At 37.6% G+C, this 72089-nt stretch overlaps 4 protein-coding genes across 5 annotated transcripts; all 4 read right to left on the reverse strand.

The window, feature by feature from the left end:
* Nucleotides 1-9508: 9508 nt before the first annotated feature.
* On the reverse strand, nucleotides 9509-30637 carry LOC134839378 (WD repeat-containing protein 47-like). The gene is made up of 13 exons (XM_063854906.1): nucleotides 30194-30637; nucleotides 29483-29803; nucleotides 27205-27439; nucleotides 26579-26819; nucleotides 18378-18600; nucleotides 17788-18183; nucleotides 14810-14965; nucleotides 13378-13608; nucleotides 11767-11938; nucleotides 11339-11524; nucleotides 10605-10739; nucleotides 10120-10353; nucleotides 9509-9803 (listed from the first exon to the last, which is right to left on the reverse strand). Exons 1-13 carry the CDS (start codon nucleotides 30443-30445, stop codon nucleotides 9658-9660), a joined length of 2928 nt encoding a protein of 975 aa, XP_063710976.1. The 5' UTR covers nucleotides 30446-30637; the 3' UTR covers nucleotides 9509-9657.
* Nucleotides 30638-31294: 657 nt separating this feature from the next.
* On the reverse strand, nucleotides 31295-38961 carry LOC134839104 (uncharacterized). 2 transcript variants are annotated; one of them, XM_063854538.1, is made up of 3 exons: nucleotides 38326-38961; nucleotides 36002-36360; nucleotides 31295-32079 (listed from the first exon to the last, which is right to left on the reverse strand). In XM_063854538.1, exons 1-3 carry the CDS (start codon nucleotides 38891-38893, stop codon nucleotides 31714-31716), a joined length of 1293 nt encoding a protein of 430 aa, XP_063710608.1. In that variant the 5' UTR covers nucleotides 38894-38961; the 3' UTR covers nucleotides 31295-31713. The 2 variants fall into 2 exon arrangements, with proteins under 2 accessions (XP_063710608.1, XP_063710607.1); XM_063854537.1 differs by having other exon boundaries at nucleotides 38299-38961.
* A 5815-nt stretch (nucleotides 38962-44776) lies between these two features.
* On the reverse strand, nucleotides 44777-46003 carry LOC134839332 (protein Dr1-like). The gene is made up of 2 exons (XM_063854844.1): nucleotides 45541-46003; nucleotides 44777-45143 (listed from the first exon to the last, which is right to left on the reverse strand). The coding sequence occupies exons 1-2, from the start codon at nucleotides 45994-45996 to the stop codon at nucleotides 45006-45008; spliced, it is 594 nt and encodes a 197-aa protein (XP_063710914.1). The 5' UTR covers nucleotides 45997-46003; the 3' UTR covers nucleotides 44777-45005.
* Nucleotides 46004-58497: 12494 nt separating this feature from the next.
* On the reverse strand, nucleotides 58498-61540 carry LOC134839280 (type 2 phosphatidylinositol 4,5-bisphosphate 4-phosphatase-like). Its single transcript, XM_063854778.1, has 3 exons — nucleotides 61322-61540; nucleotides 60566-60933; nucleotides 58498-59499 (listed from the first exon to the last, which is right to left on the reverse strand). Exons 1-3 carry the CDS (start codon nucleotides 61524-61526, stop codon nucleotides 58948-58950), a joined length of 1125 nt encoding a protein of 374 aa, XP_063710848.1. The 5' UTR covers nucleotides 61527-61540; the 3' UTR covers nucleotides 58498-58947.
* Between the last annotated feature and the right edge of the window lie 10549 nt (nucleotides 61541-72089).

Here is a 72089-nt window from a genome sequence, read left to right on the forward strand (position 1 = left end):
AATCGAAAAAAGTTTTCAGCTGGGCGCTAAATGAGTTGTGATATTGGACAGCTGTTCATTTCTGACATCCGAAATTTTGAGATCAATCGAAAAAATTCTACGACGGAGAAATCAATCAGAAGTTCTTTATTTCCTTCTAATGGTTCGTTCGTTTACAACACAAAACGCTTCAACCGTCAATAAAACTACATTACGAGGAAGTATTTCCTTACGTTTCAGGGCAGCAAGAATGTCAAATTGCCATTAATGGAGACGTTTTTAGAACTGTAACTGTCTGAGTAACAGCAGAGATCTTGTTTTTGACGAAAAACGCCCGGAAGAGAATTCGCCAATTAATCAGTCACTCTCAGCGTCCGAGAGAGGTGTGCATATGATAGTCCAGGCTAGCAGGTTGCTGTACAAGTAGCACGTGACATAATGTTCCGACCACATTCAAAAAAAAGTTCTGAAGCAGCTTTGTTTTTCTTTTTTTCCGATTATTGTCACTTTTAAGTGTGTGAGAAAATTGTATAATTGCGTGTTGAACGTAGAATGATGCATAATCAAACACAGACTCTTCGAAAAAGAAAAAGTTATATCAGAGCAATTTTTTTCAGATTATAAATTTTATCCACAGAATAATTTTTTGATCTTTGAATATTTTTATTCAAATAGGTGCAAAATGAAACATCAAAAACTAATTTTCCGAGAGTACATTTAAATTTTCAAAACTAAAAAGAAACTTTTTAATTTATAGCAACTACTCGATCGCTTCACTAGATCAAAATAAAAATTAAACCCAAAATTCAAGCTGGTTTTTTCGACCTCAAGGAAACAGTTTGAAAACTTTCAAACTATGTTCGAATCACAGTTGAAATTTGATTTTGTAAAGGACTCAGCACAATTCGATGAATATTTGCGGCATCTGATTTAGCGTGGAAAAACAATTTAAAAAAAAAACGAAAACACGTTCCACGAAGACAAATGTTTCAAGGACGTTGTCGGAACAATAACAAGTTCCAGCGCCGTGGTCGGAACAGTATTAACCTGCTGCAAGGTAACCTGTTGCCCGGAAAATCTCCGTTATTTACCCGGTAACTCGGATTATCAGCAACGACTTACCACCTTTGCATGGCGTAATTTACACGGTAACTCGGATTATCAGCAACGACTTACCACCTTTGTATGGCGAAACACAAACTTGATAGTACAAAATTGATTTTGGTAATCCAAAAATTACCATTTGATTTTGAACGGATTTGGGTTTTGAAATCTATCCTCAATAAGTCCAAAGAAGACAACTTGAGACGCTTGATTATTTCACACCATGAAAATTACCACATTATTCCTCCTCCATCTCTTAAAGACACCACAATTTGACGAAATGAAGTTTTGAATATAAACAAAGCGCGAAATTTTGGAATCGAAAAAAGTTTTCAGCTGGGCGCTAAATGAGTTGTGATATTGGACAGCTGTTCATTTCTGACATCCGAAATTTTGAGATCAATCGAAAAAATTCTACGACGGAGAAATCAATCAGAAGTTCTTTATTTCCTTCTAATGGTTCGTTCGTTTACAACACAAAACGCTTCAACCGTCAATAAAACTACATTACGAGGAAGTATTTCCTTACGTTTCAGGGCAGCAAGAATGTCAAATTGCCATTAATGGAGACGTTTTTAGAACTGTAACTGTCTGAGTAACAGCAGAGATCTTGTTTTTGACGAAAAACGCCCGGAAGAGAATTCGCCAATTAATCAGTCACTCTCAGCGTCCGAGAGAGTTGTGCATATGATAGTCCAGGCTAGCAGGTTGCTGTACAAGTAGCACGTGACATAATGTTCCGACCGACCACATTCAAAAAAAAAGTTCTGAAGCAGCTTTGTTTTTCTTTTTTTCCGATTATTGTCACTTTTAAGTGTGTGAGAAAATTGTATAATTGCGTGTTGAACGTAGAATGATGCATAATCAAACACAGACTCTTCGAAAAAGAAAAAGTTATATCAGAGCAATTTTTTTCAGATTATAAATTTTATCCACAGAATAATTTTTTGATCTTTGAATATTTTTATTCAAATAGGTGCAAAATGAAACATCCAAAACTAATTTTCCAAGAGTACATTTAAATTTTCAAAACTAAAAAGAAACTTTTTAATTTATAGCAACTACTCGATCGCTTCACTAGATCAAATAAAAATTAAACCCAAAATTCAAGCAGGTTTTTTCGACCTCAAGGAAACAGTTTGAAAACTTTCAAACTATGTTCGAATCACAGTTGAAATTTGATTTTGTAAAGGACTCAGCACAATTCGATGAATATTGGCGGCATCTGATTTAGCGTGGAAAAACAATTTAAAAAAAAACGAAAACACGTTCCACGAAGACAAATGTTTCAAGGACGTTGTCGGAACAATAACAAGTTCCAGCGCCGTGGTCGGAACAGTATTAACCTGCTGCAAGGTAACCTGTTGCCCGGAAAATCTCCGTTATTTACCCGGTAACTCGGATTATCAGCAACGACTTACCACCTTTGCATGGCGTAATTTACACGGTAACTCGGATTATCAGCAACGACTTACCACCTTTGCATGGCAAAACACAAACTTATCTAAATACAAAATTGATTTTGGTAATAGAAAAATTTCCCTTTGATTTTGAACGGATTTGGGTTTTGAATTCTATCCTCAATAAGACCAAGGAAGACAATTTGTGACGCTTGGTTATTTCACACCATGAAAATTACCACATTATTACACCTCCATCTCTTAAAGACACCACAATTTGACGAAATGAAGTTTTGAATATAAACCAATAGCGAAATTTTGGAATCAAAAAAAGTTTTCAGCTGGGCGCTAAATGAGTTCTGATTTTGGACGGCTGTTCATTTCTGACATCCGAAAGTTTGAGATCAATCGAAAAAGTTCTACGACGGATAAATCAATCAGAAGTTACTTATTTCCTCCTAATGGTTCGTTCGTTTACAACAAAACGCTTCAACCGTCAATAAAACAACATAGGGGGAACTCTTTCCTTACGTTTCAGGGCAGCAAGAATGTCAAATTGCCATTAATCGAGACGTTTTTAGAACTGTAACTGCCTGAGTAACAGCAGAGATCTTTTTTATGACGAAAACCACCCGGAAGAGAATGCGCCGATTAATCAGTCACTCTCAGCGTCCGAGAGAGGTGTGCAGAGAGCAATATCAAGAAAGAGATTCGAATTGTGTCTCAAAAATTACACAAAGGGTTTGAAATAGCCTCAATTAAATGTTATGAAAAAAAGTTTTTTAAATTTGAGATTTTTGTGAAAATCATCTCCAAACACACTATATTAAGTACAAAGTGATAGATTTCGTTCCTAGTAACAAATAAGTTATGGCAAATAAGCTTCCTTCAACCAATTTGGAACGATTTCTCACACGGCATAAGAATCCAGCTAACTGTGCCAAGTTGGCCAAAAGGCATTCTTCAAATCCTTGAACCACCATAATTTTACGAACAAAGAATGCAAATGAAATATGTTTTTTTTAAGCCCAAGACAACAATACCTTTTGATTGATATTCAAAAATATGTCAAAATATAGCTAGTTGAAAAGTCGAGATTTGTCTGAAGAAAACACCAGCACGAGCACAATATTTCGTTACTTTTGTTACGAAAAACGAAACAACAAGTGAATGTGAAATTTTTTCAACCCGATTAATACAATAATGATAGAAAGAAAAACTCACTGCAAGCTGGATTACAATTTTGCGACCTGTCTCAGACCAATTGAATTTTTTTTTCATCTGAAAAAGTCAGAAATCCTGCGTTTTTGTCAATCTCGTCAAAATTGCAATTTCAAAAACATCAAGTAAATAATAACCAGCCCATTCGGTTAGTGGCTTAAATGCAGATAATTAAAAATTTGTAGGTTGACCAGTTGTAATCTTCACGTTCTAATGAGAAAATATTTACAAACATCAGTTCAATTCACATACATTTTTCAGATCTAGAATTGTTAACCAAAGAGGAGAAACCGATCATTACTGCTCTGACAAAACCTAGCTTAACGAAAACACGTTGAAGGTTTCAGATAAATTGAAAGTTTTCCAGAAAAACCAAATAGCATAACAAGAAAAACGTGGAGACTTGTTGGTTTTTTTTGTTCAGACTTGCCATATGAAAGGATAATTGAATGACAGGACTACCGTGCTCAGTTTTTAAAAACCTCAATTCATTTGAACAGGAGATATAATTTTCGGTTACTGTTATTTACAAAACTCAAAATTTGGGAATCGATGAATTTGTTGATCTTTGACTTAACCACCTGCTCAAACTTCCAAAGTTCGTATGTAGCGATTTTAACATAGATGTGTGTTGAAACAACAACAACAAAACAAAATTCGTTTCTACCCGTGAAGTACAATTTTTTAATATAAATAACCAACTAGAAAAACGGATAGCAGTGAAAAAACCATCAATCTACTTTTCACAAGAAATGAAAACAAATTAATTGAAAAAAAAAGGTTTAACAAATCATTCTATCGTCAATTTTATTTTGAACTTCTTCAAATAACTATTGAATCATTGGAGGTAAGAGATCAAGCAGACCTCCGAATCCTTCATATGTGAAGCCAGTTGAAACGACTATGGTTCCATTCGAAGCTAACAAAAGACAAATCAAAAAATAATCAAATTTTTCTTGAACAAACATCAACTGACATCAAAAATTCAAAGAATCAGATCATTAAAAAATATATAATTTTCAATTGGAAACTTTTTGGCTCAAGTAACAAACAGGTGCTTCACGGGATTATGTTTCCCCAAAACAAGAAGAAAAGCTACAGTTATACCGTTTTCCTAAGCTATGGAAAAACTGAATGCACCATTCTTAGACCAAATTCTCTGCTAAATGTGCTGACTAAAGTTGTATAAATGAAAATTAAACAAAACAACAACCAAATTCTTGGCTTTAAATGCTCTATTTAAAAAAAGCCAATTTGGATACCTAAATAAAAAGTTCGGATAATCTAATTGTTGCAATATCGGAGGTTGTAGATATCATAAGAGAATTAATGGCCTCTTAAAGAGGACCTGCTAAAGTTTATATTGACCTTCCGAAAGCTTTAAAGATTTCAGAGGACAAGTGTTAAAAATTTTATTATCTGTTTTGACTGACATAAACCAAAATTTGTGATTAAGGAGAGTAACTAGTTCGAAGCAAAATTTGGTTAACTGCGAAGTACCAGAGGGAGCATTTTCAGTATCATTATGATTCATTTCGTGTTTTTATGACCAGCCTAAGGTATGTCAGCACAGTAAACTTTAAATGTTTGCCGACGACTTATCTTCGCATGGTCAAGTATCTCCTTTAAAAAAGCAGATGAACAAAAAACCTAAAAAGTGTGCAATTGTTTCGATGAAAAAGATGACCTTAATTAAAATAATGTAAGAAATTGTAAAAATTTACAGGCGACGAGCGATGTGAGCTATTTATTCAGAATTCGAAAACTTGAAAAACAGAAAGAAAACAAGTAATTTGGCGTTTAGTTGGATAAAAAGTAACCATCAAAACCGAAGCAAATAGCAGGACAGATGTATCAAAAAAAATTACTCTCAAAACTATGTTGCGTCTATACAGTGCGTATATTCAGTCAGTAATACGTATGAAGTTTTAATCAATAGCGCTTCTACAAAAACTGATCTGAAAACCATATTTGTAACAAAAAAAAGCGTGCGCGAGTAACGGTGTCGATATTAATTTGACTCAGTCAAGGAAAAATATGTTTTTGAATTGATCATAACTCTCAGTAAATTTTCAGGAAAACGCATACAGCTGAAAAACTGAACAGACTCTAATCAATTCCTCAAATCAAAAATACAATTATTAAAATGAGTCGGAGTAAAAAAATGAAAACACAGAAACTACAAGTTGATGAACCTGAAAAATGAAAGCAAGCAGATTAAGAACACTACTCAGCATGCTTCGACAATCCTTTAATAATTTTTTGTAGCTTCGATGGATTGTAAATCAGGATGACTGAACTGATTTGTGCCTTGACTCAACTGAGATCGTCAAAATTTGGGATTATATTAACCTCTTCGACTATCTCGACAGAACAAAAAAAGCGTACTTTTTTTGTTTTGACCGAGTTCAACCTAATTTAAGTATGTCTAAAAACACTTAACCCGGTTTGCTCTCAGAGGTCGAATACTTTTGAAGGCCTGGTAAAAACGAGTTTATCTCAGCATTTCTTTTGTTCTGACCACCCATATCACAAAGTGGCTGACTGAAAACCATTATGGGACAGTCTGTTTTTTTAGCTTGAGGAAAATTGGTAGAACCTGAAGTCAGCTATCATTTGTATTTATTGGCTATAGACAATTCATATGATAATCGAGGTTAGCAGGTTGCTGTTTAAGTTGCACGTGACAGAATGTTCCGACCATATTCACAAAAAAGTTCTGAAGCAACTTTGTTTTTCTTTTTTTCCCGATTGTCGTCGTTTTTAAGCGTGTGACAAAATTATATAATTGCTTGTAGAACGTTAATGAATGATGCATAATCAAACACAGACGTTTTGAAAACGTTAAAATTATATCAGATATCAGAACAATTTTTTCAGATTATAATTATCTTTTTCACAGAATAGTTTCTTGATCTTTTAAACATTTTTTTTTTTCAAATAGACACGAAATAATGGTTCCAAAAATACTTTTTTGAGAGTACATTTAAATTTATAATACTAAAAAGAAACCTTTTATTTTTTTTTCAACAACTACTCGCTCGCTTTACTAGCATGAAATTAAAATAAAACTCAAAAACTCTATCAATTTTTTCTTTCGACCTTAAAGCAACTGTTTGGAAGTTTTCAAACGTTGTTCGAATCACAGCTGGAGTTTGATATTGTACATGAATCAGCACATTCCAATGAATATTGGTGGCATCTGATTTAGCCGGAAATACAAAAAAAACGAAAACACGTTCCCGAAGACAAATGTTTCTCTCCATTTCCTTTGGTCGGTAAACAAGGATAGCCGGTTGATGTACTAATAGAGCCAGAAGTTAAGCTCAGTGAATTTAAACAAGATTTTAAAAACACGAAAAAAACAGACAGAATTTTTTGTCTCTTTATTGAGGTATAGGCGGAGATCGAAGCAACGACTTTTCCCGCGACTTGAAAATCGGAACAGCATTTTATAGTCTTATAAGATTCAAGTAAGAAATTGAATTGACTCTTAAATGATGAAAGAATGGTGGTAAGTTACAACAAGTGGCAATATTAACTAAAGTGCATTTATTGAATTTGAGAACTATAATGCATAATATAGTCTTTTCATTTTCAATCAATTGTACATGCTGCTAAGATAGTTTTGTAAATACAATGCTCTACCAGATAAAACGTTATTGAAAACACAAATTTTACACGTCTTTTGCCGAAAAATTTGGCGTTTCAAATAAAATGAATATACTGTGCGAAGTATAACAAAAATTCATCCCGCTATTTAACTCAAAATTACGACCTACTGTTAAAATATCACCGATTGCATAAAAAAAACAAAATAAAATAGGTTACCCTTCGCTTTTTAAACCTTTTGATCCAACTCACGATTTAAATAACTTTCAAAAAGGGGAAAATTTCTGTAGAATGATAAGTATGGGTTTCTTTTAAAAACATTTCCGGACCCAAACCAACTGAAATGACAATAAACTTGTCACCTACGAGCTTTCTCTGAGGCTAAAAAAAGTGGCATGTTAAAACCCACCCTGCGCTATAGCTCCTTCAATTCACTTTTCCAGTGACGTTGTCGGAATAACACGTTCCAGCGACGTGGTCGGAACAGTATTAACATGCTGCATTGTAATCCATTGCCCGGAAGATGTCACCGTAATTTACCCGGTAACACGGATTTTCTGCAACGCCTTACTAACTTTCCATGGCGTAATTTACACGGTAACTCGGATTATCAGCAACGACATACCAAATTTGCAAACACAAACTTATCTAAATACAAAACTGATTTTGGAAAGAAAAAAATTACCATCTGGTTTTGAACGGATTTGGGTTCTGAATTCTATCCTCAAAAAGACCAAAGAAGACAATTTGAGACGCTTGATTATTTCACACATGAAAATTACTGCCTTATTACTCATCCATCTACTAAAGACACCACAATTTTACGAAATGAAGTTTTGAGTATTATTAAAGCGCGAAATTTTGGAATCGAAAAAATTTTCAGCTGGGCGCTAAATGGGTTCTGATATTGGACGGCCGTTCATTTCTGACATCCGAAAGTTTGAGATCAATCGAAAAAGTTCTACGACGGAGAAATCAATGAGAAGTTTTATTTCCTTGCAATGTTTCGTTTACAACACAAAACGCTCCAACCATCAACAAATCTACATAACGAGGAGCTACTTCCTTACATTTCAGGGCAGCAAGAATGTCAAATTGCCATTAATCGAGACGTTTTTAGAAGCGATGTTTTGGAGAGAGCTTCGCTGAGTAACAGCAGAGGTCTTGTTTCTGACGAAAAAAAATATGGTAAAGAGAGCAAACTAAGTTTTTTGACAGCAGCAGAAAATTGCCTTACTGATAAACATGTTTACTGCAAAGAAGCTGATTGGATACTCCAGATATAAATTTGAAAACGTTCAACAAGATTTGGGCCGAGTGAAAAATTTCGATTTTTCAATTCATTGATTTCATGCCATCTATTCAGATTCAAGGATCATTTATAGTCTTGAATGGCTGTTTTGATTGCCCTTGGAGTCAAATTTTCATGGACAAGGAAATTTTAAATCTCTTTTGATAAATCAAGAAAGTTTACGTACCTTCCAGAAATTATGGTGGAAGCTAATTCATACCGTGAACGGTCAAATGATTTCTCATTTATGATTATTTAGAGCTTTCAACAATGCCGTTATTGACAACGATATGCCGGTATTGAAAACAAAATTGACAACAATTTGCCATGATTGACACGGAAAAATTCAAATGCTCGGAAACAATGAAAAAGAAAACATAGCCGATAGACAGTTGGAAGAGTCATGAACAAAAGGAAACAAAAATACTGACTTAAATTTTGAAAAACTTCAATTTTCGAATTTCAAATTTAAAATATATGGCCTTATAGCTCTTTGAATTTCTATAACTATTTATGATTGAAACTTTTTCGATAAAATCAGCCCAATTTGAGAAAAATGGATCAATAGGTAAATTTTTTATTCAACTGGGAAACCTAAAACAAAATCCACTTTCGAAACTAGAATTCGATAAAGTTTTTCGTGACCTTTACACTTTTGCTGTTCGATAGTGGGGTTGGCCTTCCTTTTAACAAAAGAAATAATCTAAAATTTGAAAAATCAAAAATCATAAATTAAATTTGAGCCTCAACAAGACTTTTCCCGAAAAAAAAAACAAAAAATCACCAAGACTGATATAGAGTATTCACTACGTTCATGACTGTTAATAACGAGCTAAGATTCTGTCCAACTTTTGCATTGGCCTTTTCAAGAAATTGTTCTCTGAAAGTCGGTTGAGACCTATCACAGTTTACCGAACTTTTTTCAATTGATCTCTTGCTCTTTTAAATCAACTTTGTCTCTTTCTGCCTCTTTCAACAATTTGCCTCTTTCAACTATAGCTCGCTCATTCAAACATAAGTCGTTTTTGTTTTGTCCGTTTCGTTCGCACTTCATCCTCTGTAGTTACTCTCTAGTGTCCAGTAGCATGCAGATCTGTCGGCACTGGTGGAGACGAAGGTCAAGTCAGAGGGGTTCCAGCGACACTGGATCACTTTGTCCTCATGTTTGCCCACTATTACACTCTGGTGGGTGGAGCCTACGGAAGAAAGATGAACATGATTTGAAAACAAGCACTTGTCCATCGTTCATGTTCAATACAAAAGCAAAATGGCACGATAAAATACTCAAGGCAAGAACTCAACACGAAAATGTAATAATTCTAAATCCCAAAGCTTTTATGCCTTGAATTCTTCGTTTTCCCCCCTTTTACTGATATCAAAATCATCATTAACCATATTTTTTGTTGGTTGAGAAAACAAAGATTTTGCGAGAAAATCTCATGCAAATGTCATGTTTCAACTTTAACATTCCAAAAACCGCGAAGAAACAATGACAAGTCTACAAATTTCTACCTCCGCAATAGGTCACAGCCAATTTTGAGTCGTAAGACCCAGTGAGAAGATAGTTTGGATTAGAGGGCGCGAATCGCACTGATCTGACGTCACTCGAGTGGCAATCCAAAGTAGCCAGATGAGGAAACTGAGCCCTCCTGATGTCCAGTAGCACCACTTTGGCATCCTCGGTTCCAAAGGCCAGCAGAGTTCCGGCGCCATTGACCGAGACTGCACAAGCCGGAGAGGCTGCTACTAAAAAGGATCAACTGAACTTAGCAACTTTAAGGCAAAGTACAAATGTAGATCTGCGGGGTAATCGCAATAGCCTACAATTCAGAAAACTCCCATAACATGAAAACAACCAAAGAAAAGTCAGAACAGTTCCTATTTCCAGAAAACATTTTTAAAAATATGCAGAACTCTAAAAAGATCACTGTAAATATTGTTGAACGAGCGACCTCCGAATGTTTGCTGCAAACAATGAATGGCTATAGTGGTCTAACATGCTAGCGAGGGAATGTCAGTGTTGATGACGTGTGTGCACTTGCCACTCCTGATGTCCCACAGACGTACTGTCTTGTCCTGGGAGCCACTGCACAGATTGTGAGTTCCATACGAGAACAGGCTCAGTATAGGACCTAAACTTAGAGAAAGAGTTAATTGCAACTCCATCCGAAATTTTTAGGCTTTAAAATTAGCTGCTAATAAAATCAGTCAACTTTGCATGTCAGACCATCTAATTCCATTCCGAAAGCAATGCTATTTTTGATGAGCTAAAATACATCCCATATACCAGAAAACCAATGAGTCATATCCCACAAATTTGCTAGAATTATCAACTCTTGCTTTCGATACACTTTACAGCTGATATTTATAACCGTCCAGTAGAACTCGCTAGAAAACTTTCAGCAACCTGGGACAGCAAAGGAAGCCCAGATTTTTCGCCAATAAACCTACGGTAGCAATAAGCTTTCATATAACAAGCTTTACATTTTCCCCGTGTACTTGCTTTCTATTTTTAAGTTAGGTCGAGTATGGGGGCTATTCTCATGCGCGAAGGACCGAATGGGGAAAAATTCTCAACCAATTAACGCCCATTAAACTGTCCAAAAGTTACATTTTTTCAACTTACTTCTTTCGAATTTTTGAATACTGAGCTGATTGGTTGACAAAACTTTCGCGCATTCAGTCCTTCTCGGGTGAGGGATTCCCCGTCGAGCACAAAGATTTTAATCACCTGAGTGACCAGCGAATGCGTGCATGGCTTTGGCCTGTTGGCAGTCTGTGACATAGATGTTGCAGTCTCCTGCTCCCCCAGACACCAGGAGAGGGGAGCCCAAAATGACTCCACTGCCCGAAGAGGTGAAGACCACATCACGCACTGTGCCGTCGTGCATGGCCAACTCAATCTCCGAGCAGCCTCCTAAATTCAAGTTGAATTACAGATTGGGATAGACAGATATTCAGAGAGAGATATCGAATAATAAAGAATACAAGTTCTATTAATCGCTCAAATTTATCTGCTGAGTCATTGTGAAAATAAATAATTCGAACATCTTGGCAGTTTCTACCTAAAAATTGAACAGAACAACTCAAGATTCCCGCATTGATAAGCTGAAGGTTTTCGTTCAACCTTAAAATATCCTAGCCAAAAATGTATTTTACCTCTGAGCTGCTGTGTGATGGGGTCCACAGGTATGATTTTGATCATCTTGTCATTGGACCCAGTCGCAATCAACTCCCCTCCTAGACTCCAGTCCACACAGTAGATGGATCCCTTGTGCACATCCTTCTTGGACCAGAGAGGCTTCACTGGCGGCTTAGCTGACTGCTGCTTCTGAACACAAATTTGCTCATCAATACTGGATTCGAACACGTTTTTGTTATGGCCACACTGAAAGTAAATTTTCGCGCGATTTTTGGCATCTCAAATAATGTTCGTAGGCGGTGCTTTAAGTCAAGGTTCCGATTCGAAAACAAATAAGATTTACAAAAATTTTCTCGGTGTCGGGAAAAACTGACCTTTTTCAAGCTGATATTCAACTTCGATTTCACAAGAAGAGTGAGTGTCAAAAACTCACTTCCCACTTTATTTTGGAAGCATTGTAACTGGTTTTATCTACACAGAGGCAAAGCTGCGCTTCAAAAACACTGGCGAGAAAACGACAGCTTGATAAAGTGAAAGAGGAAAAGTTGAAATAAGCCTCAAATTAGTAAAACTTTTGCTACGTGTCGGACTCCAACCTGCGACCTCGAGAGTTGAAGTCTCAAGTTCTTCCCTTTCAGCCACGGACGCTTACAGATCTTCAAACACCAGCCAAAAAAATAGCAGAGAACAGATGCCACAAAAAGCAGATAACAGATGCTATCGCAATCCTAAATAGCCGGTACGATGTGAAAGAGCCTGAGTTAAGTTGATCAACTCTTAAAAAATGAACGATAAAAATTAGCCCTGACACAGCCTTTCCACTTAACAACTTTCATATGCATTCTTAACAGGTTTTTTGTAAAGATGGAGGTAAATTTAGTTAACAAAATCAATTCAATCGACCATTAATAACAATAATAATTGAAAATTCTTGAAAAAATAAGTTCATGATTAGAAACTTCCTCGTTTTTTTGTCAATGATTAAAATCAATGCAAATTCTAAAAATTCGAAATTCTTGCTAAATTGACAAAAACTCACATTTTATCCAAGTGTTTACCACAACTATCATGGTATTTAAAAATGGGAAATGTTGGAGGACATTTTAGATACAATTTTAAAAAACTTCATCTATTATTTGACGAATTTCATTCAATTTAGTGGAAGTACATTCTATAAGCCTTGAAAATGTTATCTAATTCTACTGCATTATCTAAATTATTTTTGACATAATTCTCTCATTCCTGCAGATTCTGATCTATTGAATTATCCTCTCCCAAGAAAAATTAAAAATTTCGAACTATTTTTTTCTATCTTTATTTTTTAAAATTTCGCTCACATTTTAATTGATTGATTGATTTAGATTAATATAGTGGCATTCTGTGCTAAATTCACAGCAGCTGGTCATACTTGTTTGATTTTATTGTTGGTCAAATTAGTACTTTATAAAATTAATCGACATATCTGCAGGTTGCGTGTTACGACTAAATTACCCTTGATGACATAATGAATCGAGGCAATATGCACTAAGGCACTTTTTAAATTGGAAACAATTTATCTCACCCTTATGCCGAATAAGAATCTTAATACACGTTATCTTAAGCGATCTTAATAGCGTAATTCTATTTACCTCCGGGTAGGCTGCTGAGTTGAAGTTGATGAACGTTGAGTTATTTGGGGAGGGGAACACTCTTAGCACCTTAGTGTTGGCACCCACAGCATACCCCACTCCATTGGGGTGGAACGCCACACTCCTCACTGCTTGTACATCATTTAAAACTACACTCTTCGTGAATGAGAGATCGTTGGTTGTATCTCTTTCGGATGGCCAGTTGTCGCCACCACCCAGAACTACATTGCTCTGGAAAAAATTAAGATCCGTTAATCAAAACAATCATCCATGAAGAATGAATAAAAAATTTTTAGTGGGTTGTGAAACATAACTACGTCTTCAATATACAAAGGCGAAGGAGCAGAGCTCCGCAAAGCTTGAAAAACAACGAAAAAAAACAGTTATCAATAAGTAATACATGATTCCAAATCTTTCACAAATTCCAAAAAAATCATTAAAGGCTATCGCTAGTGAACGGTTACTATCTTCAAATTTTGTCGTTTTTTTACGAGCACCAAGGACCACAGATTACACCGAGTCGAAGCTGCGCTTCGCAAACACTTGCGAGAAAACGACAAAAAAGCAGCTCTATAAAGTGAAAAAAGGGTGAAAATGAGACTTGAAAATGAAATAATCTGCTGTGGCGGCTTCGATCAGTAGATTTAGAGTACCCTTTCCTCGCATCTGCGCCACGGGCCCATGACAATTTACTAACACTAACCACAAATAGGGAAGCTACATTTGCTAAGAAATTGTCTATACAGCTAAATTGGCACCAGATTTTAATAGACACAAATTTTGCATGTAATATTATGGGATATACTAAACTAAAGGCCTCCACATTAATTTTGCATGTGAAAAATTTGAAAGCATGAAGCCAAATTATAAATTAATTATGCATTTCAAAAAAATAAATATTTTTATTACTGCACTGTTGTTTGAAACAACTTTTTTCAGTTCATTAGATAAATCAAAAATGCATCAACGGTGTTAACTTATAACTTATCGAATCTCAAAGCACATGCTACCAAATTCTGCAAAGGTGCTCCAAAAGTGGAAACAATATTGGCGACTAATGTTGAAAAAAAAAGAATAGTCGTACTATTACACGACGCTCGCAAGCGTTATTAATCTCATGAAAACTGACGATACACAACTTTCAATCACAGAAAGAGCAAAAAGTTCATGCAAGGTAACTTTCTCTTGAAAGTATCCAAAGGCCAATAAAAATAAACGTGAAAAATGATATTGAAACCAAATATATAATATTTCTTAAACCGAAATATTTAATATTAAATACCTTAAATATTGAATATTTACCTGAAGTATTTATTTTTAAAAAAACCGAAAAAAATCAAATTCCTGTTTAGGATGCTCCTCTCGGATGTATAAGGACGAAAACTTTGCATACAAAATAAGCAAAAATATAAGCATGTCTCATTTCACTCACATTATTTCTGTGATCTTGGTAGTTTATTTCTCCACTGAGTCTCTTCTGCTGTTGTTGTTCAGTCTGTGAGAGTGATGACTGTGATCTCTGTGGCTCATTGTTAGATTGTCGCACTCTCGGCACACTTCCACTTAGACCAGGTTTAGGAGTGCTCATCTTCAAAAATAATTGGTTGAACGGAACTTTTATTTATAGAGTTTAACCAAAACGTACGATCCTCCCGCCTCAAGAAAAAAAAATGAAATATGGAGCTCATGATAACTAAAACACAGAGGCGAAGTTGTACTTCGCATACACAAGCAAAATCTGAACGATAACGCTACTGGGAAAAATTGAATGAGTGAAACTCTGAGTCTACAAAATTTCTTAAGTGACGCACGCCAATTATGAGTCTACATAATTGCTTAGTGACGCAAGCCAAGTATAACGAATTAGCATTACCAGTCAAATTTAAAAAAAGAGATTTACCAACTAAGATTCCTCAATTTATAGAAAGAACGCATTTAAACTGGGATGCGAAAAATTCATTAAAAACATTCGACCCTGCCAAGGTTCGAACCCTCATTTTTTGTTTCGGGTCTCCTTCCCTAGCTCTACGCTGCCGATCCATGATAACTTGAAACTTAAGTGCTACTAGAGGCCCAGCTAAAGCTAGAGGTACCGGTTTGATATTTTTTGAGTGAATGTATTAATGCGGTATAGGATGAAGTAGATAGTTTAAAAAACTTAAGCTTTGGGCTTCACCCAAAACCTTGGTTGTTGCTCTATTAAAAAATGTGTGAAAAAATTTTCAATTTTCGAATTTTCCAGAAACATAATTCTTGTTCAAACTTTAATGCTTAGCAATTTATACACGGAGGCTTCTTACAACCTGTTGCCTTGATTAAAACTTTGATATCAGATTGAGTTGTTTTCTTGAAGTCAAAAGTTTATAAACGAACAAGACATCAAAACATTGACTCTTCTGAAAGCCACAACTTTTTTGTATTAGAAAAACTGAACGAGAGCAATTACACAGACGAGCTTCGTTCAACCCTTTCTTTCTTCATTGAGCTTAAAATTTCAGGTTTGAGATGGTAGTTTTCAGGACAATTGTAGAAAAACTGCAATAGACAAATTTTTGACTTCTGAAAAACTGCAAAAAAAATTGACTTTTCCGAGAGTCATTAGTATTTGTGTAAATAACTGGGCTTTTGAAGTGGAGCTTCCCACAACCCGTTCTCACTGAAACCAATATCTCAGATTCGGGAGGGTAGTTTCTGAGAAAAGACAAGTTTTAAAAAAAATAATAATTCGACTTTTCCTAGGGTCATAACTTTTTGTGTAAAATAAAAAAAAATTGGGCGTTATCACTGGTGCAAGGAGCTTCCCACAACCTTTTCTACCCAATGAACCCAAAACCGCGATATGCGTGGGTACTTTTCGAGAAAGTGTAAAATCCAAAAAATTGGGTTCAAAAATCCCCCACACACTTTTTCGAAGGCTGTAGAAGGTGGGGTAAGGTAAAAAGAGGATAGAGGAGTATGCAGGCACATAAGTGAGAGGCCGAACTTCCCATTAAAACCATTCTTTTGAAAACCGGCAGAGTATTTTGAGAAAAACAATAACTTTCCAAAGCGTCTCAAAAAATAAATAATAATACAAAAAAAAACCGATGCTATACATTTTCATCAGACCTGTTTTTATTAAATAGGATATAGAGGCCATTTTAAGCTTGAAATACGTTTTTGATATTTAATGAAAATTTTGTATTGATGCGGAAGGACAAGAGTAATTTCAAAAACAGACCTATAGCAAAGAAAAGTAAATCCCAATTTAATGACTTCAAAATCTGTTAATTTCACCAATTAAATCAAATTTCTTTAATAATGAAGTGATAACAAGAGTTTGTCAGGTTGAAAGATGCTTAAAACACTGCTCTTTAGATTTGGGTGGGTGATTTTCGGGTGGGTGAAGTTTCAAAAAAAAGGGTAAAAAAAATCGGAAATTTGACTTTTCCAAGCGTCATTACTTTTGGTTAAAAAACTTAGGCGAAATCGTTTATGCAGCGGAGCTTCCCACAACCCATTCTACTCCTTGAAACCAAAACCTCAGACATTAGGAGGGCATTTTTCAAAAAATCAGTTTGAAAAAACGGTCAAAAAATCGAAAATTTGATTTTTCGGAGCTTCGTAACTTTTTGGTTAAAAAATTTATGGGCGTTATCGTTTATGCAGGAGAGCTTCCTACAAACCGTTCTACCTATTGAAACCAAAACTGAGATTTGGAAAGTTAGTTTTCGATAAAAGTCAAAAAGTTTGAAAAAAAAACGGTCACAAAATCCAAAGTTTCAGAAAAAGAAAAATCGATAAGTTGACTATATTGAGGGTCATAAGTTTTTGTCTTAAAAAGATTTCGGCATAGCCGCTTATGCAGGGGATCTTCACGCAACCTGTTCTAACCATTGAACCCAAAATCGCAGATTTACGTGGCTAGTTTTTGAGAAAATGTATAAAATCCAAAAATGAAGGTAAAAAATTCACCCCACACATTTTCTCGAAGGCTGTAGAAAGTGGGGCAAGGTAAAAAAAACAGGATAGGGACTTATGCAAGAAAACAGTGGAGTGGCCGTACTTCTGAAAGTCGATGGAGTAGTTCTTGGGAAAACGAAAATTTTCCAAATCGTCTCAAAAAAATCATTAAAAAAACCCGATCCCATACATTTTCATAAAACCTGTTTTTATCACACAGGAATTTGTAGTATAATAGTTTGTGTTAATATCCTTAGCATTGGCTGTATTTAATAGCTGTTTATTGATCAAAATGAACCTTTCAAAATGAACACAATTGTCGCAACAATATTTGCGTCGCTACAATATAAGGGACTTAGGATGGAAAAAAAATTATTTCATACTATAACACAAGCTATGCTTGTGTAAATAGAACCACTCAAGGAAAAGTGGATTGTTGATGTTAGGTTAGTTCAAAGTTTCGCTCACCTGCATATTTTGGCTCTTCGTAGGTGTAACTTGTGAATCCATCTCCGTAAACTCTCGTCTCAGAAGACCCTCTCTAGTTCCCATATTCGGTTGTCGATTCCTATTTTTACCTTCACTGTTTGCATGTCTTAACGAATCATCTGCAATCGAGTTGTTCCGATCCACATTGAGATTCAGTCGCTCAAAAGAGCAGTCAATGGCTGATTGATTTGAACTAGTTTGGCTTTGGTTGTGATTTGGCGCCATGGAAGTACTGGCTCTAACTTGGAAACTGGACTGTCCAACTTTGAGCCCACTCTGGTTCATATCTCTCCATTTTGTGTTTCTTGGCGTTTCAAAATTGCTGTTCATTATTGCACTGTCTCCAGGCGGCGCGTAGCTTGGAGTGTTTGAAGCCTTAAACGATTTTTTTCCCCGAAAATCACCATTAAAAATATGTTCGTGAATACAAAAAATCATTCCAATAAAAGTTAAACTTCATTTATTGGTACCACTTCATAATTTTGATACAGGCTGTAATCTTTCAACAATCAATGTAACCACTCATGGTTTTTAAAATGCGGGGGAAAATGAGCTATAAGAAGTTGTACCTCCTCGTTGTCTTCTTCTATCGTCGAATGTAGTGGCTTGTAGCTGAAGTGAGCATAGGATTTAGACACATCTCTCGCTGGTGCACTCGAGTGTGGCATGAGGTACTGAATGTTTGGATGCTGCCCTGGCACACCGGACCTGTGGTAATCTAGGGGAGCTAGATTGCATACGTCTATTGACATGGAGAGTTTATCTGCTGTTTTGGGTCTCGCAGAGTTGAACCTAAACATTGTCTAATTATATGTTTATCAACGAATAACTAGCTTTAAGTTCAAGTTTTACTTGTCCCTTTTCGAAGTGCTTATTGCTCTACATAGAGTTGATCAAAAATATTATTACTTTCTATCGGTTCATTAACTAGAAATTTTAGGAAAAAAAGACTTTTTTAAGACGAGATGTTGGATGACGCTGAAATAAGAATTTAAACAGCAAAAAAGAACAAAAATTAAAATCGCAGTTCGATGAGATCACTTTGACAGACTCGCAGCTTCGTTTGATAGACTTCCGAGTGTAAAGATATATACTCACATTTCACAATTGGGACTTTTATTGAAATATGGTTGACATGCAATGGATTCATTGTAGTCGCCGGCTGTTTCGATTGTACTACAGCACGGCGAAGCTTGACTAAAAATCAAGAAAATCATGAAATAACTTATCAGTTGAAGAGTCAAATATTTAGCTTTTACATTGCTAATATAGCATGAAGGCACAATGAAGCAAATTGGAAGACAAAAGACAATGGGGATCAATGACTCTGTTATACCCTCAGCCGTTGGGTGAGGTATAATTAAGTTGTCAAGTCTATGCTAAACGCTGACTATGAAATGAGAAATAGAAAAGACTACGATGGTAACTTAAATTCATCGGTCTATGTTTAAGTCTGGATGACGCTGACCTCGAAGCATTTGAGAGACAGCGTTTCATAATAACTATTACATATGTTGTTAGGTATAGATAGATACTTATTTAATCCTCAGACTTCTATATGTATTATGTAATCATTTAGGTTTATAATATGTAAACATTACCAACTGGTAGTTTTAGCACCTGAGTGGACATTGTTTATATAGGAATGTTTTACTATGATATCCGTATGGATAACACTTCCCTCCTTTTAAGAAATTGAGTTCTCAATTTAAGCTTGATTTTCATCGTCCTCCTGCGAATTATCTTTGGCTTGTTCTCGCGTCTCCGCCGATTGTTGTTTATCGGTTTTAGTAATGTCAGTTGATCTCTGTTGTGGGGAAGGTTGATTTTCGTCTTCTTTCTCTCTCTGGAACGTCATTGAATTTCCTCGAATAGGACTAATCGATTGTAAGAAATTCATTGCTTCTTCAAAATCTTTACTGAAAGAGTCTTCAGTGATCTGCGGCTTGTCTAGAATATACCGCGAGCTTGTGGTTCTTTCAATTGTATGGGTCTTAGTCGTATTTCGGGTGTTCTCGGGCGTATCGCTACTCATCTGGACCTCTGTGCACACGATTTCATCTGATGACGCCAACGATGCTGTTTGGTGTGTCGTGTCCTCATTGTATTTTGTGATCTGGTTTTCGTCATTTTTGCCACTCGGATTGGAGGTGCTAAGTTTCGTCGGTGTAATTTCTTCCGTACTTGTGAGTTCGATGGTTGCTACTGTGAGTGGGGCGTCAGTGTTTGTTGAGATGTGTCCAATTGGGATGGCATTTCCGAATTTTCCGGCCAGCGTGCTTTTCCGTGATCTGGTTGATCGCCGTATTTCCGGTGATTTGGTTTCTGGTGTGGCCTTTAAGTCAATACGTTTTGCTGCAGGTTGTTGACTTGGAGATGGGGATTTATGGTCGAGCTCGTTATCCGATGAGAGTGAGATCGATGTATCACAGTCGAATTGGATGGTTGCGGAGTCGACTCTTGCTTTCTTCTTTGGGCTAACTGTTCTATGAGGTACTGCCTTTGCCGGGAGACGTTGCGTGAGCGATTTACTTCTGTCCCGGGCATTCCCTTGCTGTGTTGGTGTAAATGTAGCCAATAGTTTCTGTGGACCTAGGGCTCGTCGGTTCAATGTCTGCTGAAGTATCTCCTGTGTTGATTTTGGTGGTGGCTTTCTAGGGCTTTTTGCTGAATTGTTTGATGCTCCTCCTTGTGCCCCTGTGCTAGTCGTCTTTTTCTCTAAAATACGCGGTTTAGCTCTTGGTAGGTGTTTATACGCGACAAAGTCCTTTAGTGCCGCTGGTCTACACTTTCCATAGACCCTTGGATCTGGTATGAATGCAAGACCGTCATGCCTAATTACCCTAGGTTGTTTCCCATCTTCCCGTATCCACGCAGTGTGTGGAGAGTAATTAATTATTGCGCCGTTTTCGATAATTTTGAACTGCGCCCCAAATGTTCCCGGATTTTTTGTTTTTCTTGCAATTGTCCCCGTTTTCCTAGCAATTTGTTCGAGGCGTAGTCCTGTTTTAGGATTAACGGTATGTGCTGGACCTTTAAAACGATCCTTTAGAAATATTAATGGGGCATTTCGTAATTTTTCTTTTTCTTGTGATGTTAATAATCTTATGGGGTTACGAGTTCTTAGTTTATCGAAATCATTAGATTTTTCTTTTAGAAAGGTTTTTTGAAATGATCTGGCTTCATAAGGCTTATTCGTCAAAGGTAGGTGCGCACCTATTGGGAATTTTTGGAGTAGCCTCCTGTCGAATTCCTCATCACTGCTGTCTAATGTTACTGCCTCCGTGTGTGTATCTGCATCCGGCTGGTTCTGTGCTCTACGTTTTCCTGAGTGTGTTTGTGTGTGTCGATTACCTTCGGTAGCACTTTTATCCGCGACAGTTTGTGCTGGTGGGGCCGGGTTGAATGTTGGTTCCGGAACGTATTGGTGCTCAGGTTTGTATTTCAGGTCTAGTTCATCCTCGCTGTTTATATCCCGGTTCCACATTGATTCCGCCGACAACGCTGGTTTTGCAAGTACTTTTTCGTCTAAACATGACAATTTAGTATTTTCCCATGAAAGGTTTGACAATTTAGGCGATGTGCTGAGGTTACTTATGGGGGTGTTAGCTTTTCTACCGTAGTGAGATTCAAACGGTGTAACTTTTGTAGAAGAGTTAGGTGTAATACGGAGGGTTTTTATTAATTCAGCTACGTCCGATGCTAACTTATATGGACGATTTGTTTTGTCAATTTTCATTATCGCTAGTCGTGATTTTAATGTTCGTATGAGCCTTTCGACCATGCCTATCGCTCTGTGGTCGTCCACCGGTGCGAAAATCAGTTTTATATTGTGAGATTTACAATATATAAGGAACTTTTTGGCTCTGAAACCTTGTGCTTGGTCACATCTGATAGCACGGGGTACACCTTGGTTGACAATGTGATTTTGCATAAAACGGATGATTGTATCCGCTTTGTTATTGGTAACAACTTTTGCATACGGAAAGCGTGAAAAGCGATCGACACCCACCAATATATAAACCTCCTTATCATTTTCGTCTGGTAAGGGTCCTGCGAAATCCAATTGGATTTCCTCATTTGGTTCTACTACCGCGTCCAATGTTGTGAAGTGTTGTTTACCCGAGATAACCTTAAAGTTCTTACCCTTTTCCCGACAGCTTTTACAGTTTTGCGCCATTGAGACGATGTCTCTGTGAATGAACGGATACCACACATGCTTCGCTGCTTCTAGCATTCCCCCTTGTCCTGGGTGTGTGAGGTGTAAAGCATCCATCAGTGTAGGCCTCAGTTGTTTCGGTATGACGACGCGGTCGTCGTAGAGGAGAATGTTGTCCCTGACTGATAGTCGATGCCTGACATTGTAGAAATAAGGGCCGTAGCAGCTTTTGATTGAGTCCCACTTTTGTTGCTTAACCATTGTTAAGAGTGGTGATAAATTCCTATCTCGTTTAGTAGCGGCTGCTAGGAAACTTATGTCCATCACCTTCCGTAAATTTTTCCGGAACATTGGGGTGTCTTCGTCTTCTATGCTGGCGATAGTTTGGCTCTCCGTGTCCTGTTTTGATGACTGGTTGTTGTCGGTTTGGGTTTGATGGTCTGTGTCAGGGTATTGATCTTTTTCCAGTGTCTGGCAAATGGCATCAGCTTTCTTGGATTCGATTCTGTTGAATGTGAAGCTGTTTGTAGAGGGTATGACTTGATGTGTCACGTCACTGAATGTAAGTTCTGGTGGAGGGGGTTTCGATAGAAGTGCATTAAACGATGCGTAATTTATGGGAGAGAACGTGAGTTGGGTTTGGGCTGCGGTATGTGCTTTCCTTGTTATGCGGCGAAAGGGTGGTAAAGTCATGCCTTGTTGCAATTGTCTACTCATGTTGTTTTGAATTTTTAAGTTTGAGCTGTTTGAAATTGAGTTAATTTGAGATCGACTTGATTTGAACAATTGACTACGCAGAGTGAATGCAGTTTGTGTTTGAATCGAATTTGAACGTGCGAAGTTCTCGTTCCGGTCGAGCTTTTTGGTGCCTGTATAATTAGCCGTTTTGACATTATTCCAAGCGGCGTTAATACTACTGCTATCTTGGAATTCTACGCATTTTACGAGATCATCAATTAGTGCTACTACGAAATTTTCATCCCAGTACGCGGGGGGTTGAGGTTTTCCGACCGGGTGTCGTGAGATGTAGTCAATGAGACCCATTTTACTACCAGCTAGGTGGTGTATGTCAAAATCGAATGGAATGAGTCGATCAATCCATCTGGTTAACCGACTTTGATAGGTTTTATTTCCCCTATTACTTTTTAATGCACCAACTAATGCTTGATGGTCCGTTATTAAAGTAAAACGTCTGCCGTATAAGTAGTACTTGAAGTGCTCAATGGCCCATACTGCGGCTAGAAGTTCGAGTTCGTTTACCGAGTATTTTTGTTCACATGAATTTAGGAAACGTGATGCATACGCAATTGTGGCCCAACCGTCCGGTGTGTTTTGTTCCAGGGCCGCGCCTATACCTTCGCGGCTGGCATCACAGACAATTCGGGTGTCTCGGTCCGTTACAAAATGTCTGTTTTCTGTTATGTTCTTTACTGCATTTAAAACATTTTTGAAAGCTTTCCCGTTTTCTTCATTCCACTGGAAATTAAATTTATTTGCTGTTGATAGCAGTGGTCTAAGGGGATTACATAACTGAGCTAAGTTTGGAATGAATTTGTTTAGGTGATGAACTGAACCCATGAAACTTTTCAATTGTTTGAATGTTTTTGGATGAGGTAGGTTTATGATTGCGTCCGTTTTCTTATGGATAGGTATGGTGCCGTGTTCGTTTATGGTAAATCCCAACCATTCTACTTCCCTACAACCAAATTTACACTTATCGATTGAAATAGCCATGTTTTCCGTATCTAGTTTGGTCAGAACTTTTGTTAATTTTTCAATATGTTTTTCTTTCGTGCCATGGGATATTATTAAAATATCGTCTAGAAACGCGAAAGTGTCCTTCTCGTTGTTGAGTGTCAGATCAATGGCTTTCTGAAATTCTGCGGGCATATCAGTTAGCCCGTAGAAACCGGTTTGGAACTGATATGTTCCCGTTGCTTTTCCTCCAATTATGCTGAAGTTACACTGCGTACGGGTTGGTTCGTCTAGTGGTAGTTGACTGTACGCGTATCGTAGATCTATTGTTGAGAAATACGTCGTTCCTGGCTTGTTTGTACCTTCTTGTGCCGATTGTGCTATATTGTCTAACAGAACGTCAATATTGGGCATCTGGTACTTATTTTTTTGTGGATCGATTTATTTATTTGTTTTGAGTCCATGGCTAATTTAATTGATCCATCCTTTTTAACAGTAATGACGATAGGGCTTATGAATTGGTTGTCGTTACATTTTTCAAGTCGAGTGATGTGACCTTGATCGATTAATGATCTAACTTCGTGTTCCACCTTTTCTTGTATATGAATGGGAATTCGACGCCCCCGTTGTTGCAAGGCTTTGAAATCCGATAAAAATTGTGTATGGACCATATGGTTTTTTGAACGTCCAATTCGTGTACACAATCCCGGATAAGTATTTCTGACCCACGTCGCAATTTGTGTGTCTGAATTTTCAATACTATTAACATGACATACTGACTCACCAGCTGGTTTTCTTTCTTGGTGTAGCTGGATGCCAATTTGTGGGAGAAGATTCCGCCCCAAAATGTTCGCCCGCCTGTCGTCCACCACAATGAAGGATGCTGTGTGGATTGTCCAACCTCCTGATTCAATTGGGGCGGTTAGTCTGCCAAGAGATGGGATTTTATAGCCATTGTAGCATACCATTCTGTTAGCTTCGTCATCCTCTCTCATTCTTGTTTTTACTGCTGATTTTACTGTTGTGGCCAGAAGGTTGGCTGTTTTTTCGTTTACGAACGATGTTGGTGATCCTGTGTCGGCAATAAAAACGATGTTGTTTTTCTCCGAGCGGACCCTTATCAGGTGTCCTTTGAGATCTGTGTCCAATAGTTCTTCTGCCCGTCTTGGTTCAAAATTTATCCAGTTTGTCGATGTATCGTCCGGATGGATTAACTCCCACCCTGGTATGACGTCACCCGCTTGTAGGTAATTAACGTATGCTGTCATATCCGTATCTTGAAGGTCTTGTTGTTCTTGGTTTTCTTCCTGGATTGCATTGACCTCACTTGATTTGCAAAGTCTAGCGAAATGGCCCCTTTTAGTGCATTTGTTGCAGATTTTATCACGTGCCGGACATTGGGCTAAGTGATTTCCTGAGAAAGCATTTCCACATTTGAAACAATCTTTCTTTTGTCCAGTTTTCTCAGGATAGTTTCTGGACGTTTGTCCTCCTCTACTGCGTCCACCTCGCTGATGCGCTTTAAATCCTCCCCGCTTGTGAACGAAATTTACCGGTTCAGATTTAATATTTGGCATTCCGGGATGATTATTTGTCGTTCCCTGTTTTCTAATATAAACCTGGTTCTCGAGGCCTCTTTCACGTTTTATTGCGTAGTCCAAAGCTTGTTCGGGAGTTTTTGTTTCGGCCAGAAGGTCTTTTTGAACTTCGTCGTTTGACATGTGTGCTATAAATAGGTCTCTGACGATCTCGGATTCGAGACTAACATCGTTGCATGCCGTGCATTTAAAATTTCCTTTTACCACCAGTTCCGTAAGTCCGCAGTGGAATTCTTCCAGAGATTCTGTTTTTCCCTGTTTGCGTGTGAACGCTTCGTAACGATCGAAGGTTACGTTGCGTTCTTTAACAAATAGTTGCTTAAGGAGTTTCCAAAACTCTCTGGTTGAGGTGTCTTGAATTCTGAGATTTGGATAATATTGGGTAACTCGTCTTTGGCCCTCCGTCCCCAAACACAAGTATATGTAACTTCTGCATTTGATATCGGCTTCCTCCCATGGTATGCCGTCGACTGTGGGGCCAAGATTATCCAAGTGTTGACATTGGTTTTCCCATGTTACACGTTTCTCTTGGTTTCGAAGGTTTCGATCGCGTATTTGTTTGTCTGTTTCTCCGTCTATGGGGAGCTCGTATCCTGGTTCCTGGGGTTTTCGAACAGCTGGGGGGTTATTTAGAAGCTTGTTCAAATTCATTCCATCTTTGGCGATGATACCAAGAAACAGTTGCTGGTTCCATTTGTCCCACTCTATTGGTGGTTCCGCGGACGCTTTTTGCCAAAAGGGTGTAATCCCCAATGGATTTTTGGTGACTGCTGGCTGCGCCATGTTATACCCTCAGCCGTTGGGTGAGGTATAATTAAGTTGTCAAGTCTATGCTAAACGCTGACTATGAAATGAGAAATAGAAAAGACTACGATGGTAACTTAAATTCATCGGTCTATGTTTAAGTCTGGATGACGCTGACCTCGAAGCATTTGAGAGACAGCGTTTCATAATAACTATTACATATGTTGTTAGGTATAGATAGATACTTATTTAATCCTCAGACTTCTATATGTATTATGTAATCATTTAGGTTTATAATATGTAAACATTACCAACTGGTAGTTTTAGCACCTGAGTGGACATTGTTTATATAGGAATGTTTTACTATGATATCCGTATGGATAACAGACTCATTTACCCCTTGTGACATCTAGTAACAACTCAGAGTCGTAATCGAATCGTAAGAGAGAAAATAACACAAACGAATAGATGACATGTCATTAGTTTGCTCCCTTAATAGAATAGAATCAATTCAGTGCCAAGCAGATCATTATTTCAACATAAATATGTTTAGCCACCATCTGTAATATTCTACCTTGTGATTGGACTGGGAAAACTTTTCGTGAAACCCGGTGTCAACTGGGCCGGGGTGGGAGTCAACAATATCTGTTCGAACCAACTAGCAGTGGGTGGCTTTACAATCTTGCCCACATTCACAGTTAGGTCTCTCTGCTCGAAGGGGGCACTGAACACCTGTTGAGGAACACACTCGTCCAGCCAAGAGATGAGACTCGGGTCTCCTTCCGAGTGGAGACTGCTGCGAAGAACGTTCACACCTGAGCAAGTGCAACGAGGTTACCATGGAAGCCCCCCACGCCCACACTTTCATGATACTTCACTTACTTAGTTCAATATAATTTTTTACTTGATTAGAACAATAACACAGATATCTTCTACTACTTTTTCTCAATACATCTCGATAGCCCGCTAACGCCTCATTTTGGTGGTCTCCAAAGATGTGCATTTACCCTTCTTCAAAACTAATATAACGTTATGTCCACTTGCTTGCCCTACGCCCTTTGATCGCCGTCTGATTTTGTGAATTGACCAGAGTACAAGGAATAGTTCATCATCCATTAACCAGATAAAGATTCAGATCAGAAGTTGGTCAAGATACAATTTGAACCGAAAAGAGGGTTTGGACATTTTGGGTTTATTAACCTGCAAAAACATCTGCTGGTTTCACTGTGGACTGCTTCTCCGGCATAGAAGAGGAGTCTCTACTCTGTTTCATATCAACTGGAGTTGCGACTGCTTTGCTCTGACAGTAGTCCAGACATGATTCGTACATCAATCCATGAACTACAATTTGCATCAATCGGTCCTGGGAGGCCGTGAAATCTTCTAAGGAGAGATTCGAATCAGCTGGGAGAATTTTCTCGACTACCGGTCGCAACTGCAATAAATTTTAGCTTTAGAAAATCCTGAATAATGCAATTTTAATCAGCACTAGACCCATCTAGAAATTGTTCAAATACAAATGAAGTGTATGAAATGAGATGAAACAACAGCATAAAATCGTTGAAGCCTGATATTCAGTAAATGTAAAAACTTTTTTTATGGTTTGTTTAAACCAGTTTGTTTCAATTTGATCATGTGAAATGAGGGTCCATAGCCTTGAAAAATAGATGATTACCTTTTGATACCTAAAGAGTGAAAACGAAACTTTAACTTTCAATTCAACTAATTTCCTAGTCAAATAAGGACAACCAGCTATTGTAGAAGTAGGGCACATTTCTGATCACATCAATCTAAGTTATCTAATTCAAAAATACGAAAAATTTCATGGTTTTTCACTAAGTTTCTGTAGAGGGTAAAACTCAGTATCTCATCTGCTCTTCAATGAATTATGCCGTATCAGAACATCGTGTCCTAGACATTTATGTCCCGGCAAAAACAGTCCAATATGCAAAAAGTGTCCAAGACATTTGGTTCCCAGACAAAATTTTCCCAAAACTGTCCGGGCTATTGCCACACTAGTTATTGACCGAATTTTTTGAATAAGCTCTATAGGAGGGATTAAAAATCTCAACAGGTTGGGTTAAAACGATAAAGCCACGCAACAGCAATTAGACCAGAAATTACTTTGAGCAGCATTTTAGAGACAAAGTTAACGTAGGACTCAAATCATTTAAACATACCTACACAATTATCGCTAAATTGATAATGTTGCGAAACGTAGACACGAGAGATCATAAAGTCATTGTTCTTGCTCTCTAGTTCGTGTTGGCAATGTAAATTCTATGACAAATAAAAACAACGATATGCTAGTTTATGATGCATAAGCAAATTTCAAACCTCGAGTTCTAACAGACACCTCAATTTAATGGCGATGAGTTTTATCAAAATGCAATGGCCGTGTACGCGCTTTCCAAGATAACATCACCATCATAAATGATCACAGTCATTTTCCCGATATTGAAAAACGAAGAACCATGACAGCTCTCGAAACGAGAGCATTTATTGCAGATAAGCCACCACGTCAAATAACTCTTTCCGTCCAAAGAAACATCAACAGAGAGACTGCAGCAGTAATCCCGAGCAGTTCGGCCAACCAGAGGACGGTTAAAACAAGAAAAACGGCCCAGAATGCGCGAACCCTAATCCTTAACTGATTTTGAACTGCCAGAGTTGCTGAAAGTGACACACGAGGGCGAGCGTTTCCTTAATTTTGACTCTGGACCTAATGATACCAAGCGAATAATGGTTTCCTCCAATCTTCCAGGACTCGACCTTCTCAGTGGCATTTTCAAATTTTGACCAAATTACGAAAACTTTTTGTCGGACCGGATTTTTGAACTTCAGAACTTTTGACCTTGAAACCAATGACTTCATCGCTCAGCCAAACGCGCTTTTAAAACTCAAAGTGTTCTTGAAAGTTTTGTCTTTTTTTGAATGTTCTGTGGCTAACTGGTAAGCATAGAATCAGCGATTAAACAACCTTGAAAGAACCAAGTATTAAAGATCACAAGGTCAAATCAAAGAATTTAATTTTGCAAAACAATTTCGGACAATTTTGTCTGGGACATAAATATCTGGTACATTTTTATAATTTCGGACTGTTTTGTCAAGGACACAAATGTCTGGGACACAAATGTCCATGCACCGAATTATGCAGACCAGTTTTTGTTGACGCAGAACATTTATGAACGTTATTTTCTAAATGATAGGAATCACGGCTGTAGGGGTCTAAACATAATACCATAACCAAGATCTAACTTGATTTGTGATTTTAATAGTGATCGGAACAGTTGAACTCTTTTCCAAATAGAAGGTAATATATAAAAACCAGGTATAATGGTTATGGCTTTTCTTTTCTAGAAATCTAATACTCTAAGCACGACAAATTGGCAATTTTTACATTTCAGTTACACTCGCTCTGCAAATCTTGTTAAGATTTGAGAATTATCGGACATACTCATTTCCCTATAATAATTACCAAGTCAAAGCACTGCAACCTTGCCGAGCTAGGATTCCAATTTTTGAAATCAGGATGATCTGACAGTTTCTGGACAGTCAGAAGCAGACAGAGTGAGTTGTACTCTTCCCTAGAGGGACAAATTCGTTCCATACTGTGGAGACAAGCCACCACTTCGTCGATGTTGAACTCCTCGAGGAATGATTGCGATCCCTGAGTGCCTCCCAGGCCGCCCCCGACTAGATCCTTTTCGTTTTTCATGCATAGCATCTCTAGGTACCGTTCGCGAAGGATGACGAAACGACAATAGTTATATCTCTCTTCACTAGCAGTCTCCAGAGGCTAAAACAGCGATACAAATAAACATAATGCAACTTAAAATTTCTATTATGAAATAGCTTTTTAATCTCGATGGTTGGCTAATTTAACTTCAATATCACCCGAATATTAACGATCAGAATTGAAATCTAACTGAGTGACAGCTCACACAGAAATCATAATAAATTGGTCTGCTAGAAGTTTCTAGCGTCTTTACGAGCTCAAATGACATATTGTAACTCAACCCCGGGAATCTCGACACAAAAGAAATTCATGATTCTCAAAAAAATAGTCACCTGGTTGTCATATATAACGAACAGCAGATCGTTTTAAAGAGTCCACCAGTTTTATTTATAAGTTAAGAATCTATTAAGTATTTATCTATCTCGTGAAAACATTAACAGATGATGATACCTGAATAAACTGTAGCACATCCTCCCATTGGCCATCTAACACCAGGTGTCTCAAAAACAGCACATCGTCCGAAAACAGCCCATTGACCAGGCCACTTTCCCTTTCTAGAGCTCGCATCGTAATGTGAAATCCTCTCGCATTTAGGAACTCCAGAATAATCTTAACTACTTCGGCTTCTTTTAAATTCAACATGGTCCGTTCTGGGGTGTCACCATTTTCGCTCAGAGCAGCTGACACTTGTTTTTCCGGCATTTTATCGACAAGCTTAAGAGTTGACCAGTGTTAGATTCGTCGAAACCCGAAACCTGATTGTTTGGAATTATTTCGGAAACAAGGCCGAAACTAAAAGGGAAAGTCAGAGCATTTTGAATTTGGAAGCCGCCCCTAAAGCCAGTCACATTTGCTCAAATTTGAGACATAATAGCATCTGAAAAAAATCGTTCTAGATAAGGCACAATGCTATTCATCAAGTCAATAAAAACTAAGCGAGGGGATATGATTACTTCTGAATAATCCATTCAAAAATCAAATAGTTAATGAAGTGCTGATTTAAATTATCCGGACAAAACTTGAATATTCTCAACAAAAATTTCACCCCAAAAATGGGTCATTTTGGCTTTTTTTCAATAAATCAAGAATTACGCTGAAACTACTTTGTTAATTGATAAGAAAATTATATCACAGGAAGCCTCTTACGCAGCTCAACAAAGTTTAAGAAGGGTTAAATCTCCAAAAACCAACATAAGAGAAAAAATTTTCACTTGATAATCAATAAACGTGATTTTAACTATAAAACGCAGAATCTCTGTTTAAAAATAAATTTTGAACAATTGGCGCAAATTTTTGGAGGTTTAACCCTTCTTAAACTTTGTTGAGCTGCGTAAGAGGCTTCCTGTGATATAATTTTCTTATCAATTAACAAAGTAGTTTCAGCGTAATTTTTGATTAATTGAAAAAAGCCAGAATGACCCATTTTTGGGGTAAAATTTTTGTTGAGAATTTCGGAGAAAAATGGCACCATATTAATTCTGGTAAAATTCTAAGCAACTTTTGTTCTCTTCACTTTTTGTCTAATCTTAACCCAAATTGAGAAAAACGCGTTTGAAAATTTAAGTTTTGTTCGTTTTGTCCGGATAATTTAAATCAGCACTGTATTCAAACAAAGAATCTAAGATTCACACATTTGCTGAAGCCAATCAATCACTTTTGATTGGCATTTGGCAAATTTAATTCCAATTACAGGGTAACGTAACAAAAAGAACACAAAATTACATTCGCGTTTTCTATCGCTTCATCTCGAAAAAGATAATATTGCCACATACAAACAATTCTCAACTGCACATAATAATATCCATTGAATGATTGATCAAATAAAGAGGTAGAAGGCGTAAAAGAACAGCGAGCTTTAAATGGTTGAACCAGCAACCGATCCGGCTTTGAAACCAAAAATCAACAATTTTCTTGTGAGTGAAGTTAGTAAATCATTTGGGAAAAATTTGAACTCTAAAGCGCCTTTATAGCTATAGACAAAGAGGTTTATAGTTTTTAGACAGCAGTTTTTCAAACATATCCTCATTATTTGCGCCCTGAGATATTGTAACATCATACACCACTTTGTGATAAGGGTCCTGCGTACATTCCGAAGGCGGACCATGCAATCTCAAAATTGAAAGTTTTACCACTTTGTTTAAAAGTGATTTTGAAAAAGCCGTTTTTGCGTTCAGAGACCATGTGTACTCAACGTGATCTGAGGGTCCGGTTTGTCGTTTTTGAAGACAACAGGGAATCGTTCCGGCTGGCAAGGAAGAAAAGCGTTCTGGCATTGTGTAGCAATTTTCCAGAGGGACTATGTCCGTATTACCCCAGTCGATGTAAAACACTTCTATCTGAACAAAAAACAAACAGGTTAAAATAAAACTGCATCGTCTGCTTTGGGACACTGGAGATCTCCACCTTAAAATTGGGCGTTTGACATATTTTATCATGATACATTTTCTAAAACCAATTATATTGGCAGCAATGCTCAGGATAAATTAATGGGTTTGATTTAATAAAAAGCTAAGTCTTGTTCGGAAACATTTCTCAAACACCCACACTTTTCCAAAACGTACCATGATTTTAAACAATCTATATGGATCCCACAAATTCTGTTCCATAAATTAAACAAAATTAGGGCCAAATAGATCTTATCTAATAAATTGGCAAGCTTAAAGCATACATACGGTAACGCTTAATCTCTTAAAATAGCCAAGCCACAAAAAAAACACGCTTCTTCTCTTTAAAAAAAATCAACGACTCAACTTCGCTTTGAAAGAAAATAGGAAGGCGGATCGGGATTACATTCCCATAAAAACAACTATTACAAGTCAATTGCTCTCCCAGAAGAAAAAATCACCCAAAGAAATTCATTTTAAAGCTGATAACTTGTAATATTTCGAAAAACTTGAAGAACTCGCCAGAAAACTATTTAAAAGAGAATCAAAACATCATTTTCGAATAAAAACTGTTCCAAAATTTTTTGTCTCAGATTTTATTATGAGATGAATAGTTATTTTCAGAAAAATTTCTTCAGAATAAACTAATCTGAACTTATTTTGGGGAGCGAAGACAAAAGGCTGTTACATCCTTATTTACAACATAGCCAACAGACAAATGAAGTAGTGCCCATGAACGCAAGGAAATTAGCGAAATTGAAAACAAGAACATCAATTGAAGCACAAAAAAACATCATATTCAACTGAACTTATTTTAAAAACTCTTACTTTAAAAAGCTAACAATAGCTAGATTTTTTATTCCGCTGTGAAACCATTAAATTGAAATCCACTTTTAGAACTGAAAATCATTCACATTTTTATGCGCTCCAAATGAGCAAATCAAATGAAGTAGTGCCCATGAACGCAAGGAAATTATCGAAATTGAAAACAAGAACATCAATTGAAGCACAAAAAAACATCATATTCAACTGAACTTATTTTAAAAACTCTTACTTTAAAAAGCTAACAATAGCTAGATTTTTTATTCCGCTGTGAAACCATTAAATTGAAATCCACTTTTAGAACTGAAAATCATTCACATTTTTATGCGCTCCAAATGAGCAAATCAAATGAGTGATTTAATGAGTGATAAAAACAAAGGTGAAACCGCGCATAAATTAATTTGAAATTGAAAAACCTAAAAAAATTTTCTTGCAAAAAAACTCTGGACGACACCAATTGATTTTAAGATTTAATGCATGTATTACGTCAGGAAGTTGATAAAAAGGACTCCAAACTGAGAAGCATTTTTGTATGTTATCTAGTTAAACACGTTTATTTCACAGGAAACTAGAAGAGGCAGTTTCTGTAAGAGTAATTCAACATTCTCTTTATCACAAGGATTCAAGAAACAAAATCAACAAAAAAACAAATTTGAACATAACGAAAAAAAATATTGATAAAAAAATTACTTTTTGTTCAGGCGACTCGGAGAGTGGAAAATAGCTTATAATCAGGCCGTTTTCTTTTTGGCCAAATTTGATAATTCGAAACTGGTATCATATTGAACTATAACACAGAGACAAAGCTCCGCAAACAAGCTAATAAAATGCAAAAAAAGCTCTTAACAGGCAAAACAAAGTGAAATAAGGCAAAAGAAAAGTCTAAAAATACCACTTGGGAATTTTTTTGCTCTGATTAGGAGTATCACCTTCTCACATCTGTTCCACAACCACTTGTAATTTTACTAACACGCCACCAATAAAGCAGCTACAGTTTCTATCAAATTGCCAATGCTATGTAGCAAAAATTCGACCAAAAAAAACTAATTCAATGTTCCGGATGTGAATCTTCGACCTGTTGATTTAAAGTCTCACGTCCTGGCATCTCCGCCACAATTTCTTGGAAGTAAACTAGTTGCCCAGTTAATGCTGGATGCGCCTGTTTTGATATTTTTCATCATTTTGTACTAATACGAAAATGCATAATTTAAAAAACTCAAAAAAATGGAATTTAGGCAAAACCCTAGCAACTTCACAGCTTAAGTAGATATTAGCCGCTTAGTTATACGAAAAAAGTATTACAATCTCTTTCAAGTAAATTCTTCCTTTCAGATTTGGCTGGGTAGTTTTCGAAACAAGTGAAAAACAATCCAAAAAAATAATCAAAAATTAAAAGTTTCACTTTTCCTAAATCCATTAAATTTTCTCTACTAAAGCATGGAATTGCCTTTAATGCAAGGAAACTTTCCACACCCTAAAATTTAGACTGAATCCTTAATATCAGATTTAGCTAGTAGTTTTTAAGAAGTGATGCAACTAAAAAATGGAAAAAAAAAGTCAAAAAATGGATTTTTCCGAAGTTCATATCGGCTTTTCTAGAACTAAGTAAGGTGCAACAGATTATGCAGGTGAAAACTAAGCACAAGGTTTGGCCTTAAATAAAGCCATATTTTTTTTTTCAAAACGTAAGGCATAGACTCTTGCGTAGCGTAGAGTCGCACACCTGTTTTTTATTGCCATCAGTTAAACCCTTGATCTCCAATTTTGCAGGGTAGTTTTTGAGACAAGTAAAAAAAATAAAAATTCACAAAAAGGTCAAAAAATGGTATGTTAGAGGCGATAACTTTTTCCACCGAATTTATGAAATAGCCGCTTCAGAAGGGGATATCCCATAAATTGTTCCTTTGATTGAAACCTTTATCTTTGATTTGAGCATTTAAAATTTGGCAAAATGAAAAAATTCAAAGCAATTAGATCAAAAAACCCTACTGAAACTTTCGAAGGCCTTAGAACGTGGGGTAAACTGAAAAGAGACTAGCGAAGTATAGAAGAGCAGCCAATTTTTCCATCGGTACCAATTTTTTGAAAATCAGTACAGTAGTTTTCGATAACATTGAAATGTGTCCTATTTCAACAGCCCTTTCTAGAAAAATAATAAAAAAATTTAGACATTTTATTTAAATAATTTTGGTCGGTATACTCTGGGCTATTAGCACAGCAACCGGATACCCTTGTTTATAAATTCTTATTACTTCTTTTACAAAAGTAGTGCAACTGAATTAGGTTACAAAACTGAAACTAAATTTCCTGTTACTTTTTTCTAGAAAAGACCTTTGAATTAAGACAAAATGCAAAATTATCGGTAGTTATGGCAAAACTTGCGAGAGCCACTGAATATTAATAAATTTTCCTGAAATAACTTGGCCGCATTTTTAGTCGTAATTCTTTTAAGTAATCTGCACGCACCTCCCAACTTAATCCACCGCACACACACACACACTAACGCACACTCACACTTCGTTCTGTGCCACGAACGCTTGAAGATCTCAAAACAAAAGCTACCTATAAACCAGAAATCAAATGCTATGAAACTTCCAATGCTACAGATCGTGATCATAGCGAAAAAGCTATCGAACCAAATAAGCACGTTTTTGCGACTTCGGTCGAAAAAAAAAACACTACGCTCGCATGTAAAATACCGATCGAATCACAACTAAAAGAACTTAAAATGGTATTTCACTAGACCCATCTGACGTTTATTTATAGCACTTGATTTTGCGTGGAAAAAATAAGCGTAATCAAAATTCCTCCCCACAGTCAATTTTCAGAACAAACCATCTACTTACCATTTGGACTACAGCAGTAAAAAGGTACAGATTGATGGCTTCAATTTGGAGGTTTTGATGCTCGACCACGACAGAGGAAACGAAACTCTAGCTAAGGAACTAAATATTGAAATACAAGGCCAAGGAGCGTCAAACAACTCAAAAACGCTTTAAAATTATCATGCAAATCAGCAGATTTTAGAAAAAAAAGTTTGAGGAGTGCTTACATTTGAATCTGACAATATACGTCTCGTCCAAGCTCGGAAGAAATTTTTAAACTCGTTCGAGTAGACAACGGCAGGACCTCCCACTTTGCACTCCAGTAACGTTCCAAACTTTTCTTTTCCGTCAAACATCTGCTTCGTCATTTGGGCATCAAGGTTATCCAAATGCGGTCTCATCTCTGTCAATTGCACATAGAACAAGTTAACACACTCGACGTGTGTGACAACTGCGGGGCAAGTTTTGGGGTGTTTGAAACTGAAGGGAGGAGGAGGCTTAGAACAGCTAGTTTCCTGATGTTCTGAAACTGTGCTATGAGACGAGATTCGGTCCGATGAACGAGGAGTGGCATGTTGCTCTAGTTCTAAAGGAGAAACATTTTTTTATGATTACTGTGACGCTAACAGAGACGATTTCAAATACCCGCAAGATCATTGAAAAATAACATTGTAGCTATAATTGCTATCTTAAATCGGCGCGGATCTACGTGCCAATAAAAATCCAGGTTGGTGAACGAAAAAGAGATGTGGATGTCGCCCTAAATCTGCTTCTATAAATTGTGATAGAGTATCACTCTTCGAAGTTGAGCTTAGATTACTCGGTTACATACTCATGTTGCAAGAGGCATATTTATGCAAAAAAAAAAACAATGTTAAAATGACCAGCTCGAACAAAAACAATCTCGAACAATACAAAAAACAATCTCGAACAAGCAACAATCTCCAGAAGCATTGGACGTTTCACTATTCAACACAGATGCGAAGCATAGGTTCGCACTACATGCGATACAAAAGAATTGTAAACATAAAAAATGAAAAACTTTGGAAAAACTAGGTGAACCAAAAATTTCTGATAACTCGATAAATGAGACCAGCTAAAGCTAGATGTACGTGTTTGATAATTTTCGAATTTTTTTAAACTGATGCGGTACGAAATGCATAATTTCAAAAATTAAATGAGAAGAGTGAGAGAACTTGGAAGAGTAGACATTCTTGCAGGAAAAATTTGCGCAAACGCTTCTTTCGACTGAATTTTTCATCTCAGATTTGATTCGGTATTTTTTAAGAAATTTGTATTTTTTCTGCTAAAAACAGTTCGTGGCCAAAGAAGTAGAGGAGAATCCCAGAATTGGGTTTCTCGATTGAACACTTAATCGATTGAAAATTGGCACGATGATTTTCGAGTAAAGTCACAAAACTTATAAAAAACGGTCGAAGTTTCAAAATTTGACATTTTCGAAAATCAAAGTTTCTTGTTTAAAATTTATCGCGTAACCACTTACGCAGAAGAGATTGGCCCGACCTTTAATATCGATTGAACCAAAAAAACCCATGATTGGCATGATATTTCTCAAGAACAGTCAAAAAGGGTCAGAAAGTCAAGCTTTTGACTTTTCCGAGGGCTATTATTTTTGAAGTAAAAAAATTGCCTCTTTCGAGGACGAAAACTGGTTGTTTACAAAAATGCGAGAGGACGCTAATACAGGAGAGCCTCCCACTTCTCGTTATCTCCACTGAACCCACAACCTCAGATTTGGGAGGTTAGTTTTTGAGAAGCCCAAAAAATAATTCAGAAAACGGTCAATCAAAAATTTCATAATTTTGAGGGCCACACTTTTATGTGCAAACAAAGTTTGGGCGTAGCCACTTATGGAGGGTAGCTTTCTAAATCCGCTCGATTCATTGCAACAAAACCCTCTGATTTGGTAGGTTAGTTTAAGAGAAAAGAAAAATATCGGTCAAATACTCCCCCACAGACTTTTTCGAAGGCTGTAGACAAAGTGGCGGGGTGACAAAGCAACATAAGACCAGGGGAATCTGCAAGAACACAAGGCTGTAGGTGGTCTTTCTATAGATACCCTTTTCAACGAAAAGTGATGAAACTTTCCAAAGCGTATTAAAAAAAGTTAATAAGAAACCCAAACATTTTCATGATACCTGTTTTTATTGAACAGGCACTCTCGGCAAACATGCCAAGCAAGACATCTGAAACTCAACTAGAAATTGAACAATTTTACCAAGCGGAAACAAGGCCGATAACCTTTGGACAGACACCAGTTGCTCCGAAAAAAAACTAATTTTGTAAAAAAAAAACGTTAAAAAGTTTCATGTCCCCATGAAACTACCCTGTAGAAACACCACCCACCCAGTAGTTCAAAGTAACTTAGTGATTCAACTAATTTTGTTAAACTAGTTCTTAACGTGAAAAAAAGTCTACATTCTAATTTGATAACGCTTGCTAATCGCAAGCGTTAAAATTTCAAGAAGTAAAAAAAAGTAAAACATTGACATCCTGAACGTACGATTTGGGTGCACGACTAAATGCTCACCCGTTGAAGCTGGTTTAACTTTCCTTCCTGATATGACTCGCTTCCCTTCTGCCTTGCAGAATTGATCCGTTTGTTCAAAAGATGCAGACTTCGGCTTATAAGCAGTTTCTAAGAGTTCCAAGAACTCGAGACCTTCGGTTATGTTTAGGTCTGCTAAGGATGGCAGATCACAAATGCTTACTTCCGCTTTCGAATTAGCTGGACAGGCTTTCAGTTCCTTAAAACTCATCAGCTTAAGTGGGCTGCTTGTTTCTGCTTCACCCACATTGGTAACCTCTGGACCATCTTTTTCAAACATTTCTTGGCAATGTAAGGAAAGTTCTGTTAAATAATTCGACATTCTGGTAATTTTTTGGTCCAAACTAAACGAAAGATTTTTAGTCTCCTCATAATTTACTAAAGACTGCAAACATTCAAGGTCTTTAGTACAAGTTTCAATAAAAGAAGAACATATAAAGCTAATTTCATTGATTGCTCGAATCTTCAATGTCTCCAATTTAGCCAACTTGCACGTCGCCTCCTTTTTCATCTCTTCAGTAATGCACTTCTTCCTTTGCGCTGCATTCATGTTAATGCAAACTAACAAATTGAAATCATTAAGTGATTTTTGCAATAAACATAATCGTTGAACATCAAGTTTCTGAAACCAATTTTTACCTATTTTTATTTTCTGTTTCATCATTGTGAACGTACTAATTGATGACCACGGCGCTTGAGAAAATTCAGCTGCATGATTCCCAACGCACGTTTTAGTTACCCAAAAATCCACATAATAGAACCCTTTTAATCATAAATTATATAAATTTTAAAAACATTCGATAGCAGTCTTCGATTTCTTCAAGCAATAAGTTAAACGATTTTCATGATACAACTATCTTTTTTCTCTACCACAGTCAGCAATAAAAGTTTACTATGACAATCCGAAAAAAATCATATTATTACTATGAAATTTTACAAATTCTAAAGAAAAAAAAAACAATTCAAATCTAAGCGTCGGGCTATTCGGTTTAAGCCAATTTTTTCATTGTTAAGAAAATATTCGAAATCTCACAAATGATGAAAAGCTGCACTCTGCAGTTACAAACTAAATGAACCAGCAAAATTGAGGTTTTAAACAGCATATGATAGTCCTAGAAAGCACAAGACTTAACTGAAACTTTCACATCGGCCCACCAGTCTGCTTTCACAGGTGTCTTACTCTTAAATGCCAGGCTCAGGCAATATTGAATGCCCTTTGATTGAGTGATTAAAACAAATTCTATTAAATTTACCAATAGAATTAGAGGTGCAAACAGATACTGGACCCGCGCAAGAAAAATCTCGATACAAAACTTTTTCTCTTAACACGTTAAATTTAAACTTTTTTGTTTATAATTAGTATTTTTACTTCCGTAATCTCAACCAAAAAACCGAACCGTATATCTTAGCAAATGATCGTCACAACAAAATCCTAAAAACTATCAGGTTTTTTATCACCGCTCAAACCGGTTTCAAAAAAATTTCTGGGAATGTATGATGTGTTTGCACGCTTAACAATTAGTGAAATCACTTTTTTATATAACTGTAGCAGTTTATTTGCCATCAAATTTCGGAAATGTATCCTTTATCCTTTTTGTCATACTCCCATATAAAATTACGTCCGATAACCATTTATTAAAACAAAAGAAGAAATGTGTTTTTCATTTCTCAAAGGCAAATACTGGATTCGTTGAAATTATAACAGGAATCCAGAGCTCGTTAAGTTTCATTCCAAGCTGAATTCGTTCGAGCTCTCATCTGTTGCATTAAGCTTATCAATGTGATGATCTTTTGGGGGGAAATCCAAACGCCTAAGTTGAGGGTGCATTTCGCCAGAACAAGCGATAAAAATTGATTGGCCGAATGAAATACTGATTCAAAATTTCTCAATATGAATTTTCAAAAAAAAAAACAATACCCTAGAAAGAATCAAAACACGAAAAATCGATTAACTAAGCGGAAAAAAGTAGGCTCACGATAGTTCGAAATGGTATTTGCATACAATTTTCCAGGGAATAAAAAATACGAGTCTCGCTCAGATTCGAACAACAGGCTTGCATGGTCTAAGCACGGCCATTTCCTCTAGACTAAATGTGCGGAGAGCGCCATAGCACTTTAATTACACTGAAGCAGACTGTCTCTCAAAAAACAATTAAATTAAAATCTAAGCAGTATAAAAATGCATCAACTCAAATCAAAAATGAATCAAAGTAAGTTACTTTTATTAAAAATTTATTTAAAAATTAAGCCTCCCTTCCTCAAAAATGGTACCTGTACCTGGCAATGAACAAAGAGGTGGACCGAACGTGATCCGGGTATGCAGAGCACGGATATACACAATAGAGCAAAACTTAATTTCACGCGGATGTATGTAAGTGATGACGTCTGCGTAGCTGTCGTACTTTTTGGCTAATTTTGTCAGCTAGTCTTTTAATAACACGCACGGACCATTGTCCTGCCCCTACTATACAGGCCAAAATTAGAGCGTTAAAGCTAGCATTCTCGACATCAAAGATTCGTTGCTCGTATTTCAGCTTCACGTCAAAGTAGCTTTTACTGAACCGGAAATCTCATAATTCATTAGCTTTGTTACCCAATCTTATTCATCTTCAATGCTAGCAGATTTGTAAGTATAGGCTTCGCCTTCTAGCGCTTGAAGATGTGACTCAATTTAGACATCGTACTACATTTCGTTCATTAAAACAGCAAAAACATCTCGTATCTCATTATGCCTGATGTGAGCATATCCACCTTTTGGCAATGTAAAGCATGACTACCAGTAGTAAGCTCACCGCATGTGAACGTCCGCGGAAGGTTACTTGATTCCCACCCATATCTTGGTGTAATTCCATCTCTGAACTCTGCCTTTTTTAAACTTTGTTAAACTTAAATTATATCGCTTCAGCGGTAATGCGTTGAGCTAGCTAGATGAACCTTTTTCTGATGCTAATTTCAAGGAGTAATTTTCACTTTCTGACAAACTATTTTACTTCGACTAAATTTGATTTGTTTTTGTGTTGCTTTTCTTTTCTAATAGTGGTTGCAATATGTTCCTGTTGTTAGTCAATGTTTTTGACTTCTTCACTTTCACCAAAAGGAGTGGACATTTTCGTTTGTTTGGTCTTCTGGTAAATTCAGGTTCAACTTTGCTCTCGGTATCCTCAAAAAAAAGGAAAAGTGTTGAGAGATTTCCGAGCAACGAAACTTGATTTTTGTTGTACAGCATTGGTAACGGACTTGTAAACGTTTTGAGAAAATTTTGCACCAGTCAATTTTTTAAGCAGCTTAACGTGCTTTGCGGTTTTGTCCAGCACGAATTGCTTAAAAAACAAACTATCGCCTATAACTGAGTCAAGGACCCGGTGCCCATCGACAATTTCGACTGTTTCATCTTTGAATATTTCTTTTGCTTTTATTAAAAATCAGTTTTCATTATCCATTGGCTCTTCGTTACGTGGTAACCCAAGGCTCGTCCACATTTTTTTATATCATCCAGAAATTGTTTCAATTCCTCTATACTACCTGTAGCATAATCATCTTTGAGTACGCTTTACGAGCGAGTTTATTTTCATTAATGGGGTTATAACGATACCGTACATGGACATAGCTAATGAATCACCTAGGGTTGTACCTTCTTCAGACAAACTTGTCTTTTTATAAGGCAATAAGCAACATACCATGAGTTTCGCTTCTCGAGTAGTTATCTCTAAGTGAGTCAATGGCATACTCGATTCCGCATTTTTGTCCGAGAAATAATTGTGCAATTCCTCGTATAAGTTTCGCATCTGGTTTGATCATCTTTACAATGGGTCTTCCAATGATTCTTCTAATGACTTTTCCAATCACAATTAGCCGCACACCAGGGTTTTTATGGAGAGCAAGGATTCGACAGGATTTGTAAGGTTCTAGAAGGCGGGATTGACAGATCTTGGGTCTGGTTGTTTCTCCCTAAATAATTGAAGAACAGATTTACCATCTATCTTATCAATGGTTGAAATTTCACCTTTTGAACCATCACGTAGCCTTTAAAGGGCGCTCGAAATTTTTTCTGTGGTCATAAGCTTGTCAAACTTAACGGCCTGTTTAGGCTAAGGTAATCATTCTTGAAGGGCCTTCGCTTGTTCAAAGAGTGAATCAAAGTCGCATTTGATCCATTGAACAAGCTTCCTTGCGATGATTTTTGTCACTGTTCCATCATGACCGTTTATAGTTCTAGCTAAAACACGAGATGTGGCAACACCATGATTGCTTTCAATGGGGTCGAGGAATCTCTGTCAGTAAGTGTTGCTGAGGATTTTATTCAACATTTCAATATGTTGTAATTTTTTGTCAAGGTGGTTGCTTTAGAGTCGCTCATCCAGAAGTTCAGTGGATCTGGCTTTGGGGGCTCTGGTGTTTCAAATTCTTCTTGGGAACAGGGTATTGGGGGGCCGTCTCTGCTTGTGTTTGCTGCAATTCTGTGGATTTTTGGCAGGCGAAGTTTTTCGAGTGTTCTTTCTTAGTTGTCAGTCCGCTACACTTCGTACATTTAAGACGCACAAGCGTAACACCATACACCACCACCTTTTAGATGAATAGTTCAAATGGGTTTCGGTTAATCCCAATGAGAAAACAAGTGAGATTTGTCACATATTAATAGTGTATTGAATTAAGAGAAAGAATAGTTACCATAATATGAGAAATGAATACACTCTTTACAAAACATAGAACTTCCGAAATAAAAAAAAATGGGAATAATAATTCTACCATGAAAGACATTAATTAAGGAGCGAACTGAAGAAATGAAAAATCTTTAAGTTCAAATAGAGCACCTTTCTATTAATTATATGATTGTTTGAGGTAGAGCGATTATTTTAGGGACAATCATGGATGTGGGTTGAAATTTATAAATGACGAGTTCAATTAAACATTGATAATTTTCAACAAAAGAGACACAATTCGCCAAGTGGCCGTAAAATCCGGAAATTATAGCAACGGTATCAATGTTTAGCGGATGAGAATGCTGTATAGCATCAGTGAGGTCACGAAGAAAAGCTCCACGATAGAAAAATTTAGAGCTAAGCCAACGTCTTTTTCATCGATGTAATTCGTCCGGGAGGTGCATATTACTAATTTCTTTGCAAACCATTAAGGACAATCGCTTTGAACTTTGCCAGGATCTGCTTGAAATTTGAGATGTCCGCTTCCCTCACCAACCAGTGCTTCGTCACTCACCTACGCCTGGGAGGGCGAGATTTTTGTTTTTTGAACAAGGGATACGATAAGGCCCTGCGCGCATTCAATTTGCAAATTCAACGGAGGTAAATTTGAAATAAACTATTGAATTCGTTCACCGCAACAACTAAACTAAGCTAACTGCATCTCAAAAGCGAATGCTGTGAAATTTTTTGAGCAATAAAACTTCTGGCATCCGGTCGTAATATTCTTGCTAAGAATCTATATTCAAAAAAATTTTCCTTGGTTGCCTTGGATTTTTTTTAAATTTTTTTTTGTTATTGTTTTTTTTAAAAAGCGCAAAATGAAGCTTCATAAGTTAGTTCATAACTATCTAAGCGTTTGTGTACTTCTCCTATCACACCACGCACAAAAACGACACTTATTTGAAAAGGGGGAAAAAATTCTGATTTTTTAAAATGTGATCAGAACATTATGTGCTACTTGGACAGCACCCGGCTATCCTTGGTAACCATCGTCTTCTTTAACCCTTGATTAAAAATTTCTAATTATTTCCAAACGAAGTTTATATAAACAGACAGTTGGAACTCACAGAAAATCATAAAACTAATGATAAATTTGAAAAATTTTCAGAGAACATACAAGGCCCTAACGCTCTTTGTATTTTAAGATTCAAAAATATATACTCTTTCAACACTCTATGATTGACTCTTTTTTGATAAAATCAACTCAATTTGAAAAAACTGGACCAATAGGTAACTTTTTTCATTCTGATGAGAATTCTGAAAAATCCAAAATTAAAATTCCAAAAAAATAGATGGCCGTAAAGCTGTTAGAATTTCTGGAACTTCTAAATGACACTTTAGTGATAACATTAACTCAATTTGAGAAAACTGGATCAAAAGGGAAAACTTTTGTTTCGCTGGGAAACCTGCTAATTAAATTCCATTTTCGAAATTAAAGTCGATTACGTGTTTAATGACCTTTAAACTTTCGCAGTTCAATAGTGGAGCTTGCCTTCCTTTTAACAAAGGAAATAAACTGAACTTGCTAAAAACTCAAAAGTAAAACCGCGAAAAAATAGAGCCCGAACAAAATTCTAGACCTTTCCGGAAAAAATCATCGCGAACTAGAAATGAAATGAAAATTCCATAAGAAAACATCAAATTTGAGCGTGAACTAACTTTTTGACGTTTTCCTAAAAAAATTTCATGAGCAAATTCAATGTCTTCACTTAGTTCATTGAAACTTACTAAGCTTTCGAAGCATCATTTAATTTTGAATTGAAACAGAGTGAACATTTCTACAAATAATAATGGCAAGATTCAAACTTGAGATATAACTAAGTAACACAAAATTTGAAAAATAGGCTTTGCTTCATTGAAAACAGACATCGAAAACTCCCGTTACTCATTTTCATATTCCTGATCTGATGCCCTTTTTACCGCTTTTACAACGCTTATAACGGGCAGCCAAGGCGGAAAATGTCATATGTCGAAATCTTCCTCGTCCACTTCGGCTGTCTGGGGCTTGTGCTTTGCGGGCGTTGGTTGCAGATTCATAGATTCCAACTCGTGTTGATATTTCATTACTTCTTCATCTTCTAGCTCCATTTCCTTTCTGGCCTACAGCGAGACGTTTATTTACCGTTCAATCTTGAGAAAATCAATCTTGAGAAAAAAGTATTTATCATTTTCAAAAAAACGTACCTTATTTTATGCTAATTCATCTTTACTTTTTACTGTTCACCCTCTTTGTTAAATATTATGGATCTTTCTACTTATTCCACCCAAACTCACAAATGAAATATGAAAACAAAACAAAAATTCTCGAATCTGATTGGCTGAAATTGAAAATTTATCTGAAGCATAATTTGAAAAACGCGTTCAAAACGGCAGTGCGGTTGATGAGCGACATAATTCGAAAGGCCTCATATTATTACTTATTTTAACTAGAAAAAAATTATATTACCTGAAATTTTCAAAAAAATTAATCTTTTTTTATCAGATAGATAATATGAACCTTTTCGAAAAGAGCTTCTTGCTGCCTCAGCAACTCCTCTTCGGATATCCCCAAAGATTCCAATTTTTTAGACTTCTTCCGCTTTCTGTTATCTTCTCGAGCTGTTTTAGACTTTTCTGCGATACCTCTGCATTCCTGGGCTAAATCAGCGAAACCAGAGTCTTTGAGGGCACTGAAAACATTTCCTGACGTCATTGTCTTTTTCATACTATGAGTTAAAGCTTTGTCTGTAATCTGACGAATGAAAATAGCACCATACGTAGCCAGCGCATCTCGTGCTTCGTTCGTGATACGAGGTGTGGACTCACTATTACTGGATTTCTTGGACTCTGCGACTACTGATTTTACAAGTTGGTTAATTGCACTTTTTGAAAGTGCATTTTTCTCTTCTGAAGGTCGCGGCTGCGATTCAACGTTGTTGATGTTGTTTTCTTCACTATCACTGTCTTCGCTCATCCACGAAGATCTGAAATATCCCACTTTTCTCATCGGAATTCTATGACTTTTTTCAGTTGGGCTCATTCGCCGTTCTTTCGCCTACCAAAAATTTACCCTTCTTGAAACTATAGTTCACGTGATTCAAACGCTATAGAAATTATCAGAATTGATTTTTACGAAATTTTTTTACTCAATATTGGCTCGATAATTTGGTTCACTTTTATTGAATGGGCTAGAAATTATTAAATAGCCCTACTATGATTTCCTTAACCTATAAATATTTTTGTGCGACTGTTTTAATTTATGCTGTCCAAATCTGTTAGTTTCTGGAGCAAACGCAATTTTTTATTAGGGCTCAAAATTACAAAAAAGCAGAAAATCGATATTCAAGTTTCATTGGTTCAAGCTTCATATTTCAACACAGAGGCGATGCAATGCTTCGCACCAGTTGCGATACAGTAATGACCGAGAATGTCAGAGACAACCGAAAGCCACCAGTCAAACTAGAAAAAAATGACAAAGCATTAAATCACCCACAACTTCCATACGTCTCAAAAAACTCGAATGAAAACCTGTTGCAGAACACGGTTTGCCAACATCAAATAAACATTAAGACAAAACAACTCGAAAATTAACTATGCATACAAAACTTGGTGGTTGGCGTTTTTTCGCCACAAGAACAAGTCGATCCGCTCGCGATGCATTCTCCGAGCAACAAGCGAGAAAGGTCTTCATCACAATTTTCTCCTGGTAGAGCTAAATTTTAAACTGACCGTAATTTTTGATGCGGTTTTTTATGGTGACTGTGTGCTCAAGCTCGGGAAAAATCATAAGTGGAAGTGGCCCGAGGAAACCATTCCCTGAGAGATAATCATCTTTTTTTTTCGGGGAAAAGTGGGAATTAGGAAGAAAAACGGAGATTATTTGAATAACTCTTTTAATTTTTGTTAAACGTCTACCATAGCCGAGCGTATATATTTTGGTCCCAAAGGCCGGATGGACATGTTCAAATCCCGATCGGAGACAAAAAATATTTTTCAGAATTGAAGTAGTTTAAATTATTTTATTTTTATTACAAAAATTCGGTGGTCGAGCGTATCTGTCGTGCACTCTTAAACTGAGTAGTCAGGTTCAAACCTCCATCCCTGAGATATTGTTTTTGATTTTTTGCACAATTACCAAACATATGTTCACTTTGATCAGAATTTAAACATACATATCTCCTAAACTAAAAAAAGATAACACCTGTGGTTTTCAGCGATATCACTTATTTGATCAGTTGTTTCAAATAAGACTAAATTTTAGGCTGCTCAGTTTGATTTATAGAAATGGATTTTTTTTTTTCGTTTTACTCCTCTCTGTTATTTAAATGATTTTATATCCTTTCATAATATATCTCTTCCATTGTCTTCACTGCCTTCAGCTGTGGCTATACCAGTAACTGCCAGTGAAATGATAAAAAATTGTTCAATTAAACAGAGGAGCGAGTTCGAGCCTCAGATACTACAGTTTCAGAATTTTTTACACTGTTTTTACTTTGATCGACTTGAACTTATTGAAAATTTGTTTAAAAAAATTATGTGATTTATTTCAAGGGATTGAATTTGCACTAATGTATCAGGCTGTTTCGCGTCCACGCAGGGACTTGAGCGGAACAGCCTTTCAGACAACTTTTAATTGAGATAATGTCTTCAAATGCTCTTGTGTTTGTTCGGTAGTTAAAAATTCGCCATTTTTTCAAACAATTGTATCGTGGTTGGCACAGGTATTAGCTCGGGTGATTGGTGAGCAGTGCCTCAGGTTTCTAATCCAGGAGGGAGCTTGAAAGAGAAGTCACAAAAGGAACACTGACTGAAGATAGTTACTGACCGACTGCAAATAGCAATTAACCAAGAACCCTGACTGCGCCTCATGCCCTGACCCCCTGGGTGTTTGGCATTTTTTCGCCACCGGGGCAAGGCGAGCCGCTCGCAACGCGAGCGCAAGCACATATACCATTCTCCGACCAACAAGCGAGGAAGGTCTTTATTAACAAGTGCTCAGGGTATAGCTCACTTTTGAACTGACCATAATTTTTAGATGCTGTTTTTTCCATGGTGCCTGTGTGTCCAAGCTAGTAAAAAGTCATTAGTGGAAGTGGTCTGTGAATAGTATTCGCTGGGAGAAAATCCACTTTTTTCAAGTAAAAAAAACGGGAAAATGAACGTAGATTGACTTTTGAAAATTTTTAAGGTTTTCATTTTAACTTCCACCATAGCGGAGCGTATACACTTTGGTCCAACACTCCGGATGGCCCGGTTACATTTCAAAAATTTCACGAGACAAAAATTTCACTTTATTTTTTCTTTGTCGCGTAAACCGTATTATTCCAAATTTTCACATTGTGGAAACTGATAGCTAAAACAGATTTTTTTTTGTTAGAAATCAGCGTCGAGGACCAAGCGTCTCTGGCTGTATTTCTCATTCAGGGGAGACCAAGTGCGATGTCCGTATTGGATCAAAAAGTTTCGATTTTCGTGTCATGTCTTCAGTTAAAGACGGAACTAAACTTTCATAAATACTGGAGTAGGAAAGTCACTGGAAGTCCTTATTTATCAAGCTGATTGCCCTGGCCAGAAAAATGGGTTAGTATAAGATCATTAAAAAAAAATTCTTCGATGGTCTCAATCCTCAATTTTATTTCCGATTAAAACAGATCAATTTTGTTGCCTTCACTTATGACCCAAATAGTCAATAGCAGTGAGTTATAGTGCAATGGTAAAAAAAACTGACCATAAAAAACAGAATCGTCACATGAGTACTCGGATCAGACCAAATGTGTTTTTTATTGATTTTATCTTTGATCGATTTGAAAGTTTTTAGCCATCTTGATTTAAACAACCGAACTATCTTGGAAGTGGAAGAAATTGCAAAGACGATCTGCTAAGAAGCAGGAATGGATGATACATTTCATATAATGCATATGTAACGATTTTTAAAATGTTACCAAGAAAATGGAGTGGGTCAAAAGTTGTTTTTCTTTACGTTTGAAAGGTTACTTCAATAATTGATTTTTTCCTGTTCACATTGACTCGGAGTTAGACAAGCATATACGACTGTGCCTCCTAGTCACAAAAAGACAGATTGAAGAACCTAATTTTTTCAGTCACTTTTTTATGTCTTTAAAAAAAGAAGAACATGCCCATACCACTTGAAGTTGAAAAGATAAATACAAGCCGTCTTCTTTGACATTCGCCATTTACGAATTACAACGCCTTAAGCAAAAGATTGGGGTGATAGCTGCTTCTTGAAGACAAAAAAATTTACTTTTTCATCTCCTTCGTCATTTTCATGAGTGTGTTCATTACATTTCATATCGCTTTCATTTTTGTAGCAAATGAGCATTCTAAAGTTCAGCGACAAAACAATTCATCAAAACACCAACAATCAGCATTTCGAGACTCGGGTAAGACCACAACTTTTCGTTCGTTACTTTGAGCTTCGATCGATTTGACTGCTTTTTTTTCTTCAATGAAAATGCTTGAACTATGTTTCAAATGCATCAAACATTTTTGAGAAGTCAGTACTTGTAGAGGACAATCTGCTAATGAACAGGAATGAGCCAGAAAATAATCATTCCTTTTGCTAAGCTTTCTGGATGAAATAAAGTATACTTATCTGTCTAACCTCCGGGCTATTAATTGTTTTCAGAAAAATCTTGTCCATTCGGGTGATTGCGGGTTTCGAACTCTTGAGCTGCATGTCATCAGTATACTGAGTTACCATTTGAGCCACCAGATCTTTGTTGATGACAATTATCGTAGTCAACGTGAATGCAACATCACGTGAGAGAAAAAAAACAAAGGACTTCTCTCAGTGTTTCTGCTATTTAAATTTAACTGCCGTTAGATCGCCTTATTTAGTTGTTTAGCAGCAACCATGTTTTCTTTCTTTATACGTCAAATTTTAGTTTCCCTTTATTTATTTAATGTTCTGTGTCTTTCATTGTTCACATTTCATTTGACCAAATTACTTGGAGCGGGACGGCAGCAGATATTGAAGACCAAAAATATTGTTTTCATTGGATAGATATGGAAATGACCTCGAAATGTCCGTTAACTAATGTGTATTGTTAAAGATACAGTTTCCGCTATCTCGATTTGTCAAAACATTTCAAACTAAAGGTCACATATTTGGTTTTTTCTTGTTCGGAACATGGAGGCAGCCTCACTACTAAATGTAGCCGCATTTTCTCACCCGCTCAATCGAGTAACCCTGCTGAATACCCATCTATTGGGAGGATTTAGAAAAAAATAATAAATGTAAAAAAATCATCGTTCAAAATGAGTCACTAATTGTATAAGGAACGTTCAAATGCTTTTTCAAATTCTGTTTTCCACAGGTGCATGTTGTCTGTAAAACCTGACGCTTAATGCGCACTACTTTGCTCAGTTCCACTTTCACCAAATACTCCAACATTTTCAGCGTAAAATATGCCTTTACTGCCTCCTCACCTTAATCATCAGCAAGCTTGTGCAGTTGTACAATTGAACTTCTTCGACATCAGCTTTCAAGACATGGCTGCATGAGAGGATACTTAAGACAGGAGGGTCAAGTTATTCGTCATTCACGGGAGGCGTCCTCTTGAGCCCATTATGTTCAGAAATTGGACGAAGTCAGTAGCTCCCGCGAAACTAACTCTTTTCCAGCAGGACACCTACGCGTGATTTGTCGCGTGAACTGTACTAATCAAACTCGTCACATTGTGGAAATTGATAGCGAAAACAGAATTTTTTTGTTAGAAATCAGCGTCGATGGCCAAGCGTCTCAGGCTGTGTTTCTCATTCAGGGGAGACCCTGTACGATGCCCGTAATGGATAAAAAAAGTTTTGATTTTCGTGTCATGCCTTCAGCTAAAGACGGAACTAAACTTTCATCACTACTGGAATTCCTTATTTATCAAGCTGATTGCCCTGGCAGGAAAAATGGAATAGTATAAGATGATTAGAGAAAACTTATTTTTTCCCTCATTGGTCTCAATCCTCAATTTCATTTCTCTGATCCAAAACTGATCCATATTGTTGCCTTCACTAATGTCCCAAAAAGTCATTCAATAGCAGTGAGTTATAGTGCAATGGTGAAATAATTAAGCATAAAAAACAGAACCGACAGATCGGTACTCGGATAAGACCAAAAAAATGTTGTTTCATGATTTTATCTTTGATCGATTTGAAAGTCTTTAGTCATCTTGATTTAAAAAACCGAAACATCTTCGAAGTGAAAGAAACTGCAAAGACATCTGCAAAGAAGCAGGAATGAATGACACATGTCATATCGCATTTGTAAACATTTTTATATGTTACCAAGAAAAAAGAGTCTGTCAAAAGTTGTTTTTCTTTACGTTTGATTCATTACCTCATTAATTGAAATTTTTCAGTCCGCATTTACTCAGAGTTAGACAAGCATATACGACTGTGTCTCCCAGTCACAAAAAGTCAGATTGAAGAACCTTCATTTTTCAGTCACTTTTTTATGTCTTTATAAAAGAACAATATGTCCATACCATTTGAAGTTGAAAAGATAAAGACTCGTTTTTTGCGTTTCTTGAGTCACTCGATTGTAGCTGATAGTCTTTAAAAAGTGATTTCCGATCGATACAATTTCAAGTCCGGCCGACGCGTTATCTTGGGCCAGAGGTTTTACTAGGTACCACAAATCCTCCATAGATAAGCGCTGGAGGCTTACCGCAGTCTAAGTCGAGTAAGTCAAAAAGCGCAGTGCTGTGACAAGGTCTGGCCTAGTTCCTCCGCAAAGAGTCCCCCTCCCCACATTTTTGCCTCACTTGACTGTGTAATCATGACTGAAACCAATCAAAATCCTCCTAATCCAATTAATGCAGAAACAGAATGAACATTGAGTAGTTTGAAGAAATCAATAACGCTCTAGCACTAATGATCTAGAGCTTAATGCATCTGACTAGAGTCCAATTGAGTTCAGTTCGAATCCCGTTAAGCATAGCTAGTATCTTACGTAGTGGAAGTACCGACTGAGTGCAAAAATCAAATAACCAACGACCCTAATTCCCCTGGCGCCCTGACCCTCTGGCAACAAGCGAGGAAGTCTTTATCACTAATTGCTCAGGGTAGAGCTGACTTTTCAAGTAACTATAATTTCTGGATGCGGTTTTTTCCATGGTGCCTGTGTGCCTAAGCTAGGGAAAATCATAAGTGGAAGTGGTCTGCGGAAACGATTCCCTGGGAGAAAATCCACTTTTTTTCCGGGAAAACGAGGAATTAACGGTAAAATGGATTGATTTTTGATATTTTTAATGTTTAGTTTTTAACTTCCACTGTAGCCGAGCGAATAACTTTTAGCCCCACACGCCGGATGCCCGGGTTCAAATCCCGATCGGAGACAAAACATTTTCCACTTTATTTCTCAACTTGCCTAGTCAGCAGAATTAACTTTTCTGAATAGATTCATTTTTCAAATTCGGACGACACCTTTTCCAGCAGGACACCTACGCGTGATTTGTCGCGTGAACTGTACTAATCAAACTCGTCACATTGAGGAAATTGATAGCGAAAACAGAATTTTTTTGTTAGAAATCAGCGTCGATGGCCAAGCGTCTCAGGCTGTGTTTCTCATTCAGGGGAGACCCTGTACGATGCCCGTAATGGATAAAAAAAGTTTTGATTTTCGCGTCATGTCTTCAGCTAAAGACGGAACTAAACTTTCATCACTACTGGAATTCCTTATTTATCAAGCTGATTGCCCTGGCAGGAAAAATGGAATAGTATAAGATGATTAGAGAAAACTTATTTTTTCCCTCATTGGTCTCAATCCTCAATTTCATTTCTCTGATCCAAAACTGATCCATTTTGTTGCCTTCACTAATGTCCCAAAAAGTCATTCAATAGCAGTGAGTTATAGTGCAATGGTGAAATAATTAAGCATAAAAAACAGAACCGACAGATCGGTACTCGGATAAGACCAAAAAAATGTTGTTTTATGATTTTATCTTTGATCGATTTGAAAGTCTTTAGTCATCTTGATTTAAAAAACCGAAACATCTTCGAAGTGAAAGAAACTGCAAAGACATCTGCTAAGAAGCAGGAATGAATGACACATGTCATATCGCATTTGTAAACATTTTTATATGTTACCAAGAAAAAAGAGTCTGTCAAAAGTTGTTTTTCTTTACGTTTGATTCATTACCTCATTAATTGAAATTTTTCAGTCCGCATTTACTCAGAGTTAGACAAGCATATACGACTGTGTCTCCCAGTCACAAAAAGTCAGATTGAAGAACCTACATTTTTCAGTCACTTTTTTATGTCTTTATAAAAGAACAATATGTCCATACCATTTGAAGTTGAAAAGATAAAGACTCGTTTTTTGCGTTTCTTGAGTCACTCGATTGTAGCTGATAGTCTTTGTAAAGTGATTTCCGATCGATACCGTTTCAAGTCCGGCCGACGCGTTATCTTGGGCCAGAGGTTTTAATAGGTACCACAAATCCTCCATAGATAAGCGCTGGAGGCTTACCGCAGTCTAAGTCGAGTAAGTCAAAAAGCGCAGTGCTGTGACAAGGTCTGGCCTAGTTCCTCCGCAAAGAGTCCCCCTCCCCACATTTTTGCCTCACTTGACTGTGTAATCATGACTGAAACCAATCAAAATCCTCCTAATCCAATTAATGCAGAAACAGAATGAACATTGAGTAGTTTGAAGAAATCAATAACGCTCTAGCACTAATGATCTAGAGCTTAATGCATCTGACTAGAGTCCAATTGAGTTCAGTTCGAATCCCGTTAAGCATAGCTAGTATCTTACGTAGTGGAAGTACCGACTGAGTGCAAAAATCAAATAACCAACGACCCTAATTCCCCTGGCGCCCTGACCCTCTGGCAACAAGCGAGGAAGTCTTTATCACTAATTGCTCAGGGTAGAGCTAACTTTTCAAATGACTATAATTTCTGGATGCGGTTTTTTCCATGGTGCCTGTGTGCCTAAGCTAGGGAAAATCATAAGTGGAAGTGGTCTGCGGAAACGATTCCCTGGGAGAAAATCCACTTTTTTTCCGGGAAAACGAGGAATTAACGGTAAAATGGATTGATTTTTGATATTTTTAATGTTTAGTTTTTAACTTCCACTATAGCCGAGCGAATAACTTTTAGCCCCACACGCCGGATGCCCGGGTTCAAATCCCGATCGGAGACAAAACATTTTCCACTTTATTTCTCAACTTGCCTAGTCAGCAGAATTAACTTTTCTGAATAGATTCATTTTTCAAATTCGGAAAGGTAGCTGGTCAAGTATATGTGGCGCACTTCTAAACTTAGTATACAGGTTTGAATCTCCATCTATGAGAAAAAAAGTTTTTGCTTTTTCATAATTACCAAGCATATGTTCAAATCAATTGGAAGTGAATCATTCATATCTCCTAAACTAAAAAAGATGAACACATGCAATTTTCCGTGGTAACATTCATTTGATCAGTTGTTACGATTAGGATTAAATTGGAGGCTTCTCAGTTTGATTGAAATAATATGAATATTTTCCATTTTTCCTCTCCTTTATTCAAATCAGATTAAATCCTTTCAATATAAATCTCTCCTCTTTTCTTGGGTACGAAAAAGTTCTATAAATAGAAAAGGTCGAAAAAAGTAAATCTATTATGAAACGGAAACATGCTAAGACAAAAAAATGTTAAATGAGCATTGGAAGATAATGTACCCAGCAGTAACAAAGACGAAAATCCCTTGTCAGAAACCCTTTAAGCCAACAAACATCAACAAGACTTACGACTTGAAAAGGATTTAAGTACACTTCACCCTCAAAACACAAACACTCAAAAAACTTTATTCCTTGTCAAACGAAACAATATGAGGCCCAAAAAAGGGAAAATAAAAAAGCCGAAAAAATTTAGAACTTAGAAGTTATTAAGTCCCCCTCGCCGTCAAAACACAGTCACGCACACACAAAATTGTTCGCTAGTCGAAAGACGCAATATCAGGCCAATAAGCCGATATAACATAGGCCGAAACCTATCAAGCTGAAAAAGGAGAAAAAAACAAAAAGCCGAAAAACGTGTGGTCATGAAAAACAATAACTGTAAATTCTATTAATATTTTCAGCATTTTGTGCGATACAGAGGATTATAAACACTAAAAACCACTAAGCTGTTAAAAAAACTTAAGAAAACAATTCTACAATATGGCAGCTAAGCTGACAAAACATAAGCAGGCATTACAAGCCCACACTTTGTTTTTTTCAATTGGCTATTTCACGTATAAAAAGCCCAGGCCCTGTCAGATGGGAACCACCCAGGACCTATGCCATTCCTGGCGCATTCGATGTCTCTAGACTTCGATGTCTCACGCACACACAAAATTGTTCGCTAGTCGAAAGACGCAATATCAGGCCAATAAGCCGATATAACATAGGCCGAAACCTATCAAGCTGAAAAAGGAGAAAAAAAACAAAAAGCCGAAAAACGTGTGGTCATGAAAAACAATAACTGTAAATTCTATTAATATTTTCAGCATTTTGTGCGATACAGAGGATTATAAACACTAAAAACCACTAAGCTGTTAAAAAAACTTAAGAAAACAATTCTACAATATGGCAGCTAAGCTGACAAAACATAAGCAGGCATTACAAGCCCACACTTTGTTTTTTTCAATTGGCTATTTCACGTATAAAAAGCCCAGGCCCTGTCAGATGGGAACCACCCAGGACCTATGCCATTCCTGGCGCATTCGATGTCTCTAGACTTCGATGTCTCACGCACACACAAAATTGTTCGCTAGTCGAAAGACGCAATATCAGGCCAATAAGCCGATATAACATAGGCCGAAACCTATCAAGCTGAAAAAGGAGAAAAAAACAAAAAGCCGAAAAACGTGTGGTCATGAAAAACAATAACTGTAAATTCTATTAATATTTTCAGCATTTTGTGCGATACAGAGGATTATAAACACTAAAAACCACTAAGCTGTTAAAAAAACTTAAGAAAACAATTCTACAATATGGCAGCTAAGCTGACAAAACATAAGCAGGCATTACAAGCCCACACTTTGTTTTTTTCAATTGGCTATTTCACGTATAAAAAGCCCAGGCCCTGTCAGATGGGAACCACCCAGGACCTATGCCATTCCTGGCGCATTCGATGTCTCTAGACCAATGCGCAAATAATTTTGAATTTTGTGTCTTAGAGACGCAAATAAATTTGAATTCATTTTTGAACTGAACCTAAATTTACCATTTGGAGTTTTAACCAATCTGTGAACAAAGTTATTTACAGGAAAAGTCCAGTACCCGATTGCAATATCCTTGCTTATCGCAAGGGCAAAAAGCAGAAAACTTGAAAAAAAAATTAATAATTTAAATTTCCAAAAAATTCAGTGAGCCATTACTTTGGACCTAGTAACAAAATTTATTTATATATATTGAGAATTAAAAAAATCTATAGCTAGAAACAAAGTCCTAACCAATTGACGGAAAAAACAACAGCCAACCAGCCGAAAAAAAAGGACACCAATTTTCATTTTTTTTATCACTATCAGAATCGTTTGATGGGTATAAAACCAAAAACCTGAAATATATTTACACTGCGCAAAAATGAACACAAAGGATAAGCAGAGCTTTGCACCACTTCCGAAAAAACGCAAGCAAAGCATTAAGAACCAGCGAGTCAAGAATAAGATAGGAATCACAAAGCCGAAAAAAAAATATTCCAAAACTAAAACTTTTGACAAAAAGGAAAATTTAGTTTCAGAAACACCATCCAAAAACCACCTGCTTTAAATAATCTTTTAGTATGAGTTGAACACGCCAATAAAATATCAAACGAAACCATATAGGAAAAATTTGATCTAGTATCCGCGTTGTTCGACATTGTTTAAGTCAGAGAAAAACTCCATCTTAAGAAAACTAAGCCGACAAAAAAGGTTAGCTTCATGCAAACTAAAAAAAGTGGTCCGACCGGACCGCGAGACCCAGACCTTTGGGTGCAAAGGCAACCGAGCTATCTCCAGACCAAGTGAGAAGCATGCACTTTGTTAATGTTCAATCAAAAAGCAATTCTTTATAAATAGTAACTCTTTATAGATAGCAAATATTTTTTACATAGAATTGAGCCGCCAAAATTGGAACGCAACCTACAATTTTTTTAATCCGTTTTCATTCAAAAATTCATTGAAAAAAATAACTTCAATTTGACTGATTCAATTTGACAATAGACAATTTTTTTTAGTCCGCTGGGAACTCGATAAAACACTCTCGAATCATAAATTTGAAATGAAATTAAAAAAATAATCTAAAAAACTAAATGAACCCAATGACACTAAGATACTGACATGCTTTTGAAAAAAAATCAAATTTTGAATTTCAAAGAAAAACATTGCGTTCATTGACACTTTCGTAACTTTCTGTTAGCTAAGAAACAGAACTAAATTTTCTAGCTTTTTAAAAAATCGAAATTCAAACAAAAAAAGCCAACAAAAACACATTTGGAAAAGAGAAATGACTTGGCTAACAGAAAAAAAAACTGACTGAAAAATTTAAGCTTATCATCGGTGCTTTTTTGATAAAATGAGCCCAATTTGAGAAAACTGGATCAATAGGTAAAATTGTTATTTCATTCGAAAATCTCACAATTGAATTCCGTATAAAAAACTAGATCTCGATCATGTTTTCGGTAGCTTTTACTTTGTTGCTGTTCGATAGCGGAGTTTGCCTTCGTTTTAACAAAGAAAATGAGTTGAACTTCAAAAAAATCAAAGTCAACCGCAAAAAAAATCCAAATTGAGCGTGAAAAAAATTAAAACTTTTACCTAAAAAAACATGACCTATATAAGAGTACTCAATACGTTCAAAGCTCTTAGTAATTATGCCCTTAAAGCTATTCGAATTTCAAGAGCAATTTAAAATTGGTGGTTTTTGATAACACTACCCCAATTTGAGACAACTGAAATTCCACTGGGAATCTAAAAACCCAATTCCACCTTCGAACCTAGAAATCAATCAAGTTTTTTCGACAAATTTTAATTACATTCAATCGGCACTTAACTGTAGAAACTGATTTTTTTTAAACAACTTCGAATTTCCAAGTTAAAAAAAAAATGGCCTCAAAGCTCTTTAAACTTTCAGAAAAAAATGTGACCGATGCCCTCAATTACATTGACTCAATTTGAGAAAACGGGATCAATCGAGGTAAAACTTTTATTCCGCTAGGAAACCTGAACAAATAATCTGCTTTACAAATTTAAAATTGGTCACGTTTTGCCTGACCTTTACAATTTTGCTGTTCAATAGTGGACTTTGCTTTCACTTTCACAAAAGAAATGAACTGAACTTGAAAAGAAATCAAAAGTCAAAATACGAAAAATCAGAAAGACTTCCTGAAATACAAACAAAAAAATTGGGACCTATACAAGAGTCTTCTCTGTATGCATCAACTATTAAAATTGGGAAGCAAAATTAAACTGGCTTTCTATAAGTGGCTAATGGTAAAAAAGGATACTCAATCACCAAACATTCTACAAATTGACATTTAATTTCAGTTAAGCTGAACAGTTCGCAATACAAAACTAATCAAAAGTTTACCGGATGACCTTAAAATTATATATATTTATATATACTTCAGGTAATTGTCCAACAGACTGGTCCCATTAGCTGGGTATATGTACGCGCAATTTAGAGACAAGTAAAACGAACAAATCATGGCCTCTATTGCCAACTCAATTTTGATGCCAAACATATCAGTCACTAAGTGAGTCAAGTTTATTGTAAAAACTTCTGAATGCATCCGATTGGCCAATTTCTATTTGACTTAACGCTTGCAAAGTGTACGGTATTCAAGCTAAGGCAAATACCTCAGACTATTAACTGAGAATGCGCTCAAATTAAAAAAGAATTAGTACAAAAGTAGTTAGGGATTAGGGACCAGTCTTTTCGTCATTTACTCCCACTCTCTTTGGGATTACATCAGACAGATTCAGTTTGACTGACTGGAAGGGTGATGTGGGAACTGGTCGCTTGTGAGCGACTTCGTCCATTCGAGATAGAACTTCTAAATGACGACAGGCGTCTCAGATTTGAGCTGAAGGACACACCATGGCTGCTATGATCATGCACTCCTGGATTCGGATCAGCACCTGGTATGTTTGACTCTATAATGTTTGACACTTTGAAGCGGACGAAAGAGATAAGTTTATATATACAAATACACAAGGATAAGAACAAAAGAACATCTGCGATTCCCAGAACCTCTCTGAAATGAAACAGATGGTAGAAGAGCACTGATGCGACGAAGGATGAAATTCCAAATATGATACATAGAACCAGATAGATGAGCATCTTGCGCTGTCGGTATAATGGACCAATTGAGGACTGACGCCTGCAGTGAGGACATCGTCCGCTTCCCGCCTCGCGCAATATGTCCAGGACGAATGTCTCCGTACAGTGTCCACAAAGCAGTCGATGACCAGTAGTCGGCTCTCGTCCTGTCGGTGGTCTGTTTGCGTGTAGATTAATAATCTTTAACAGAAAAATTGGTCTTTTCGACAATTTCAATTCCCCCTTTTGGAAAAGAGAGAAGTTCGTAGAACACAAAGTTCAAATATGCTTAAACTTTGAAATATATCGTTATAGGAGGGACCATTCGTAACTAGGTACTATAGGTCGGATAGTTAAATAGATCTCATGGATAGTTAAATAAAACTAAGCCAACAGACAGTTAGAAAGGTGTTGATTCAATGATAGATTTTCCTGAAGAATTCCTAACTTCCGAATTTGCGACACAAAAATATATGCAGGAAAAACTTCCACATATTCTTCATTTTCTATAAGCTTGTTTGAGCATTTTAATTACAGACACGTCAACTTGAAAATATAATAAATACTTTTTTCAATGGTTTGTAAAAAAAACGATAATTCATAGATCTCCACTCATTAATTTCTTACAATTAAATGCAAATTGAAAAATCAAAATATAGCCGACACTTGAAAAAGAGTCAATGAACTTGAAATGACAAAAAAATTACTTGCTTTTTTTGAAAATATCTCAACTTTCGAAGAAAAAAATGGACGACATTAAAATTCTTTTTTTTTCACTTTTTTTTTATTGACACCTTTTTGACAAAATTGACCCAATTTGAGCTCATTGGATCAAAAGGTAAACTTTTTTGTTCAAAACTTACATAAGAGACTGAATTAAGTTCATCGACTCCTAAACCGCAAACAAAGCCGATAAAAATTATATCAAAAGCACTAGTTCTAAAAAAAAACTACATTTTTCTGACAAATATTTTACTTAAGCTAGTTGGCTGAAACCTAATAAGAAAAAAACACATCTGCCATATCTCCACAAAAAAAATCTGAAAACAAAATTATACACCGCTATTTCGTATATAGAAACATCGTACCCCGAATCATTCATTTCCTAATTTCGACTGCGCTTGCATAGCTCAGAGAATTTTCGCACATGAATATCAGTTACGAAAATTCCATTGAATTATCCCCTTTTTTAAAATTATTGAATATTAGGGACTTTGCTCGTTACTAAATATCTTCAACAAACTGCCTGAAAATAAATGATTGCTACCTTTTTGCACTCTGGTCGTGGACATGCTATTCGCATCGCGGATTGTTTGGCCACTAATAGACAATTGCACGGACACCTCACAAATTTCTTTCCAATCGGCGGGTCCTTGATGGGTGTTGCTTCTCCACAGTAAGGACATTTCACCACACTCTGATTAAGACGTCCTGTGACTTTGAAATTCTCAAGACACACTTTGCACATTGTGAATGAGTCGAATTGCACTGTTTCTTTAGTAAATTTAGGTGGGTTTTCAGCCGGAACTGCCTCGATCGAAGGCAGTCTATTTCTGAACTTAGATCCACGATGACTATCCCCATCGAGTAGATAAACATCGTCATCAAAATCGCCAGGTGATGGGCAATGTAAACCTTTAAGGTAAACCAAAGCTTATTTTAAAAATATAATCAAAGCTAATTCTACAATATCAAAGAAGCATTGAAGAACTTATTCGTTTAGACTGCACAAAAAATGTCAAAAGCAAAACTTGATTGAACTTAATTTTATTTTAAAATAATTAAGTACTTTTGATTTCTTGACATGTTGTCGTGGAAAGTCAGCTGTACGCTTATATATTACCTTTTGGATGATCAGACAATAAGAAATTCCTTGCTAATTGGTGCAACTTTACTTTCACTCTTTTGTTGACAATATATTATTAATTCATGGCTACTGAAAAGTTCGCTGCTTTTTTCTTCAAAATCATTGTGCAATCAGTAAAGGAACCTTCAAAAGAGCAAAACCATCACTTATACTCACCCAACGTAGCTATGTCACTGTTAATTCCTTCGTCCTCAAAGGAGTCGTCTTCTCCTATTTCATTCAGTAAGAAGGCATTGCAAGCTTCATCGTACTCTGGGGGAGGTTCGGGTGAAGCTGACGTCCGGGAGGTTTGTCGGGTTAGCTGATTTTCTGAGCCAACAAGCAGAGGCTCACATGGCCTCGGATCATCTTCGGCCTCCATTACACGACTCACGTCATTCTGAAAAAAATAACGCAATACTCTATATCCACAACGTTCTATAAGGTTTTAAAAAAGAAAAGACCAGGGACCATGAAAAGGTCTTTATGAAATAAAACGCTCCGATTGAAATTCTGCGCTCCTTCATTAGAACAAATTAGACGCAGAGGTGATGCTGAGCAACGGGCCACTTGCGATACAAACAGGTAAAAGATAAAAAAAAACAAGAAGTAGCAGATATTTCGAGGAAAAAATAAACTAGGAAAAAATTAAAAATGCTATTTTTTCATGAACAAGAATAAAAGAATGTTTTAATTGCTATACACAATACATTTAATTACTATGCACAATATCAGTTAATTTTAAATACAGTGTGAATAGTTACTCATACATTTGCTTGAAATGGTTTAATCATGAAATAAAATGGGATAAAAAATAACGACAATAAAATAATCAAAAAAATGGAAATTTCGAATTAAAAATTATATATGCACAGTCTTAAGTTTAAAAGCGCTATAAATTTCCAAATACACCAATGAAAACCGAATTCACGCCATGTCGTTGTATGCATACATATAGGATTAGATTGCATTTCGGTAGTTAAGAACTTTTCTAACTTTTTCTTGAAGTTTGATTAGGTAATGTCAAAATTTTGTAATTTGATAGGCAACGAATTTCCTTTTGTAGACGTCGGATAAAAAAAAACTTTAAGAAGAGAGGAATTTGATCAAATTTCGCCCGGAAGTACATATCGACGGAAAATAAAGCTAGGTTGTAAAACGACTAGCTTGCGTCTAAACACAGCTCTACATGCTTTTCACCGTCTCTGCCAAAGCCAGTTCTTTTGGTGGTCTTTCTTAGATCGGTCCGACAAAAAAAAACGTTACTGTTCCCGGCATCGATCAGAACGCTCTAATCAACTTAATTATATACAAAAAAGTGAGCTCATGGCTGGGTCTCAGTATCCCCAGACCACGAGGTCACTCCTAAAAACAGGGCTACTACTTATTTATTATATTACTACAGTAGATAAAGATTGTAACAGTCACCTACTTCGGTCACATATGAGACTTAAGAGAAATATGCCCTAAAACCATTGGCTCAAGAGTCAGGGAACTATCTCTCGTGTTTTTCGACCTCAAAACGGTCGGAGCCAATTCGGTTCGCTTGCGACATGAGACTAAAAACCTGTGACATTCGACCAGAATGGACCAAAATGCAGATTCAGCATATTCGAGTTTTTAACAGCGAACCTTCCGAATTGGCGATTTTGAAGGAATAAGAGCGTTATTGGAACGATTGGCCAAACGGTGAAGGCTAGAATTTCCTGGTGTTTCAAATTTTTAAAATTTCGAAGTATGAAGTCATATTTCTGAGAAACGTCAGAAACGGCCATTTTGGCAGAAACCTGGAAGAAAAACACAACAAGATTAGTTGCGATAATGAAAACAACAAAGATTGTAGTTGAAAAACAACAACGAATTGCAGAATTAGCAGAGACCGCTCCGAGTTGCAACTATTGTGTCGCTACAATAGTTGCAAGGCCGTTGCGAACAACGGTGAAGGGTCGAAAACCAGCCTTCCACAATAAGAGCCCTATTTCCCCGGATTCAGGAATCCGGAGGGGTCTCGGGGCTGGAACTTTTATTACGTCATATAAACTTTTAGCTTCCCTATTATGTCCTGAGTTGAATTTAATTAACATCTGATTTCATTTTGCTAGGACGAGAAGCTAGGAGTTGGGGGAAAGGGTTGATCCATCTTCGATGGAGATGATGATTTTTAATTACTGAACAAAAACAATAGTAATTCAATAAATTGTAGTAGCCTTGTTTTTAGGAGTGACCTCGTGGTCTGGGGATACTGAGACTCAGCCATGAGCTCACTATCTCTGCATGTAATCTAGTTAATTTGAGTGTTTTGACCGAAGTCGAAAGCAGTAACGTTTTTGTCGACCCGATGTTAGAAAGACCACCGAAAGTACTGGCTTGGTAGAGACGGTTAAAAGCATGTAAAGCTCTGTTTAGACGTTGGCCAGTCGTCTTAGGACACAGTTTTATTTTCCGTCGATATGTATCTTCCGGGCGAATGTTACATAGATGTTTTTATGGCGCTCCTGGGTGTTATTTTTTTAAACATCATGACCGGCAGAACCGTTAACGAGCACTCCGCGCCGAGCGGATGCTCACATTAATGCCCTTAATAAGCCTAAACCGCCGGGGCGGAAGGGTAGTTCGGAACGCGGAAGCCTTCCGGATTACCGTGAATAGCTTTTTAACCTAGCTAAGACCGCAAATTCACGAATCAGGAAGGGTGGGGGGATCGGCCATCCCCTCGTTCTCTTAGAGGTTTGTGACCAAAAACACTTAAGGATATATATAAAATCAAACAAAATGTAGTATAGTACCCAAGAAAAACAAAAAAAAACATAAAAAATAACCGAAAAAACCAAAAACAGTTAAAAAAGTTAAAAAAATCAGTAGAAACCTAAAATACTTAAAAATATACAGGAAACCAAATAAAAAATAGTATAGTACCTAAGAAAATTGTTTTTAAAAAATAACCGAAAAAACCAAAAACAGTAAAAAGTATAAAATTAGTAGAGATCATCACCCCAGACAAGATGTGATCCGACCCTCCCGTTTCTTATTGATAGATATATTGTTGTTACAGGCATTTATATTAGTCAGGATTGTTACGATCAATTCTGTAGCCCGTTTGTGAGATTTGTACTGTAGGGTTATTTGAGCATTTAAGCACGTTAATGATAAATTGCGCTCAATCCGGAAGGGTCAGCTGATTTGCGCTCAATTCGGAAGGGTCTTGGGAGAAGACTGATCCGGCAAGCAGTACAAGGAGCAACAAGAAGGGGCTCAACGACAACAACAACCGACTGTTGGGTATCGTTAACAAATTTTGTATCCCTTTTGGTACAAAAATTAAGATAGTAATCTGTGAGGGGCTCGACAGTGCTGCACTGTAGTGACCCTTCACCGAACTGCGAATATCCGAATTAAGCACCTTAATTCGGATATTAAACAAACCCGGAGGGGTATATTATAACTAATATTATTAATTGTATAGCCTATATTAATACTCCTATATCGTTTTTCAGTGAAAAACACAGAAAGCAGACCGGTTTTTAGGGTCAAAATAGCGATATTTTGATTCCGCCACAAATCGCGATTTTTGAGATATCGATATTTTTTGAAACGGAAAAAGCGCTAAATCAGTGTAATACATCGTAACTGCACTACTAGAATAGATAGAACCGGTTAAGTTTAGTTCGGAAGTGGTTGGAACTGTTTTGAAACAAAAAACCGAATTTTCGTGATTTTTGAGAAAACGTAACACTATAAATTCAGAAAATTTTTTGAAATTTTTGAGTTAGGACGGTAAAATTAGTTGTTCGGACAACGTCCACTAGTGAATCTACAAGTTTTAATACCCGCTACCCGAAAGCCTACCGGGTTGCAGAGAAATCGAACTTAACGTGTTTGATTTGGTGGATTCATCAATCCGGAGGGGTACAGATAGCATAGTTTTTCGCAAATTTTTTCAACTAAAGCGTTTTAGATCGGGTCTTTTGCATTGAACTAGAAAAGTGTAGGCCTTTTGAGCTCGGATCAATAATTTTTAGGTCGAAAAGAACAGAATTGCGGAAAAAGTTAGGCGGAACCTATAAGAGACAAATTTTTTGACTTTAGAAAAAAGACGTTTTGGTTAATAACTTTGGAGCTACTGGGCATATCCAATTGATCTTAGTACCAATAGATCAGAAATTAGCTAAGCTTATTGATAGGGACAAAAGTTTTTCGAAAAAATAAGCGTGAAAAGTTTTTAAGATTGTTTTTAGCAAATTCACCAATTTGGGAGGGTAGACCCTTCACGTTTTATAAATTTTTTTAGAAAAGCCCTTACATCCCTACCATAAGGTAACAGCGGTTGAATAAAGTAACTTTAGGCTGTTCTAGACGAAAAGGGAAGGCTAAAGGCACAGGAAAACCTTAACCGAGCCGAAGTTAGGCTAGCGATAAGACCCTTCACCGTTAGCGTGAATTGTCAAATAAGAGGCTTAACTTCAATCCGGAAGGGTCTAGGATAGCATTACATACCCTTCCTAGTTAATTGAAAAAGCAAAATAGCATCGGAGAACGTATCCGGAGGGGTATAGGTTGAACGAAGGAAATCTCCGAAAAGCTACTTTTACAAAACCAGAGGGCTCCCAATCCGGAGGGGTCAAAAAATTTTTCAAATTTCGGAGGGGTCCGAATCCGGAGGGGTCTTATATTTGCTAACTCAGAGGGGTCCCAATCCGGAGGGGTCTTATATTTGCTAACTCAGAGGGGTTCCAATCCGGAGGGGTCTAAATTTGCCAATCCGGAGGGGTCTCAATTTTGCCAGTTCGAAAGGGTCCTGTTTTTTGCCAATCCGGAGGGGTATTGTTTTATTAAAGGACTTAGGTAAACAGAAGAAAGACTACAGTGAGAGGTATTAGGTTATTAGCAGACAGGCTAGGAATTAGTGACTGCACTGGTTACTTGCCTTTCAATAAAAACCAGACCAACACAAAACAGGTCCGAACTCGGATTTTAGCTACACTAAGTCTAAACTAGAAAGAGCGTAATTCATTGGTGTAGGTTGAAACCCAATACGCTTTTGTGAAAAGTGACTGCCCTGAGGATTTTAGTAGGTCTAGCTCGGGCAGTCCGAAGGCAGGTAGGTAACACAGTACTCGGTGGGTGCAATAGACGCCCACTTGAGGAAATTACTGCCTTCAAAGTTTTGTCTGTTTGGTGCAGCACCGAGCAGGGAAAGCTTTTTCTTTAAAAAACGAGTTCGACTATTGTACTACGACCGACTAAAAGTACAAAACACATACGTTTTTTTTATAAAGATATTCATATTCTGTCTTTATATCATATTTTTTTGTTTCAGATTTTAAATCAACATAAATTGTGCTTGATTGGGTAGTGCGTACACTATCTTTTAAATTGACTGATAACACCATATTGTGCTAGTTCTCAAATCATACGAACGATAATCAGTTAGTGTGAATAAATTTTGTACAAACTGTACTCTGATAACATACAGGGATTCGTGGTCACTATTTTATAGAATCTTGTGAAATTTATTGTGCTGTGTCATTATTATTGGTAGTCAAACTATAAGGTCACTAGCAATCAAATTAGGTGTATAGGCATTAAGAAGTGACAAATTGAGAATGAGTCTAGATAAGTCAAGGATACCTAAACGAGGTGATAACTCTAGGAGATTTATACCTAGAAAGCAAAGAAAAACAATGACAAACCCTTTTGTTGATCGGATCAAACGAGCCCGGACCGACAAAGAGGAGACGGTTTCAGGCAGAATGGTTGAAACGAGGAGTCAGAAGACCTCAGAAGAGAGAAAAGAAGTGTTAGAAGTGGAGGTCAATACAGACCAGGCCGTGGATGACAACCAGGAAGGACATGGACTGGAAGGGAGAGGCAAAAGGCTGGCGAGTGAATCTACTCCGGTAGAACAAGGCCATGATTTTGCCACTTCCACCGGGACATTGGATCGAGAGGAGATGTCGGAACTGTCCGACATTTCAACTGAAATTGTGGCAACTAGAAAGTCTCCAACAGACAACACCATGATGGCAGGCGGGACAGAGAAACAAACAACGTCCTCATCGTTCTCAGAAAGAATGAGGAACACCTTAGGAAACATGTTTCCATTCACCATGGGAGTGGGCACAGGAAAAGAAGGTGAATCCCAGGAGGAAGAAGAGGATGAAGACGAGCAAGTGGATTTTGGATCTCAAGTCAGCCTCAATAGTTCGACCCAGGAGAATGAGGCATACGTCGAAAGAGAGACTGGACCCATGGACAAATTTGGTGTGGTGAGAACGATAAGCAAAGAGGTAAACACACCGGGCCAGTCGAGAAGCTGTGCGATTATGACAAACTCAGAGCCGCAGACGTCGAGGCAGAGAGTCAAGGCCCGAATTTCGACCAGCACGAGGCTACCTGGGACCAACAGGGTTACACCGCCACTAGTGACGCCGCTCGTGGATAACGGGTCAGCACTAGTAGAAGCCTTGAACAACATAGTGGACAGTTTAGGAGAACAAAATGAACAGATGTCCATAAGAATGAGTGAACTAGAAAGAGCAGTTCACATTAAAAGAGAAAGTCTGCGGGAAGAAATAAACCGCAATAGACAAGAAGTTGGTAGGAGCGAAAAACGCTTGAAAGAAAGAACGGACGAGCATATAGCAAAGAACTTGTCGCGAATGACAAGAGAAGCGGAGCAGAGAGAGTTACGCTTAAGAGACGACATGGAGAAGTTAAGAATTCAGCAAGAGCAACCTCTTGGGACTCTTGACACAAAGATAGACGCGATGATGGAAAGGTGAACTCAGGCTATCATGGATAGGTTGAACGGGCTACTAAGCAGCAAGAGCGGACCAAAATAAGGGGAACCGAACTCGGGAGGTCCCAGCAGGGAGCCGAAGGTGAACTTCAATGACCATCAGAAGAGGAGGACATATGGATCCACTAGAGGCAGGGGCAGTTCATCAGGCTATGCCACAAGGGGTAATGGAACATTGAGCCCGGACAGTAGAGCAAGTTCAACGGGGAACAGACAGACCTCTAATGAACGACCAACGCAAGGCACACATGCGACTGGGAGAAGTGATTCCGGTAACAGAGGACAGGCGAGCCCGGGGAGGAGTCATGTGGGCCAAGGGGGAAACACTCGCGGCGATTCGGATTGCAGGGATGCAACGAATACGGAGCCTTTGACAAGGTGTGAGGACACTCAGGCGGGACACTCAAGGGATGCTACGGCAATGGCCACAGCCTTTGAACCCCTAAACAGGTCTTTAGAGACATTCCTTACAAGGTTATCCAGAACCAAAAACGCAGTGAGAAGTCCAGAAGAGTCTTTAAGAAACCAAGATGCTATAAAGACGAATCAGATGGCTGTATTGATACCTGGATAGAGGTAATGAAACTGCATTTCGAGGAAGAGGACTTGTCGGAAAGACAAGAATGCAGTGCGCTCACCAGCAACTTGGAAGGGACAGCCCTGAATTGTGTCATGGCCAAGAAACAACATCAGCGTGACACAGCCAAGAAAACCTTCGAAATCTTGTTAAACCGTTTTGGATCAGGGGTGGAGGGACACCAGGCGATGATGCGCTTCGAGAAACGGAGGCAACGAGAGAATGAAACGATAGAAAAGTTTCTGGACGACTTGGAAATGTTGAGAAGACGCAGCCAACCGGAAGAGTCAAACCGAAGAATGAACCTGGCAGTAGCCTCGAAATTCATCGATGGTGTGAAGAATGATGAACTTCGGACAAAGGTGGCAACGCATTACACACCATTATCAACCAGTGCGCCAACACCAGAGGAGTTGAGGCTCAAGTCAAAAGAATATCTTTTGTTGAAACCTCCTTCGAGATCTGGATACTATAAGAACAATTATGGCAATTCTAACAAGGGGCCAGCAAACCAAGGGAACAACTGGTACAAACCGAGGATTGACATGGACAAGAGACGCTCTTGTGCCAATTGCAGTTCAACAGACCATCATGTGTCGGCATGCCCAACTTACAAACAAGGCATGAAAGCAATAGGCTTTGGCCTCGAGGATGAAGATGCATCAGAATTGGACCATGAGGATTTCATGAGAGGAGTAATTGCGAAATTCGGCCCGCGGTGTTTCTTTTGCAACTTGGAAGGTCATTTTAAATCAGATTGTCCGCAATTCTGGGATGCAGTGGCAGACATCAAGCATCCAAGGCATGAAGAAGCTTTGTCAGGAGTGAAAGCCAGCAAGGCTCGCCTGTTGAGTGAAGCGGAGGCACACAGAAAAGACAATCCTCAAGAGCTGGCAGCGAAGAAAATGCAAGCAGTAACAGAAGAGTTACGTGAACCGGAACCAGTAACTGCGGCCGATGACTTCAAGATTGATTATAGGGCAGCCGCGAGGGATGCTCTAAATAGAGTGCAGCAGGAACTGGTGACGAAAGAGATCGAACAAAAAGTGAAACTCGAACTGGAGAATGAGAAACTACACGAGCAACTGAATACCTTCGAAGCAACGGAGGTCGAGGAGACTAAAGCACCAAGCAGTTTGAGCATGAAACTTAATGTGATCTCCGGTCAGAGGTTCGGCATGGTGCCACAAGGAAGCAAGATACAGTCGATAATCTCAGTGGCTGGACATCAGGTAATCAGAAATCTGAGTGAACCATCCGAGTTCACTTTGATGCACTTGGACACATGCAGATTATCTGAGGCCGGTGGAGCCACGCACTGAGTCGAGAGCTGTGCGAGCACTACTAACAACGGGTGGTCCTCGCATGAAGAAACTTCATGGACGCTACCTGGAGGTCTATGGGCCGTATCAAGTGATGCTGAACGTGGATGGAATCAGTATCTACACTGGGACTTATGTAACAACAGATAGTGACCAAATGGGGCATATCTATTTGGGTGAGTAGGAACTCAAAGTCCGCAGGATTGGCCAAGACGCCATGATGGAACAAGATGCAGTACACATTGGGTATAAAGCAGATGTGACCGCACATCTGCTCGACACCAACAGAACGAATATTGGAGTCACAGGGCTTCTGGACACAAGAGCGGTAGTGAGTGTGATGCCAATAAAAACCTGGGAAAGAATGGGCTTCACGAGGGAAGATCTGATTCCAACGAATCTCCGACTGGCCTCCGCCAATCGAGGGGCGATTTACGTAGCCGGAAGAACGCCGATAACAGTTCTCCACATGGGAGGACGAGATCTATGGATGAGCTTCCTGGTAGTAGAGAATTTAGACGACGCCGACCAATTCATCTTGGGCAGAGATTTTGTCAGGAATTTTGACGTGATGATTGACTTGAACAACGGTCTGATACGGATTAGAAACCCGGACCGGAAGTATGTTAAGAAACCAATTAATAGGATAATAACAGACAAAAACAAGGTGCCAATTTTTTTAGATAGAAAAGTAAGTCGTTAAGTGATAGTAAACAGGTTTGTTTAGTACCGAATCCAAATAGTCAGAGTTCGGTGATTTTAAGCCGGAGGTTCTCGGTAACGCGAAACGGACTGTGTGTCAGTGTGTTATTGAACACACTGGACACCACGGTTTCAATCCAGCGTGGAAAGAAGCTTGGTTACGCTTTGTCGATGAGGACCGACTATGAGGAGACACAAAACTTGAAGAAACATAGCGTGAAAGACTGTTCTTATCATGCCAAAAAAGATAAAATTTTAAAGAGGATTAATGAATTAAAATTTATTCATAAGTTGTTTTCAATGAAATCCGAAACGGACGACGGCTTATCGAGCTGCTCGAATTTTCTGGAACGCCCCTCGTCATATGAACTAGAATCTGACAAATCAGTTTTGCCAGAGATAGAACATTTAAAAGGGAAAATAGGTGAGGGAGATTTCGAAAAATTGCGGGACTTCCTTAATCGGAACGCAGATGTATTTTCAAAACATAGGGCGGATATCGGTTGCTGTAACTTCGTCGAACACGAAATTGAACTAGAAGAAGGTGCCGTTCCGCACAGAGAAGGCGCGAGACGAATGACGCCACACAAGTCGGAAGCGTGCCGAGCGAAAATCGAAATGCTGCTTGAATACGACATGATAGAACCCTCGAAATCGCCGTGGGCTTGCGGGGTGGTAATGGCGAAAAAGAAAGGGGGCAGCTAAGATTTTGTTGCGACTTTCACTATTTGAACGCGGTGACGATAAAAGATGCGTACCCGATACCGCGAATAGACGACAGCCTCTCTAAGCTTGGTGATGCCAAGTTCTTCACCACATTGGACTTGGGTTCTGCCTTCTGGCAGGTCCCTCTGCGGAAGAAGGACAGAGAGAAAACCGGATTCGCGTGTGAGTTGGGTTTGTACCAGTGGAAGAGGATGCCCTTCGGCTTGAGCAACGCAACAGCCACTTTTCAAAGACTGATGGCTCAGGCTTTGACCAGAGTGACCAAGAAATACGGGAATCTCGTGATGTGTTACGTGGACGACGTAGTCATAGCGACACCGACCTTGGAAGACCACACTGATCGGCTCGATGAGGTCTTTGGATGCATGAAGAGAGCAGGCTTGAAATGCAAACCATCCAAATGTGAAATCCTTAGGGATTCAATCAAGTACCTGGGAAGAATGGTGGACAGACATGGTGTGAGGCCAGACTCAGAAGCAGTAGAAGCAGTGTTGACATGGAAGGCTCCTAGAACGGACACACAGCTCCTGAGCTTCCTAGGGTTTGCCAACTACTACCGCGAGTTCATAAAAGGATATGCGGACAAGGTGTATCCCATGCAGAAGCTGATGCGCAACAAAGGGAAGAAGTTCGAATGGAACGATGAAGCAGAAGTTGCCTTCGAGAACATAAAGCGGGAAATGTGCGAAGCGCCAGTGCTAGGCATGCATACAGAAAAGGGCATGTATGTTCTTGACACAGACGCATCGGTAGTAGCCATCTCAGGAATATTGCATCAGGAGCAAGAATGGAACGGAAGAACGGTTCTCCGTCCCATTG

Source organism: Symsagittifera roscoffensis, chromosome 2 (genome assembly GCF_963678635.1).
Source record: "Symsagittifera roscoffensis chromosome 2, txSymRosc1.1, whole genome shotgun sequence".
Classification (NCBI taxonomy): Eukaryota; Metazoa; Xenacoelomorpha; order Acoela; family Convolutidae; genus Symsagittifera; species Symsagittifera roscoffensis.

Coding starts and splice junctions, on each gene's coding strand:
- LOC134839280 (XM_063854778.1), bottom strand. CDS start 61,526: ATGGAGGCCGAAGATGATCCGAGGCCATGTGAGCCTCTGCTTGTTGGC. Junction 60,934..61,321: donor CAGTGACATAGCTACGTTGG/GTGAGTATAAGT, acceptor TTTACCTTAAAG/GTTTACATTGCCCATCACCT. Junction 59,500..60,565: donor CACGACCAGAGTGCAAAAAG/GTAGCAATCATT, acceptor TTTCTGTTAAAG/ATTATTAATCTACACGCAAA.
- LOC134839378 (XM_063854906.1), bottom strand. CDS start 30,445: ATGCCGGAAAAACAAGTGTCAGCTGCTCTGAGCGAAAATGGTGACACC. Junction 18,184..18,377: donor TAGAAGAAGACAACGAGGAG/GTACAACTTCTT, acceptor AAATCGTTTAAG/GCTTCAAACACTCCAAGCTA. Junction 10,354..10,604: donor TGACATTCCCTCGCTAGCAT/GTTAGACCACTA, acceptor GATCCTTTTTAG/TAGCAGCCTCTCCGGCTTGT.
- LOC134839104 (XM_063854537.1), bottom strand. CDS start 38,893: ATGAATGCAGCGCAAAGGAAGAAGTGCATTACTGAAGAGATGAAAAAG. Junction 36,361..38,298: donor TTTAGTCGTGCACCCAAATC/GTACGTTCAGGA, acceptor TTTCTCCTTTAG/AACTAGAGCAACATGCCACT. Junction 32,080..36,001: donor GTATATTGTCAGATTCAAAT/GTAAGCACTCCT, acceptor TTTTTTGTTCAG/ATAGAAGTGTTTTACATCGA.
- LOC134839332 (XM_063854844.1), bottom strand. CDS start 45,996: ATGAGCGAAGACAGTGATAGTGAAGAAAACAACATCAACAACGTTGAA. Junction 45,144..45,540: donor AAGAAGCTCTTTTCGAAAAG/GTTCATATTATC, acceptor GTCTCGCTGTAG/GCCAGAAAGGAAATGGAGCT.